This window comes from Cucurbita pepo, chromosome LG20, assembly GCF_002806865.2.
Source record: "Cucurbita pepo subsp. pepo cultivar mu-cu-16 chromosome LG20, ASM280686v2, whole genome shotgun sequence".
In the NCBI taxonomy this organism is placed as follows: domain Eukaryota; kingdom Viridiplantae; phylum Streptophyta; class Magnoliopsida; order Cucurbitales; family Cucurbitaceae; genus Cucurbita; species Cucurbita pepo.
The window spans coordinates 3483122-3552745 of NC_036657.1; the positions used below are offsets into that span (position 1 = coordinate 3483122).

The 69624-nt window shown below is 36.6% G+C and overlaps 10 protein-coding genes across 16 annotated transcripts in view; 8 read left to right on the forward strand and 2 right to left on the reverse strand.

Annotated features, from left to right (window-relative positions):
- Nucleotides 1–4335: 4335 nt before the first annotated feature.
- Nucleotides 4336–6847, forward strand: LOC111783632 (berberine bridge enzyme-like 18). Its single transcript, XM_023664550.1, has 2 exons — nucleotides 4336–5206; nucleotides 6111–6847. Exons 1-2 carry the CDS (start codon nucleotides 4336–4338, stop codon nucleotides 6845–6847), a joined length of 1608 nt encoding a protein of 535 aa, XP_023520318.1.
- Nucleotides 6848–8250: 1403 nt separating this feature from the next.
- Nucleotides 8251–11189, forward strand: LOC111783370 (berberine bridge enzyme-like 27). The gene is made up of 2 exons (XM_023664296.1): nucleotides 8251–9160; nucleotides 10310–11189. Exons 1-2 carry the CDS (start codon nucleotides 8284–8286, stop codon nucleotides 11122–11124), a joined length of 1692 nt encoding a protein of 563 aa, XP_023520064.1. The 5' UTR covers nucleotides 8251–8283; the 3' UTR covers nucleotides 11125–11189.
- A 1684-nt stretch (nucleotides 11190–12873) lies between these two features.
- On the forward strand, nucleotides 12874–16024 carry LOC111783339 (tetrahydrocannabinolic acid synthase-like). Its single transcript, XM_023664266.1, has 2 exons — nucleotides 12874–13735; nucleotides 15267–16024. The coding sequence occupies exons 1-2, from the start codon at nucleotides 12874–12876 to the stop codon at nucleotides 15998–16000; spliced, it is 1596 nt and encodes a 531-aa protein (XP_023520034.1). The 3' UTR covers nucleotides 16001–16024.
- A 1701-nt stretch (nucleotides 16025–17725) lies between these two features.
- On the reverse strand, nucleotides 17726–19632 carry LOC111783699 (patellin-4). 4 transcript variants are annotated; one of them, XM_023664618.1, is made up of 3 exons: nucleotides 19543–19632; nucleotides 18495–19456; nucleotides 17726–18409 (listed from the first exon to the last, which is right to left on the reverse strand). In XM_023664618.1, the coding sequence occupies exons 2-3, from the start codon at nucleotides 19440–19442 to the stop codon at nucleotides 17888–17890; spliced, it is 1470 nt and encodes a 489-aa protein (XP_023520386.1). In that variant the 5' UTR covers nucleotides 19443–19456; nucleotides 19543–19632; the 3' UTR covers nucleotides 17726–17887. The 4 variants fall into 4 exon arrangements, with proteins under 4 accessions (XP_023520386.1, XP_023520387.1, XP_023520388.1 ...); XM_023664619.1 differs by having other exon boundaries at nucleotides 19533–19608; XM_023664620.1 differs by having other exon boundaries at nucleotides 18495–19458; nucleotides 19540–19602.
- Nucleotides 19633–21065: 1433 nt separating this feature from the next.
- Nucleotides 21066–39396, reverse strand: LOC111783068 (twinkle homolog protein, chloroplastic/mitochondrial). Its single transcript, XM_023663947.1, has 21 exons — nucleotides 38761–39396; nucleotides 38209–38342; nucleotides 36879–36934; nucleotides 36458–36515; nucleotides 34001–34111; nucleotides 32532–32615; nucleotides 31246–31326; nucleotides 30974–31039; nucleotides 30787–30903; nucleotides 29739–29786; nucleotides 29564–29649; nucleotides 29394–29454; nucleotides 28158–28340; nucleotides 27837–27968; nucleotides 26853–26914; nucleotides 24442–24525; nucleotides 23855–23986; nucleotides 22764–22860; nucleotides 22455–22589; nucleotides 22098–22165; nucleotides 21066–21489 (listed from the first exon to the last, which is right to left on the reverse strand). The coding sequence occupies exons 1-21, from the start codon at nucleotides 39083–39085 to the stop codon at nucleotides 21417–21419; spliced, it is 2193 nt and encodes a 730-aa protein (XP_023519715.1). The 5' UTR covers nucleotides 39086–39396; the 3' UTR covers nucleotides 21066–21416.
- A 553-nt stretch (nucleotides 39397–39949) lies between these two features.
- Nucleotides 39950–43521, forward strand: LOC111783237 (transcription termination factor MTERF15, mitochondrial). 3 transcript variants are annotated; one of them, XM_023664144.1, is made up of 2 exons: nucleotides 39950–41742; nucleotides 41949–43521. In XM_023664144.1, exon 1 carries the CDS (start codon nucleotides 40018–40020, stop codon nucleotides 41377–41379), a length of 1362 nt encoding a protein of 453 aa, XP_023519912.1. In that variant the 5' UTR covers nucleotides 39950–40017; the 3' UTR covers nucleotides 41380–41742; nucleotides 41949–43521. The 3 variants fall into 3 exon arrangements, with proteins under 3 accessions (XP_023519912.1, XP_023519913.1, XP_023519914.1); XM_023664145.1 differs by having other exon boundaries at nucleotides 42103–43521; XM_023664146.1 differs by having other exon boundaries at nucleotides 42113–43521.
- A 1700-nt stretch (nucleotides 43522–45221) lies between these two features.
- Nucleotides 45222–46145, forward strand: LOC111783534 (transcription factor bHLH52-like). The gene has a single exon (XM_023664461.1). It carries the CDS (start codon nucleotides 45222–45224, stop codon nucleotides 46143–46145), a length of 924 nt encoding a protein of 307 aa, XP_023520229.1.
- A 2841-nt stretch (nucleotides 46146–48986) lies between these two features.
- On the forward strand, nucleotides 48987–51729 carry LOC111782511 (pentatricopeptide repeat-containing protein At4g21300). 2 transcript variants are annotated; one of them, XM_023663275.1, is made up of 2 exons: nucleotides 48987–50154; nucleotides 50218–51729. In XM_023663275.1, the coding sequence occupies exons 1-2, from the start codon at nucleotides 49027–49029 to the stop codon at nucleotides 51601–51603; spliced, it is 2514 nt and encodes an 837-aa protein (XP_023519043.1). In that variant the 5' UTR covers nucleotides 48987–49026; the 3' UTR covers nucleotides 51604–51729. The 2 variants fall into 2 exon arrangements, with proteins under 2 accessions (XP_023519043.1, XP_023519042.1); XM_023663274.1 differs by having other exon boundaries at nucleotides 48987–51729.
- A 10339-nt stretch (nucleotides 51730–62068) lies between these two features.
- On the forward strand, nucleotides 62069–63008 carry LOC111783089 (protein G1-like6). The gene has a single exon (XM_023663970.1). It carries the CDS (start codon nucleotides 62135–62137, stop codon nucleotides 62678–62680), a length of 546 nt encoding a protein of 181 aa, XP_023519738.1. The 5' UTR covers nucleotides 62069–62134; the 3' UTR covers nucleotides 62681–63008.
- A 2358-nt stretch (nucleotides 63009–65366) lies between these two features.
- The window catches only part of LOC111783047 (pentatricopeptide repeat-containing protein At1g30610, chloroplastic), an 8301-nt gene continuing 4043 nt past the window's right edge, over nucleotides 65367–69624 (forward strand). The window contains exons 1-4 of the mRNA XM_023663924.1: nucleotides 65367–67007; nucleotides 67969–68160; nucleotides 68727–68808; nucleotides 68930–69121. Coding sequence (XP_023519692.1) covers nucleotides 65938–67007; nucleotides 67969–68160; nucleotides 68727–68808; nucleotides 68930–69121 — 1536 coding nt within the window. The 5' untranslated portion in view covers nucleotides 65367–65937. The remainder of the gene's footprint in view (nucleotides 67008–67968; nucleotides 68161–68726; nucleotides 68809–68929; nucleotides 69122–69624) is intronic.

Here is a 69624-nt window from a genome sequence, read left to right on the forward strand (position 1 = left end):
GTCTCTACTGCTCTCTGAGTATCTGGGGTGTCTCAAAGTTTCAAGCAGATCTCTAATCTAAATCTTACCTCTAGGGGTCTGTATGATGGTGTTAATATAACACATGCGGAAGCCATTTGGATCTTAGACACTTTTAGAACATCAATTATAGTAAATAACTAGCATGTTCATAAGTATTAAAACTTAATGAGTTTAAATACTAACCTTTTGTAGTTCAAACTCCTTTTGCCTCACGAACCGGTTTCGAACCACCATTAGTGTCTTCTCCACTATCCTTCGGCCTTAGAACGAGATTGTGGAATCCGGTGAGTGACTAAACTTTGAAGGGATTTTGTATATGTGAAGAGAGTGTTTGTGAGAGATTTTTCTCAAGGTTTTTCACCAAAAAGAAGAAGACCTTCCATGTACCATGATCACTCTATTTAAAGAGTCATGTTTGCATGTTCATGCAAATTTGAGATCACCAAATTTTGGCACTTAAAATTCCACTCAAATGTTTGGGATTATGTGGCAAGCATGCATGTTTGAACTACCTCTCTTCTATCCCTAAAAGTGGGTAGGAGTGAATTCCGTCTTGCACCCCACGTCCCCAGCCATTCACCCAGTCTTATCCCTGAAATGGGAGACCTATTGAGTCGGCGAACTAGAGCCACTCTCACCCATGCAAATCTAAGGATAATTCCGAATAAACAGGAGTTCATGGTTAGCTCAGGATTAAAACCGAGTTACCTAGGTTATCGAATGAAAAGAAAATCAGTCTCAACAGTAAACGACTTTATAAAGTGAGAGTGGTTTTCTTCATGGTCCGATCTTATGCAATACTCATTGCATAGGACGCCCCCACTCACATGTCTCCACATGCACAATTTAGTGATCGCATTGTTTATATCATATACAAAAGTGGGCCGCATCCATAGTGTCCCCAGAATAAGGTACTCAGCCTTATCCTTATACTATAGATCATTTTGACTATATACTTGAACTTGATCCACTCTTATGTCTCTACATATAATTCAAGTAATCATACTATAGCCAGACTGTTCTTAGTTTATTGGATTTAGATTAATGATCGTAAAATTCACTTTATTCCATAACAATCTTTACTGAATAAACAACAATAATAACTTTATTGAAAATAGAATATGTTTTTGTTTACAAACTATGAGTTTTAGAACATAAAACCCAACACTGTATAGGTTTTTTAGCTTTTGTATTTTTTGACATACGAAGCATGCTTGGAATATGCAGCGTAATGACCAATGTCTTGGGTTGATGCGTTACCTTATAAATTTTTTATGGGATAATATGATGTCTGATAATCTAAACATTATTCATGGAAGGTTAGCTGATGGACCCTCTTACAGGACCATAAAGTCACGTAAGTTTGGGGGGGAGCGATCCCCGTGTGCCGGTTAGCTACTAGGTCAACCTACGTGGTTTCACACTCCCTCTAAGGACAAGTTTACAACATAGAGAACTGGTTCAAGAGACCCCCGGTCATTTTCACAAGGTTGGGGTACCTAGTTGTCTTGATGCACTTTCCTAACCTGCCTAGGCCTAGTTCAACAGAATTGGTACCATAGTGGAAAGGGTAGCGGAAACTCTAATAGCACCATTCTTATTGCAAATAGCCTGGAGAGGTACCTTAGTCTTTTTTTGGATGCTACAAGGTTCTTGGTGGGCGTCTAGATAGTTTAATTCTTATCTTGTGTTTCTAGAAGACTCAGGACTAGCTTTATGGGGCTAATCCAATCTCTAAGTACACTCAAGTCTAGACCTCTAATCGTTGCTCACAATTCTAGGGTGCACGGTCTACTAAAAACGTCGTGACCTAAGTCAATGTGTAAATTGCTCTAGCTGTAACACCCTTTAATCTTAACTTGGTTCACTCATGCATGCTTATTAGGGAGATATTCCTATCGATCACGTAAAGCATAAAAGGCATATTCTAGCCATCACCTTAGTCATCTCTAGATGTTGAGAATGTCTTTTAGGCCTTTTAAGGCGGCTAGGTAATTTAATGCAACTTTCAATTCTAGGGTACTATGTTCTAACTCCTCGAGTCTTTCTTAGTCTCGAAGCACTAGAGTCAAACAATTTGAAAGTTTGATATGTGAGAATTATGAGATTTTAACTATTAATGTATAACGTATGGTAGGTAAGTAGAATTTTTTTTTAAATAATTAAAAAAATACAACTCAACCATCCGAACCAACCCAACCCTAAAGTATCCTTAAAGTAGAGGGGTTGTGAACTCTATTTAGATTGTTCGGGTCACCAACTCGAAATTTTAAGTTTGTCCAAAATATTTTTCTAACCCAAACTAACCCAACCGGTACTAAGGTTACTTTTCAGTCTATGAAAAAATAATTCAAAATTTATTAAACAATTTCAGTCAATATATATATATTCAACACCTAACATAATTATTAATCTTGTTCTACTCAATTGACCACATTAATATTGGACATTAAAATAAATAAAATGAAGAACTATTCAAAATCCTCAAATTTAATTAAAATAAACCTATGCTTCAAGATTAAGTTTATACAATCTTGCTTCGTATAAATAAGTAATTATTTTTACTAATATATTCAACATGATATACTTTTTTATTCTTTAAAATTAAATTTATAAACTTTTTTTTTTAATATTTTCAAAAATCTAAAGTCAAAATTTGAAAAAGTCTAAAGTTATTTTTTTTAAAAAAAATGAAATTGGATTAAAATTCAAATCTTTATTTAACAAATATGAAAATTAAAATAATTAAAGATGAAATTGAGCTCAAAGTAACTCGAGCTTGAGGCAAACTGTTAGAGGGTTCGTTCAGCCTTAAATTTTAGAGAAGAGAGATCAAAGCTTAGAATACGCATATCACAAGATAAATCTACGCTAAAAAGTCCACTGACTCAATTAATCAGGTTCAACCTATCTCGAGAAACCCTAGCTCTTTCTCCTAATAAGTACACTAGATTATAATTCTACAAACCTCTAAACCAACTTAAGCTTCAAAAATCACTTTAGTGGATCTTTCCCAATTCCACGAACTGAACTCGTTCATCTGCACATCTCAACTGAACCAAACAGCTTATAGTCGTATTCTCATTATAGCCGATAACGATGTTCCCCTTGGTTAAATTTTTTTTTTTCGATTTATCTCTAGAGTTAAATACCTCATTCAAGAATTGTTTTTTGATCAAATCTGTAGAAATCATTGAAAAAAAAATGGAAAATCTCTTATGATACACCAAATCGGGCTCGATTATTGATAGAGTGAATAGATCTGTTATTTCTTGAAATCTCTCTTTTGATTCAAAATTGTGGTGTAACTAGTGGAGAGAGCGGAGACTCGTTTTTTCTTCTCATGTAAATTATTTATTTGTTATTTTAGAAAATAAATAAATTATTTTATTATTATTATGAATAATTAAAATATTTATCAATCTTTTCTACCTTATCATAAACTAAAATAATGATGCCACTGAAAGCAACTAAATTCATAAATAATTACCGACTTTATAAAGCTTAAAAGAGACTTAAGCTTCTATAATCTCATTATAATGTTGGTTGATAAAGCTCTAGAACAAAAATTATTTCTAACCCTTTAATTACGAGTATTCTTACAATGGAATTAGAGTATTAGAGAGACTCCATCCCTCGAGCGTAGGATGTCAGCCAAGATGAACGATTTTTGTGAGACCCCACATCAGTTGAGGAGGATAACAAAACATTCTTTATAAAGGTGTAGAAACCTCCCTCTATCAAACACGTTTTAAAAACCCTGGGAGGAAGCTCAAAATAGAAAGCCCAAAGAGAACAATATCTACTAGCGATGGGCTTGGATCATTACAATTGGTATTAGTGCTAGACACCAGGCGGTGTACCAACAAGGATGCTGAGTCCTAAGGGGGATGGACACTGAGTGGTTTGCCAATGAGGGCGTTGGGCCCCTAAGGGAGTGGATTGTGAGATCCCACATCGGTTGGAAGGATAACATAACCTTTGTAAGGGTATGGAATAGCGACGGGATTGGACCATTACAATTGGTATTAGAACTAGACACCAGGCGGTGTACCAACAAGGACGCTGAGCCCTAAGGGGGATGGACACTAGGTGGTTTGCCAATGAGAACGTTGGGCTCCGAAGGGAGTGGATTGTGAGATCCCACATCGGTTGGAATGATGACAAAACCTTTTTTATAAGGGTGTGGAAACCTCTCCCGACAGAACAATATATGCTAGCAATGGTTCGTTTGCAAGGTGGCTATAATTTTTGCATCTTCTTATGTATATAAATAGAGCAACTTTAGAATCACAAAATTCATCAAACCCAACCATGAATAAGATCCCTCTAACCCTAATCTTTATTATTGTTCTATCTTCATCACCATTATGGGCTTCTCCATCTCTCCACATACATCAACACTTTCTTCATTGCCTCTCACACCATTCTCCACACACTTATCCCATCTCCAAACTAGTTTACACTCCAATAAACTCTTCATATTCATCTGTTTTGAACTTCTCCATTAGAAACCTCATATTTTCAAACCCTCAAACACCAAAGCCACTCCTCATCATAACACCCTCACACATTTCCCACATCCAAGCAGCCGTCATATGCTCCAAAGCCCATGACCTACAAATCCGAACACGAAGCGGCGGTCATGATTTCGAGGGTCTTTCTTACGTCGCCGATCAACCATTCATCATTGTTGACCTAATAAATCTAAGGTCCATTAATGTCGACGTTCAAACCAACACGGCATGGGTTCAATCAGGAGCCACTTTGGGTGAGCTTTATTATAGAATTGGTGAGAAAAGTAGGAGCTTGGCGTTCCCGGCGGGGATTTGTCCGACGGTGGGGGTTGGTGGGCATTTCAGTGGCGGTGGATATGGGTTGATGCTGAGGAAATATGGGCTTGCTGCTGATAATGTGGTGGATGCTTATTTGGTTGATGCTAATGGGAGGGTTCATGATAGAGAGTCGATGGGGGAGGATTTGTTTTGGGCCATTAGAGGTGGCGGCGGAGGGAGCTTTGGTATTGTGGTGGCGTGGAAGGTCAAGTTGGTTGTGGTTCCGGCGGTTGTGACCATGTGCTCGACGAATAGAGATGTGGAGGACGATGCAATCAAGCTAATACATCGGTGGCAATATGTGGCTAACCAATTGGATGATAATCTTTTCCTTGGCATCCTTTTGACTGGTATTGTTTATGAGTTTTTTTTTCTTTCTTTTCTTTGAAAAATATGATCCTTAAATTAATATTCTAATGTCAAGTAAACCACACGACATAGTTTTAATTAGATTGAAATTTGTTTGTTGGTTTGTTTTTTTGTTTTGTTTTTATTTCAATTAGTTCCGGGACTTCCCTTCAAGGGTTTAAAACGCGTATGCTAAGAAGAGGGGTATATCACTCGGTGTCTGTCCCTTCAAGGGTTTAAAATGCGTTTTTTAGAGAGGTTTCCACATCCTTATAAAGAATGTTGTTTGGAAATGTTCTCATTGATACACCGCCTCGTGTCCAACTCTGATACCATTTATAACTACTCAAACTCATTGTTAGCCGATACTGTCCTCTTTGGCTTTCCCTTCAAGGGTTTTCCCTCAAAGTTTAAAACGCGTCAGCTAGCGAGAGGTTTCCACACTCCTAAAACAAATACTTTATTTCCTCTCCAGCCGAGGTGGATCTCGTAATATATTTATATTTATATATAAAAAGTGAGTCAAGCGGGAATTTGGGTTGAGTCAAGGGCAAGATCGAGGATGAAGAATATATCCTCTTCACCGACCCCTTTTCGTTAACAGATAGATATTTCCTCATTCATTCTCTCATTCCTAATTTAAACTACTCCGTTTAGGGCAGGTCCACTTAAAGCCCTAACCCTGATGGTTAAATCGACATCTCCTACATAAATATGTATGAAAGAAAAAATATATAAAATAATAGTTCATATGGACGAAAAAGTTAATAGTTAACCTTTAATAGATCTAACTACTATTTCAATCTATAAAACTTTTCGAAAATGAGTTCTTTTTTCCTTGAACCACTAAGAACGTAAAATTTTTAATGATTTGAACTCAATTCTTACTGATTTTAAATCATGTAGGTGGGAATTTTTCGACTCGACAAGGCATAACGAACCCAACAGCCACATTCTTCTCTTTATATCTCGGAAAGCTAGACGAGCTTATAGCCATATTAAAAACAACTTTTCCCGAATTAGGTTTAACAAAAAAAGACTGTGTAGAATCGAGTTGGATCCAATCAACCCTAATAGCGTCCACAGGGGTTCAAACCTTCGAGCCCTTAGAAGCTTTACTCAATAGAACACCCCCGACCATCGAAAGCACCAAATTCAAATCCGATTACGTCAAGGACCCAATTCCCGAGGCGGCAATCGAGGGCATATGGCAAAGATTAAAAGCTCAAGACATAGAAGTTCCACAAATCTTATTCATTCCTTATGGAGGTAGAATGAGCCAAATTTCAGAGTCCGAAACTCCATTTTCACATAGAGCTGGAAATCTCTACAAGATTGGATATGCTGTATCATGGAAAGAACAAAGTTTAGATGCAAAGAACAGGCACATAAATTGGATACGAGAGGTGAATGAACACATGACTCCTTTTGTTTCAAAATCACCAAGGGCTGCCTATGTCAATTATAGAGATCTTGATATTGGTACCAATAATAAGTATGGCAAGACAAGCTACGAGCAAGCCAGCGTTTGGGGCATGAAGTACTTTGGTAACAATTTTAATAGGCTTGTGTATGTTAAAACTAAGGTGGATCCTCATGATTTCTTTAGGCACGAACAAAGTATACCCGTAAAACTTGCTTGATATTAGCTTCGAAAGTGTTTCGAACTATGCTTTCAAACCCTATTCGTGTAGCAAAATAAGGGGTCTTGAGTAGCTTATATGTACGCTTATTAGTTAACGTGTTCGGGGTCTTGAGTAGCTTATATGTACGCTTATTAGTTAACGTGTTCGGTTCATAGTAATCAAATCGAAGTCTTAATTTTGTGTTTATTGTTGGATGATGAAAGTCCCACATCGGCTAATTTAGGGAATGATCGGGTTTATAATCAAGGAATACTCTCTTCATTGGTATGAGGCCTTTTCGAGAAGCCGAAAGCAAAGTCATGAGAGCTTATGCTTAAAGTGGACAATATCATACTATTGTGGATTGTCGTGATTCCTAACATGGTATCAGAGTCATGCTCTAAAACGCCCTAAAACTTAGTCACTCTAAAAGAAAATGAGTCGAGTCTCGGGAAGGCTTAGATCAAAATGTTATAACATAATTGAAACTTATGGAATTATGGACAAATAATTTAAAAAATTGGTTAGTTGAGATATCAAATTTCTTTTTAAAATTTTTTTTAATCAAAAGATTTGTTTGAATATATTATCTTTCCAATCTAAGATTCTATTTTTTCTTTTCTTTTTTTAAATAATTAATTTTAACTTTTTGGCCAATAATGGTTAATTAATTAAGTGATGAATATTTTATTAATTAAGCTATTACAATAGAAGTCACGTATAGACAAGAGCAATAATGATTCAAAATAATTATATCAATTATGCATAATTAATTCATAATATTTATGGTCCTTCAGATTCAACATTTGATGATCTCGACATTCTTCTACATCCCTTCCGTCATGACCACGTTACCTACTTGACTTGTCTCGAAGTGCTTTTAAAAGTAAAAAACACGAGTCATTTCAACATGTTTTATCCTCACGTGTTGTAGTAAAACACTCGACATAAGATTTCTCCGAGCTAAGTAGGCACAAGCCAATCTTATCTCTGATCTTTCTTCTTTCCCTACACCTAATTGAACGGATGGATCTTTCTCCTTTGCCTATCGGTCTCGCTCCGGAACCTATTCTTTCAGGTCAAGCTCACTCTTTGACTCTCCTGTAAGCAAATGAAAGGATGTTCGAAAGATTAATGATCAGTGAAAGAATCAATAGGTTCAGAAGGGAATGAGGTCAGAAAGATCAACAGCTTGCCCTTCTCCTTCTCGCGAGCTTAGGGGCCCCTTCCTAGCTTGCTCCGCTCCTGAACTCCGGCTCCTGAACTCAATCACTACTTCCTTCATTTGTCTTTTAATCATATTCTTAAAATCTCTCTCATTTGAATGTAATATCGGTTCGTTCATGTATCTGTGTTTCACTTGAGCTTCCTCGTTGATTATCTCGGAACCATATCGTACTCGGAAACCACTATAAATAGTAAAGCTTTCAAGCACAAAAACCTCCAACCTAGCCATGAAATCTTCTCCATTAACCCTTCTTTCACTTACCTTCATTGTTCTATGTTCATCTTCCTTATGGGCTGCACCTTCTTCCAACCAAAACAAGGACTTTATTCAATGTCTTCTCCATCATTCTCCAGACACTCACTCCATAACCAAGCTTGTTTACACTCCCATCAACGCCTCATATTCATCTCTCTTGAATTTCTCCATTAAAAACCTTAGATTTTCAACGCCCAAAACCCCAAAGCCACTTGCAATCATAACCCCATCAAACATTCCCCACATTCAAGCAGCCATCATATGCTCCAAATCCCATGGCCTTCAAATCCGTATTCGAAGTGGCGGTCATGACCTCGAGGGGCTTTCTTTTGTCGCCCATGTCCCTTTCATCGTCGTCGATTTGATTAATTTGAGCTCGGTCGAGGTCGATGTCGAGAAAAATACTGCATGGGTTCAGTCCGGGGCGAGTCTTGGTGAACTTTACTATAGAATTGCGGAGAAAAGTCGGACGTTGGCGTTTCCGGCAGGGCTTTGTCCGACGGTTGGTGTTGGTGGGCAGTTTAGTGGCGGTGGGTATGGGATGTTGATGAGGAAATATGGACTTGCGGCGGATAATGTGGTGGATGCTTACTTGGTTGATGGTAATGGGGAGTTTTTTGATAGAGAGAGGATGGGGGAGGAGTTGTTTTGGGGTATTAGAGGCGGCGGTGGAGGGAGCTTTGGGGTTGTTGTGGCGTGGAAGGTGAAGCTGGTTCCGGTTCCGGCGACTGTAACGGTTTGTGCAACTAGCAAGAGTTTGGTGGATGGTGCAATTAACCTCATTGATAAGTGGCAATATGTGGCTGACAAATTGGATGAAAATTTATTCCTTGGCATCATTTTGGCTGGTATTGTTTCATGGTTTGATTGAGTTGAGTTTGTGTATATTTTTCTTGTTTATTAATGTAACGACCTAAAGCAACGGCGGGTAGATATTGTCATTTTTTGGCTTTTATTTCGAGCTTCTACTCAAGGTTTTTAAAATGTGTCTCTTAGGAAGAGGTTTTCATACCCTTATAAAAAATGATTTGTTCCCCTAGATCTCACAATCCACCTTGGGTCGTTACAAATGATAACAGAGCTAGACACTAGGCGCCAATGAGGAGGCTGAATCCCGAAGAGGGTGGAAATGAGGCAGTGTGCCAGTAAGAACGCTAGAGCCTCGTAGGGTGTGGATTGAGGGGTCCCACATTGATTAAAGAAGGGAATGAGTGCCAGCGAGGACGATGGTCCCGAAAGGAGGTGGATTGTGAGATCCTACATCAGTTAATGAGGAAAACGAATCATTCTTTACAAGGGTGAGGATGAGCCTCGAAGGGGGTAGACACGAGGCAGTGTGCCATCAAGAACGCTGGCCTCGAAGGATGTGGATTGACTGGAGAAGGGAACGAGTGCCAGCGAGAACGATGGTCTCGAAAGGGGGTGGATTGTGAGATCCTACATTAGTTAGAGAGGAGAACAAATAATTCTTTATAAGGGTGAGGTTGTGCCTCGAAGGGGGTGGACACGAGGCGGTGTGCCAGCAAGAACACTGGCCCTAGAGGGTGTGGATTAGGGGGTCCCACATCGATTGGAGAAGGGAATGAGGGCCAGCGAGGACGCTGGATCTCGAAGACGGTGAATTGTGAGATCCCATATCGGTTAGGGAAGAGAACGAATCATTATGTACAAGGATAAGGCTAAGCCCCGAAGGAAGATGGACACGAGGCAATATGCCAGCAAAAACGCTGGGCCTCGAAGAACGTAGATTGGGGGTCCCACATCGATTAGAGAAAAAAAACGAGTGCCAGCGAAGACATTGGGCATTGAAAATGGGTGGATTGTGAGATCCCACATCGATCGAGGGAGGAGAACGAATCATTCTTTATAAGGGTGTGGAAACCTATCCCTACCAAACACATTTTAGCCCGAAAGAGAAAGTTCAAATAAGACAATATCTGTTAGCGGTAGCCTAGTGTCGTTACAATTGACGATTTGAGCTCAATTCTTGATGATAGGAGGAGGCAAAACAAACCCATTAGCTATATTCTTCTCCTTGTTTCTCGGAAAGGCAGACGAGCTCGTGACAATACTAAACAACGCGTTTCCCGAACTGGGTTTATCAAAAGAAAACTGCATAGAAACGAGCTGGATAGAAGCAGCCCTTATAGCAGCCAACGGGTTCCAAACAGGCGAGGTCTTAGAAGCCCTGCTCAATAGATCAGCCCTGATACCACCAATCAACAGCGGCAGAAGCAAAACCAAATCCGACTATGTCAAGCAGCCCATGACTAGAACAGCAATCGAGGGCATGTGGAACAGATCAAAATCTCAGGAAATAGAAAGGGCAAGCCTTGTATTCATCCCATATGGAGGAAAAATGAGTGAAATTTCAGACTCAGAAATTCCCTTCCCACATAGAGCTGGAAATCGATACGAGATCGATTACATTGTCGGGTGGGACGAGCAAGGCGTGGAAGCAGAGAAAAGACACTTGAATTGGATGCGAGAGCTTTACAGCTACATGGCTCCTTTTGTGTCGAATTCGCCAAGGGCTGCATATGTCAATTGTAGAGACCTTGACATTGGATCAAACGACATGTATGGACGAACAAGCTACGAGCGAGCACGAGTTTGGGGTTTGAAGTATTTTGGCAACAATTTTGATAGGTTGGTGCATGTCAAGACTAAAGTGGATCCTTATGATTTCTTTAGGCATGAACAAAGCATACCCACTCTTTCCCCCACTCAAGAATTTAGCAAAATAGTTGAACAATGTGATGTTTTGTTTTACATTTATTCTAAACTATGCCCCCAACGACCGCTAGGCTAAATGGGTCGATGAAAGTGGAAATATTATTAGAAATAAAGCTAGATTTGTAGCTCGAGAGGAATGTATTGACACTGTAAAGAATTTCGCTCGTTACTAATTAAAAGCTAATAAAAAAACTTGAAAGAACTAAAAGTCACTACATATACCAACAAGTTGCATCTTCCTTTTCAGTGCCTTAATTATAGGAGTTTCATAGTTAAGCGTATTTTGCTGGGAGCAAGTATGCTGGAAGGACTCGTATTGGTCCGTGGGGATAGTCTTTACTCTTAGAAGTGAGAAATGAGTAAGATAACCAAGTTGCATGGGAATGTTGGGATCATCAAGTGTCAAATCCTTATCTAAATCCTAGGTACGAGGCGTTACAAAGTTCTTTTTTTGGAATGATTTTGAAATGGGTAAACTTAATACTATTCTTCTCAATAAGACTACGAAAATAATATATTTGTACTGCAAATATATGTGGATGATATTATATTTGATTGCACTAATCCTTTTTCGTGTGAGGAATTTTCTAAGTATATTTCTAATAAACTTAACATGATCGATTTTACTTGTGAAGTGATTCGAATCTCAATCAAGTATTCTTGCCTTGAGATATTTGATCAACAAGTTAATCCGAGTTTTACTTTTCCTTTGAGTTATTTCTTATCATTAAGGCTAAGTGTTCTTACCTTTTCTTTAGCTAAGGCTAAATTTCTTTGCAAATTTTTATAATTTAGGTTGCATGTTTAGAATCATTCAAACTTGACATGATCGATTTGTCTGTGAAGTGATTCAAATCTCAAACAAGTGTTCTTGCTTAGAATATTCGATCGATCTGAATCTCACTTCCATTGTAGTGATATCTTATCAATATATCCTACGTCGTTTGTTTTAGGTGAGTGATTATCCTAAAGCTCCTCCCTTAGCTATCCACTAAACTAATCAAGAGGCTAATGTTTCTCAAAATTTAGTGTCACAAGCGTAATCACTCACACCCTTTTTTCATTCTCAAACATAGTTGAAATGTTGGGTCGTTGTGGTTAAACTATGCTGTGTAGATCACTACACAAATTTTTATGGGAAACACTGACACTCTTTATTAAAATCAATCGAAGAGAAACCTTAATAGTGTTGGAGGATATTTATAACAGAGATCAGACAATTTATTCAAAAAATAAGTAAATAATTTTCTTAAAATACTTACGTATACTTATTTCTAAAATATCTAAATCATTTTCTTAAAATACATAGACAATGAGTTCATATAATTATTGGAACAGTGATGGTATTTTAACATGTTCGGGTCCCTCTAACCTATATTATCTTTAACTCGGGAAAAGAATCCACCCACAACCACAAATGGAGTTGTTAGAAATGAGTACAAATAAACAAAGATTTCTTCTAAAAAAAAGCATAGATCTTGTCATGTTTTTTTTTTTTTTTAACCCACTCCTTTTATTGGCTTTATCAAGGGGCCATAAGAGCATTACTCCACTTCCACTCATCAACTACCAAAAAAAAAAACACTATTGAATGTCTAAAATGCACGTAAAAATGTCTGCCACTATGATGAACGCCTTGTATATACTATCTTCATGTTCAGCTACTACTTCAACTCACAAACGTGATGATGAACCATTTGACTTATATAAAAAGTTATAAACAATTTGACTTACGATTAAAAAGAAAATAAACAAATAAACAAAAATTTCTTCCATAAAAAACACTATAAATATGGCCTTTTGAATGTCTAAAATGCACGTAAAAATGTCTGCTACCGTAATGAATGCCTTGTTTATTCTATCTTCATTTTCCGTCTTATGGGTAGTTGCTTTAGCTCACAAACACGAACATTTTCTTCAATGTCTCTCTATACACTCTAGAGACATTTCTAAGGTCATATACACTCCAATCAATTCCTCTTATTCTTCCCTTTTGAGCTCCTATGCTCTAAACCCTAGAGTCTCCACTCCTGCGACCCCAAACCCTCGTGTCATCATCAAACCATCGCACCTTTCCCACATTCAAGCTGCCGTGGTTTGCTCCAAAAGCCATGGCTTCCGAATCCGAACACGAAGCGGCGGGCACGACGCCGAGGGTCTTTCTTACATCTCCCACCACCTCCCATTCATCGTTGTCGACTTGAAAAATCTCAACTCCATCGCGGTCGACATCGAGAACAACACTGCATGGGTTCAGTCTGGTGCAACCATAGGTGAGGTCTATTACGAAATTGCTAAGAAAAGTCGAACGCTCGCATTTCCAGCTGGTGTTTGCCCCACGGTGGGGTTTGGTGGGCACTTGAGTGGCGGTGGCTATGGGTGGTTGATGAGAAAATATGGGCTTGCGGCGGATAATGTGGTGGATGCTTACTTGGTGGATGCTTATGGGAAGGTTTTGGATAGGGAGGCGATGGGGGAGGACTTGTTTTGGGCCATTAGAGGCGGCGGTGGAGGGAGCTTTGGGATCGTTGTGGGGTGGAAGGTGAAGCTGGTTGCTGTTCCAGCCATTGTGACAACTTGTCAGCTGGAGAAGAACTTGGACGGATATGCAAAGAAGCTTGTATATCAATGGCAATATGTTGCCAATAAAATGGATGAAAATCTACTACTTGGCGTCAACTTGACTGGTAATTTGCCTTTTACTACTTAGAACTAATCGATCTAATCATTGAATTTAATTTTTTCGATTGAGTTATGGTTTCACGAGGATGTCGAGTTCACCCCGGGAGCTAAGACTCCGAGGGGAACCGCCTTGAATTGGGTAGTGAAGCTTGTTTGAATGGAGAATAGGGAAGAAGTGGGGAGAGATTTTTATGTGTTACGTGATGGGTCGAGGTGAAGATTATATCTCTCGTGTCTAACCCCACTGAAATCCCTGCTCTGCCCCACCACGTCTTACCTGGATCCTCTCAAGGTTTTTAAAATGTATCGGCTAGAGAGAGGTTTCCACACCCTTATAAAAAAAAGTTTCGTTCTCATCCCCAACTGACGTGTGATCTCAGTCTTACCTGGATCCTCTCAAGGTTTTTAAAATGCATATGCTAGGAAGAGGTTTCCACACCCTTATAAAAAAAAAGTTTCGTTCTCCTCCCCAACTGACGTGGGATCTCACAATCCACCCCTCTTCAGGGCACAGTGTCGTTACTAGCACGCGTTCCCTCCTCCAATCGATGTGGGACCCCCAATCTACCCCCTTCGGAGGGGATGGGGGGCCAGCGTTCTCGCTGGCACTCAGCTTTCTTCTCCAATCGATGTGGAACTCCCCAATTCACCTCCCCCCTAGGGTCCAGCGTTCTTACTAACACACTGCCTCGTGTTCATGTTAGGGAGAGGTTTTCACACCCTTATAAAAGATACTTCATTCTCCTCCCCAACCGATGTGGGATCTCACAATCCACCCTCCTTCGGGGCCCAGCGTCCTCACTAGCACTCGTTCCCTTCTCCAATTGATGTGAGACACCCCAATCCACCCCCTTTCGGAGTCCAGCGTCCTTGCTCGCACACCGCCTCGTGTCCACCTCCTTTCGAGGCTCAACCTCCTCGTTGGCACATCACCCACGCTGGCACTCGTTTCCTTCTCCAATCAATGTGGGACACCCCAATCCACTCCCCTTCGAAGCCTAGCGTCTTTGTTGGCACACCATTTTGTGGCCACCCCCCTTCAGGGCTCAACCTCCTTGCTGACACATCACCAAGTATTGGGCTCTGATACCATTTGTAACGACCGAAGCCCATCGCTAGTAAATATTGTCCTTTTTAGGTTTTCTCTTTTGAGCTTCCCCTCAAGATTTTTAAAACGTGTCTACTAGATATAAGTTTCCACACCCTTACTGTGATATCTCATGTTGGTTGGGGTGGAGAACGGAACACCCTTGTAAGCTTATAAGGGTGTGGAAACCTTTCCCTAACAGAAGTATTTTAAAAACCTTGAAGGGAAGCCCGCAATGGAAAGTCCAAAGAGGATAATATCTGCTAGTGGTGTACTTGGGTCGTTACAGTTATAAAAAATGTTTCGTTTTCCTTCCCGACTAAGATAGGATCTCACAAACACGAGAGTAGAGATTTTAACATAAAAGCCTTGGAAGCAATCATATCCCATAATCCTTCACAAAAATCATTACACAATGTTTGAATTTAAACTCAAGTTCTTGATGATAGGTGGGAATCCAACTGAAGGAGCAAAACCAAATCACAAGGCAACATTCTTCTCTTTATTTCTTGGAAACTCACACCAACTCATTGCAACCATGAACACAACATTCCCTCAATTGGGGTTAACAAACAACGATTGCCAACAAACAAGCTGGATACAATCAACCCTCCTTGCAGCAGGCTTCACAAACAGAGACCCCTTGGAATTCTTGCTAACCAAAACATCATTCAACACCGTCGCCTACAAAATCAAATCCGACTACGTCAACAAACCCATCTCCAAGCATGCATTCAAGGGGATTTGGGACAGATTAAAGTCCCCAAAAATGGAATCTGCACAGCTTTTGTTGTTCCCTTATGGTGGAAGAATGAGCCAAATTCCTACGTGGGAGACTCCTTTTTCACATAGAGCTGAGTTTATGTACAAAATCTCGTACGTTGTGGGGTGGGCAGAGCAAAGCATGGAGGCAAATGAGAGGAATTTGAATTGGGTTCGAGAATTTTATGAGTACATGAGTCCTTTTGTTTCGAACTCACCCAGGGCTGCCTATGTTAATTACAGAGATCTTGACATTGGAATGAACAATGAGTATGGTAGCACGAGCTACGAGGAAGCTCGTGTTTGGGGGGAAATGTACTTTGGGGATAATTTCAAGAGGCTTGTGCGTGTTAAGAACAAGGTTGATCCTTTAAATTTCTTTAGGCATGAACAGAGTGTACCTCCTCTCACACTGTCATAGGCTTAATTGTCTCGTTTGTATGGAAGAATAAGAGGTTGTGTGAAGTTTTTGTTGTGTTTTGATGTATGACTTGCTTTTGAATCGACTCATTGGTCCTTGATTTAATGAAAACATAAGCTTAGTGGTAGATAGATGTCTGGGATTCGGAATCCGGATTCAACCCTGATGATTTCGGTATTCTCCTACGATATAGTCACGTTACTTATAGATTATATGTAATGACTCATGCCCAGGATTCAGAATTTGGATTCAACCCTGATGATCTCGGTATTCTCCTGCGATATAGTCATGTTACCTATAGATTATATGTAACAACTCATGCCCAGGATTCGCAATTCAGATTCAACCCTGATGACCTTGGTATTCTCCTGCGGTATAATCACGTTACTTATAGATTATATGTAACGACTCATGCTCAGGATTCGGAATCCGGATTCAACCCTGATGACCTCGGTATTCTCCTGTGATATAGTTACGTTACTTATAGATTATGTGTAACAACTCATGCACAGGATTCCGAATTTGGATTCAACCCTGATGACCTCGGTATTCTCCTGCGATATAGTTACGTTACTTATAGATTATGTGTAACAACTCATACCCAGGATTTGGAATTTGGATTCAACCCTGATGACCTCGATATTCTCCTGCGATATAGTTACATTACTTATAGATTATGTGTAACAACTCATACCCAGGATTTGGAATTTGGATTCAACCCTGATGACCTCGGTATTCTCCTGCGATATAGTTACGTTACTTATAGATTATGTGTAACAACTCATGCACAGGATTCCGAATTTGGATTCAACCATGATGACCTCGGTATTCTCTTGCGATATAGTTACGTTACTTATAGATTATGTGTAACAACTCATGTCCAGGATTCGGAATTTGGATTCAACCCTGATGACCTCGGTATTCTCCTGCGATATAGTCACGTTACTTATAGATTACATGTAACGACTCATGCTCAGGATTTGGAATCTAGACTCAACCCTGATGACCATTCTCCTGTGATATAGTTACGTTACCTATAGATTATGTGTAACGACTCATGCCCAGGATTTAGAATTTGGATTCAACCCTGATGACTTCGGCATTCTCCTGAGACATGATCACGCTACCTATAGATTATATGTGTTAAGATTTGAGAAATAGAAGTGCGATCGAAAGTACAATCTTCACTAATGTTCACAATGTTTAAATATATACCACTAACTAAATCTTGAAAATAAGATAAAATTATTGAATATACTACTAACCAAACTTCTAAAGATAAGAGGAAAAGAAATTAGCTGATTATGGATATCTAAGACATATTTCATAACTAATTACTATACCACAAAATATACTCTCCAAATATTAAATCTTAATCATATGTAATGACGCATGCCCAAAATTCGAAATCCGAATTCAACCCTAATGACCTCGACATGCTCTTGTTTGTCTCATGGTCACGTTATCTATCCCTCGCTTCTGAAGAGTCCATAGGCTAACACGTGTTAGACTATCTCCAAAGACTAACACAAGTCCTTCCAACATGTTTTGTCCTCCTTTCCACGTATCCCAGAGAAATTTCTAAGAGGTGGCTTAATCGAGTTCTTGGGTCTCTTTTGCCATTCTCGAGTCTGAACACCATTCGAACCCTTTTTTACCTCGATTTATTAGAAGAAAGAATCAAAGAAAACAAAACTCTAAAGAAAATTATTCATTAGAACAAAGAATCAAGAACAAATAAATAATAATACATAAACTCCTGTAAGAACACAACAAAAGAACTTCAAACAAATATAAGATCACAAGAATTATCCTGCAAAAGAATGCTCTCTCTCTCAAATATCTATAAATAAAATTTGTATGAACACACAACACAACCAAGAACAATCACTCGATATTCTTCGTCTTGAATCGATACAAAACCCTCTTCTTCTTGTTCGAAACATTCTCCACTGTCAGCACAATCTTCCCTGCCTCACTGTTCCTAAAACTGTTCCTCACCGGTTCTTCACTGCCACTCATCTTCTTCCCCTTCTGCACAATAATCGTGTACGACCCTTCATCTGACGGCACAAATTCCTCTTTATAATTCACTTCCCAACCCACCACCGTCAGATCCCAGATCACTTGGCTCTCCCCCTGACCTGCCGGAATTTCAATGGACGCCGTCGAACCTGCCTTCAGGTTCAGCTCTGAAACGCCGCTGTCTTCTGGGGTGAACGCGCCGTCGTTTTCTCTCTTGAAACCGCCGTATTGGACGGGGATTTCCTCTGCTGGAATGTACTTTAAAAGGGTTTCGGTTACTTTTGCTGGTCGAGCTACTACGATCTTGCTCTTGGTTCTTTGAGTTAAGAACGGCGAAAGCAGAGCGTTTAACGCGTAGTACCAAAATGGAACATTGATGAATATCTGGAATTCCAATAAGAACACAATAAGAACAAATTCAAACTTGAACTGCTAATGAGAATCTCTGTAAAATGATATCGAAACTTACATTCTTGGCGACAAATTCAGGGTAATTGTCCTGTAAAATTGCGACGGCTTTCTTGGTGGCGATTCTGAGCTCTTTCTTAACGGGGCCAGGGGAGTTCTTCAAATCGTTAATCTGAAGCAGAGAAGAAACCCCACCAGGTTTCAGATCGAGCTTTTGAATCCCTTTCTCCATAACTTGGAATCTCCATCTTAAGAACTGCTCTGTTTTCTCCTCTGTTCCGAACGTTTTCTGGTAAAGATCTTCGGTTTCGAAAACTCCAAAGACATTGTAGCAAACTGGGTGTCCTTCACGATCGACGCCGTTCATGAGCGCTGCAGATTCCAAATCGGAGGGGAATTCCTCTTTCAAGATGGAATCGATGTTGGATTTCTTCCGCCATGAAAGGGTTTTTTGAAGCATTTCGTATGCTTCATTCACTTTGAATTCTCTTGCTCTTAAGAACTTCAAGAGTATCACATCAGTGGCCTCTGTTCCTTTGCTTGGTAACAGAGGAACCCCCCAAAGAGAAACTTCCATTATCTCCTCGTTGATTTTCTGGGTTTGTTCTTCGTTGTTCTTCTCCTCTGGTTTCTGCTCTGTTTCTTCAATGGATTGCTCTGTTTCTTCAATGGATTGCTCTGTTTCTTTAATGGGTTGCTCTGTTTCTTTCTCCTTCTTAATGGGTTCATCTTCTTTGAAGAGATTATTCCCAAGAATGGCTTCTTCGAGTTTGGATTTAAGTTCAGCCAAAGCTTTCTTCTCGAATTCCTTCAAATCAGAGAGATGGTTGCTTTCTTCTTTGTAAGAAGAGCTCTTATCAATGGCGGATGGCTTCAACGCTTCATCTTCAACAGTCTTCACAGCGCTTTTTTCTTCCTTTTCCTCTTCAATAACAACCTTCTTCGGCTCATCTGGAACCTCCACAGCCGCCATTGAAGCACCTTCAAGCTTAACAACCTCCACAGTCATGGCGGATAATCAAACTGCAAACCAAATCCAAAACAAAATTAACAAAACAGAGTAAAAACAACAACAAATTAAAAGAACAAAAACGATTACCTTACAGTACCCACTTCGAATCAAAATTCTCTCTGCACTGAAGAAGACGATTGATTGATTAGGTTATGAATTGATGAATTGGAGACGATGAAGTTGCAACGGTTATATATGAAATTAATTTAATTTTAATTAATTTAAAAAAATTAAAAGACAAAATTAAGAGTGCCCCACCAACGGTCACATACCTGTATCCAACGCAGAGTAGCCGTTGGGAATTTTTTTTTTTTTTTTTTAAATTTTTAATCACGGATGAGCTATGCTAGCCTGGAGGCCAGCAATTTCGGCTCTAATTGAGATCGCTTTGGGACCCACTGATCTTCGAATCGGACGGATCAGATGAGGCTGGATTCAGGTTGGAAAGACACCTGGCTTTAATTTATTGGAATTATATAATAATAATAATAATACAAAGAATCTTTGTTTTTTTTCCTTTATTATTTTTTTTAATTGACTGGTCAATTTGTTATATGTTTTTTTTATAGGAACTAGTCAAATTCTAATTATTGGAATTTGGAAATTTTATTTTTTAATTTATGTATTTTTTTTAACTACCTTGAATATTTGATATTTTTGGATTATTTTCATTTTCTTTTAATTTTAGTGATTTTTTTTAGTTTTATTTCTTTTTTTTTATTAACATTTTTATTTAAATTTATAGATGAAATTAAAAAAATTCGATGGGTCCCCTATTTCTATAACTACAAATAAGTATTTTTCTTTTCATTTATCTATATTTGGTTTAATTATTAATTTATTAATTTAAAAATGAGAAAAATATAATTTTTCAATTTTAAAGTAATTATTTATATTACTACTTTTAAAGTGTAACACTTGATTTTAGATTAATATTTTAAATATTAAAAATATATTTATTTTTTAATTAACAATATTGAATAAAAAATTATATTTTATTTTGTATTTACCAATGAATAATATTTTTAATTAATTATAATAAATAAAACACTTAATTTCAAGTCGCCCAAAAAATATGTATGATAATATTAATTTTAAACCTAGATATATTAAAATAACATAAATATATGTTTTTTTTTATATGAAAGTTCGTTATTTCAAAATAATGTATATTTTTATTTTTAACTTAATCAAATTAAATTACAAAATCTCCATTTTTTCATTAATTATGTAATTTTTTTCTCATTCTATTTTAATTTATGATATCTATGATATATTTGAAAAATACCCAAAAAAAAAAAAACCCATTTGATATGAACACATTTTGAACTATTTTCAAACTAAATTCTAAAAATTCGTGAATTATATATATATCCACAAAATTGAATATTAAAAAAGCACTTCGAAACTCGTTACAACCACTACTTTAATTTCGTTCGTTTTGGTTCAGTTCAATCTCCTAAAATATTAAAACTAAGCTCAATTTATTAAAAATAAATAAATATAGATTCAATAATTGAAAGATTAGGAGGAAATTGTGAAATGTATTATTGAGAAAATAAAAAATAAATAAATAAATAAAATAAAAAAGCAATGGTTCTGGCAAAGCATCAATCATGGAGTGGTCGCCGACAATGAATTTATAGTCAAAATGTTTTGTTCTTTACACATTCAGCTGATCAGCTGGAATCACAACACTGTCCTTTATGTTCCTGTCTAGTCACATTCAAGCCCACATGCTCCTTTAATATTCATCACATATCATAAATAACCAAAAAAAACAGTCAAAATTATGACATTAAATGTGTTTGGAAGAACATAAACTCCTGTAAAATGGGAGCTACAGCGATGTTTCAAAGAACCTTACAACTCTACAAACATCCATGATCTGTAAGTGGATGAATGGCCATGAATAATACTTGTGACAGCATCACAAGTAATCGATATTCATCTAAGAACGCACACCTTCATTCAAAATTTCGACTTCTTAAGTCTCTGCTCTATTCTAAAGGACTCGTCCGTGTCCAAGAATTCTCCAGTTACCCTGATGAGCATGTCGATAAAACCATTATCGATCGTCGCAGCAAGCAATCAGAAAACGAAGGGAATCATATGAAAGTATAAACAGAGAATTAAGGGAGTGTTGCAATTTGTAAGCCACTAGATGAAATGAAACATTTAACAGTTGGAATTGCAGAATAATAAGTAAAGAATCCTGTCAAGATATTCTACCGTACAAAAAAATCTACGGGTAACGATGATCGTCAATCATTTAGCTCGCAACACAATCATTGAGCTGATAATGAAAGCAAACATCTAGGAAGGTTTAGGAAGTTAAAGATGTGCCCGTTTCTCGACATTCATTACGTAAGTCAGTCCTTATAGACTAGGTTGTCGATTGACCGATAGCTTATACGAAAATTTTGAGCATCAAGAGGCTTGTGTGGTCAGTCCTTATTCGTTCGGTTGTGTTTTCAAAAGTAAAAGGTTTGTTTTCAAATAGTTCGTTCAAAAGGCGTCGAGAAAATATGTTCTTTATAAGATGTTAAACATCCTTAATTTCAGTAAAGTATATATATAACTCATCACCACAAGAAGTCAGAATCAATATGTGAATTCCTGAAAACACTTTGAACAAAGATCTCGACATACCTATTATATGCCAAATAAGCTTCCCCAATTGTTCCTGCAACTTTATTTCGTACTTTCCGTACACATACCTACAAGTAGCAAGATCCCAACGAAAACTAATGTAAACCGAAATCAATATAATGTTTTTCGTGGGTAAATTACCTTTTTGATCTATGACGTTTAAGATTTACGTAACTTTAGTCCCTTCACGTCCACAACATTTAGAAAACGCTAAATTCTATTCTCTCTATTAACAGTACCGTTGGTAATCTAACTTACTAATGGTGTCGTTAATAGAGGGACTAAACGTGAGCAGTTTCAAAATGTCGGGTACTGGATTGATTGCTTTTTTATAATATGTGCACTCTTTGTACTCACCTGTACGAGATCAATGGGACCAGACTCGGGGTCCCTATTACGATGAATAACAATTCCATTATCACATTTGTTAATGAAGTGTGCACTTCCACTTATATCGTACATATTAGGTGCACCTCCAGACCAGTTCTGCAACTGTAAAAAAGCGATGAAAATGTGAGAAAGAACAAGACAAAGAATAGAGATCACAGTGGCTAACGTGTCGTGAATATGAACCGAAAGGGTTTAGATAATGAAGGGAAGCCTGTTTTGAGCTCCAAACAACATTTGTTAGGTGACCACAAGAAGAATGAAAGTTTAGCGACCAACCTGCCTAGGATGTGCAACAAACCAAACATGGCAAGCGTGATGTTGGGCGAACCGTTTGACCTTAGTAAGCATCTGGCTCACATACTCTGTTTCAGTTCTGTCACAAAAAAAGAACTTCCACCCTATAGTGAACCGTACAATAAACAACAAAAGGCGAAAAGAGAAGGCCAAAATTGGCAGCTTAGATCTTTCTTCAGGGCAACAAGCAAAAAAAAAATAATAATAAGTGAAGTTTTGGAAGTACAAATTTGAGTTATATCACCAATGGCGCAAATAATGTTGGAATTGTTCCTTTAGAGCTTACAAATTGAAATGATCAGCAAGCTTTTTCTTCTCATTAAATCTGAGAATAAACACACTGCTCAAGGATATAAGAAAGTTGCAAAATCTTTTAAGGAAGATAAGGATCATCATGTGAGATCTCACATCGGTTCGGGAGGAGAACGAAACATTCTTTATGAGGGTGTGGAATCCTCTCCCTAGCAGATGCATTTTAAAAACCTTGAAGGGAAGCCCGAAAGGGAAAGCACAAAGAGGACAATATCTGCTAGCAGTGTGCGTGGGCTATTACAAATGGTATCAGAGTCAGACACCGGGTGATGTGCCAGCGAGGAGGTTGAGCCCTGAAGGGGAGTGGACACAAGGCAGTGTGTCAGCAAGTACGTTGGGCCCGAAAGGAGAATGGATTGCAGTCCCACATCGATGTGGATTGTGATATCCCACATCGGTTAGGGAGGAGAACGAAATATTCTTTATAAGGGTGTAGAAACCTCTCCCTAGTAGACGCATTTTGAAAACCTTGAGGGGAAAACCGAAAGGAAAAGCTCAAAGAGGACAATATTTGCTAGCGGTGAGCTTGGGCTCTTACAAATCACAACCAAGAAAATATTACATAAAAGCTAAGTATTATCACTAAGATCGAAGAAAGCATAGTCATCCATGGTAGAAGGCCACAGGAGATATCTGCCAGATTGTCTGCTAAGTATTATCACTTCAGTTTAGATTTTTTAATTTGAATTAGATTTGTTTTAGATAAAGTTCTTTGATTAAGATTTGGCTAAGATTAGAACTAACAAAATGATAACACTCACTGGCTGGAAGGCCGTTGATGATCAAGCTCGTTATACGGGTCAATTACGAGTCCAGAAACTCCATGCCTTAAAACTGCTGCTTTTGCAAGATCCAGGACCCAATTAATACTTGGGAGGGACTCATTTTCACACCTAGTCCAGTGAACAAGAGAAAAAACACATTCAAAAGCACATCAAGAGGTTTGTAGGGAGGCAAAAATGAAAAAGTAATAAAAAAAAACTAAAAATTTGATCATGATTCAAATGTCATAACAAAAAAAAAAAAAAAAAAAAAACTTCCATTAAGCACTTGATTAATTAGAGAATCGAGTATAACATGTTTCTTGAGGTACTATCTTCTGAGAAAATTACAAGAAAAAAACCACAAATCAAGATCCTAACATGGTAAGGACATTTTCTTCGTGAACTAGAACGTTTCACGGATACGACCGAAATTCAACAGCCAGAAACACATATCTTTCGGTTACGAAGATCGCTCTTTACACAAACTGGCCATGTAAGATTATATCTTGAGATGTTAAGTACTAGTAGTAATGTATGAATATGAAAAATAACCAACAATATATATTTCAGACTTCTCCATTTACCTTGCAAGAAAAAATGTATCATTTAACCATTGCTTGCCTTGCTCCAACTCATCGAGACTCATTCGTTCTACAGCTCCACCGTAACTTGAGGACATAAAAGAGGAAAGACAAAGTTAGTTGACAATTTAATTTATGAAAATCCGAACTTTAGTGCGGATGAACGGTCCACAAACGGGAGCCAGCTTACACAAAAAGACTCTTGTCGAGTAAAACAAGACCACGAGCGTATTGCAGGGAGAAAAAGGCTATGGGTTAATTTGGAGTATTTTCAAAATAGTTTTCTATTTTTGTTTTCCAAACTGTTCTTAAGCATTATGATTAGAATGTTTGTAGAGTTTAAAGCTATTGTTTGATTCAAACCTTTATTGACAAAGCTCTCAAGTCATGATTTTAGAATAAATGTTCTACTCTGTAACGGCTCAAGCCCACCGTTAGTAGATATTGTCCTCTTGAGGCTTTTCCTTTCGGGCTTCCACTTGAGGTTTTTAAAATGCGTCTGCTAGGGAGAGGTTTCCACACTATTATATATTATGCTTCGTTCTCCTCCCCAACCGATGTGGGATCTCACAATCCACCCCCTTCAAGGCCCAGCGTCCTTGCTGGCACTCGTTCCCTTCTCCAATCGATGTGGGACCCCAATCCACCCCCTTCGGGCCTAACGTCCTTGCTGGCACACCGCCTTATGTCCACCCCCCTTCAGGGCTCAGCCTCCTCATTGGCACATCACCCGGTGTCTAGCTTTGATACCATTTGTAACGGTCCAAGCCCACCGCTTGCAAATATTGTCCTCCTTGGGCTTTCCCTTTCGGGCTTCCCCTCAAGATTTTTAAAACACGTCTGCTAGGGAGAGGTTCCACACTTTTATAAACATTGTTTCGTTCTCCCTAACGGATGTGGAATTTTACAATATCATTAGTGAAAAAAACTAAAACAAAACGAGAAATTTTTCACTAAATTAAACCTAAACAACAAAAAAATGATTTAAACAATCTGCCAAACAAGCCCTTCTCATTTATATGCAAAGACTTAGCAAATAATGTTTTAGTAACAATGACCAATAAACAAGTGAAAAAATAAGGTCCGCCTTGACAGCCCGACCTGTACAAGGGACCTTAGCCTAGCTGAGCACTGGTTTGGGACCATGACCCCCAAACCAGAAGACTGCATCTTCAAATTTTGTCTTGGCCTAATCACTTAAAGATGCACTTTTTGTATCAGTGGTACATGACAAGGAGAAATAATATCTTTATTATTTCAATGATTGTCCTTCCTTGACACTAAAGAGTCCACAAAGGCCAACTAGATTATAAAATGTAGAACCGTTGCGTAAATTATCTTGCTCACATTTCTTCTTAATTTTCAGGAGGTACATGTATCTTTTATAATAAAAAATTTAAGAAAAAACTAACTAAATACCTAGATACTAGGCAACAATATAGAAAAATAAATCTAACTCAATTCCTAAATATTAGTAACAATATAGATATAATTAAGACTAGGATTTACATGATATGGTTAAGGTCATTCCTTGAACACTCCCCCTAAGCTGCGGAAATAGATATCGTCCATTCCCAACTTGGACTAGATAGGATTATATGCAGTATTGAGGTTGTCGGTTGCCACATACAAAGCCGTTCCTTTAGCTTGCTTTGGGTGGAGGTTGTCGGTTGTTCTTTCACCCACCCAAAGAATAATGGAAGTGTGCTTTGGAANAATCGTTTACTTGAGAAAAACAAAAAAATCTGTAGGGGTATGGTGAGGTATTGAGAGGAGGTTTGGTCCCTTGTTGGGCTTAATGCCTTGTTTCAACGTTTGTATTAAATGAATTTTGTAATTTCTCGCTGGCCTTTAGTCTTCTAGGTTGGAGCCATCCTCTAAAGGGTTTGGCTATTAAAACTGTAACAGCTCAAGTCATCGCTAGCAGATATTGTCCGCTTTGCCTTGTACGTATCGCCGTCAGTTCACGGCTTTAAAATGCATCTACTAGAAAGAGGTTTTCACACTCTTATATGGAATGCTTTGTTCCCCTCTCCAACCGATGCGGGACCTCACAATCCACCCTCCTTGGGGGCCAGCGTCCTCGCTGGCACATCATCGGGAGTCTAGCTCTAATACCATTTGTAGCAGCTCAAGCCCACTGCTAGAAGATATTGTCCGCTTTGGCTCGTTATGTATCGTCATCAGCCTCACAGTTTTAAAACACGCCTGATAGGGAGAGGTTTTCACACCCTTATATATAGAATGCTACGTTCCTCTCTCCAACCGATGTGGGATTTCATAAAAACTATTCATAATAGTTGAATCTCAGTCGTGGCAGCAAAGCCACTCTACCCCTTTGTATCTTTTGGTTGAATATGATAGTTATAGAAATCAGGGTAGTGAGAGAACAAAAAGTACAATCTAAAACTTACCGAGCAGAAAAGAACGGCTTCTTGATGCGTTTCTCCAATAGTTTTCTTGCATGCTCTCGAACCTATAAATAATTCATCAGAAAAAATTTAGATTGAAACAGGGCAAGAGAAGGAAGGAAAATTAAGAAATAGAATCTGTTGGATTCCCTTAATTTTACTAGTTATCTCACAAAATAAACTAATTTCATTAAGAGAGAACGTATAGAGGAACGAGGGGTCACATAAAAGGGTCTCCAACTGGTCATCGAAACCGTGACACTATAATACTAATCACCACGTATTTAAAAACATAAGATTAATTCTGAAGAGTTGACTTTGAAAACTCTCCAAAACAACAAACAAAGCAATAAGGATACCAACTCCGCTCACACCCCGGGGAGCATCTGCTCCCCATGCAACACGCACTCCACGGGGGGATGCCCCCAATCAAGACAAAAGCCCTTGGGAGGAAACGCCCCCCTAAAGCCTCTGTTACACTCAAACCCGTTACACTAGGAACATGTACATAAGGAACGGTTACATTTAGAACAAATGCCTTACAAAATTTGTTCCCCCATATTCTCATCTTTTATGTATAGTTTTTTCATATTATAGATTGTTTTATATTTATGCATATAACTTACTGTATCTATATAACTCATACCATGTTTCCTAAACTAATGTTCGCAGAGGATGTCTCAAGAACCCAATACACAAAAGATGACAAAATGAATTTTGGAAAGAGCAAAGAGAACTTATGTTCGTTAGCATATCAATTTAATTCAAACAATGTTGTAATAAATTGATTGTTTCAAGACTAAAATTAATCTTAGAACTTCAATGAAATACAGATATCGACGTCATAAGAGAAACGTGCAAAAAGCAACACCTAGCCCAAAATCCCAAAGAAATACAGATATCGACGTCAAGTGCGTAGAATCTTTTAGTAAAGGAACATACAGAAAAATGTCAACCACGGGCAGCTCAGAAGTTTGAACAGCTCACCTGATTCTCCATAGAGCAGAGAACAAATTTCCAACCAGAACTTTCATTAAGATTGCATAGCAGAGCATCAATCCATTCACTCTTTCCTGAGTTAGGAATACCAGTGACAATGGTAAGCTCCCCTGGGACAACCTGTTTAAACCAAAGGCTTTAGCTATGATAGATCTAAAAAATTTCATTTTTCTGATACAAATTTTTGCAAGTTTCCTTATACAGACGTAAAAAAGGATCGCATCCTACACACAAATATCCAATTACCTTCATTCCATTAAAGAACAAAGCCAATATTTTCAAAGAAAGAGTTTGCTAGTTTGAACTCACGTTGTACAAATCATTGAGAGCCTTCCATCCAGTCGGGATGCCAAACTCATTTCCACCTTTCTTGTGATAATATGAATCAATCTCGTCGAAGTAATTTTTGAAGTTAAATAATCCGCGTATAGGAAACAGTTCTGCATTATCAACTACTTCCCTCAGGGCTTCAGGGCCCAAATACATCAGAACCTAAACACAATAAAAAAGAGAAGTGATCCTCTATACAAATAATGTCCTACTATTACAGTTATGAAAGAATTTTCCTATGACCAAAAGAATTCTAAGACTTCTTATCTTAAAGAATTCTTTGATTTCTCCCCTTCCCTATTAACCAAAGAGGAGTTCGTAGAAGCACCGCTCCATTGAACTTTTCCTTCCCTTTAAGCTACTGGCCCCCAAGGACTTCTATAAGCCACTCATCAAGAGTTCTAGGTAAACACACTGGTAAGTCCAATTCATTTTAAATGAAAGATGACTTCCCGAACGCAAAGGGCATGGAAAAGGTGGTCCAAGAATTCCTCACCATCATGGCAAAGGCAGCAGAATGAGGGAATTTCTTTTGAAGCTTCTGGTGGGCGTTAAGAAACATCTTAACCTCCTTGAGGATCTTGAACTTCCAAACTAGGTTAACCTCCCTACTCAATCTAATTTTTTTTTTTTTTAACAAGAAATAACTTTTCCTTGATTATAAGAAAAGGAAACACTCTGAAAGTCTTCCCTTCTCGTGAATGAGAGGATGGAAAGGAACTCTTTGATCGTCTCGGAAGCCCCTATGCCTGGCCAAGTCCAGGTTGAACTCAAAAAAACTGTCCCAAACTGCATAAGCAACATCACAACTATAAAGAAAATGATTAAAGTTCCCTAACTGTGGTTTGAACTCGGTTTATAGTTGCCAATTAGGTTTATGAAAAAAACCTAATAGTCGATCGTTACTTTAATCTGAGTACACTACCTCCAAGATAGAGCTCAACTAGACTTCTGACTTCTCCCTATATCTTAATTGTAATGTTCTTTGAAAGATGTTATGAGTACCAAAAAGATGACTTTCCACTCAATATCTTATCTATAAGGCTCATTGCCCAAAGCAAGCTTTGTCTAGGAAAAGAGAAAAAAAGTAGCAGAAATATCAACAGTATTTCCCATCAAAGCTTTAAATCTAATAAAAATTAACTCCTTTAGAAGAGAAAAATAAATGAATCAACAAATGGACAGCAACAACAATAATGGATATATAATTCCAACCTCATTTGCATCTTTGAAATGATTGGCCTCATTCTTTTTTGGCCATTTGACCCTCCAACATCTAAGAATGAAAAATGAAAATGCACGTTACTAGCCAAACTACTCCACATCTATTCCAACCAAATAATGAATTGTAGTGAGAAAAAAGAAAAACAAAAAAAAAAAAAAACCTTTCCCTTCCAACACGACGTGCAATCTCCTCTGCTAAAGCTTGACCAGGAGCATCCCCATCAGTAGCAAGTATAATGCGTGATGCCTATCAATTTCAATATCATTTATACTAGACAGCTTTCGAAGCCCTACAATGTGTTTATGCTTAAAAGAAATGGAACTATATTTGCCAACCTTACTCAGGTAGTCTTTGCAGTTCCATAGATACTGATATTTCATATCCTAGCTTCACACGAAACATGAAATATGCATTTCAATCAGACTAAAATAAATGAACATCAATCAAATAATAAGAATAATAATTCAATTTTTGATATGACAGTGTTAGCTTTGTGGAGAGGATGAATAGTTTCAAATGAATAATAGTGCACACAATGAAATATTACAAATGCACCGAAACCGAAGTTTTTGGCCAAAGAGAAGAACGATAAAATATTTTTTTTATGCATGCATGCTCACAATTATTTCTCGCCTTTTATGACACAAAGATAGACCTTCTCGCGCTATTTTGGAAAGGGTGACGTATGGCCATTTAACAAAAGGGTATGAAGGCAAATTAAACACACGAACATTACCCACACAGGTATAAAATGAGAGAAAGAGCTAGACTGGGCAGCAAAACAAGAACGCTGATCCAAAAAAAAAAAACAAACAAACATTCTCAAACCGACCATCTCTGGCAAGAAAATAACAAAATATGAAATTTCGAAAAATACGAGGCCTTTAAGCAGACTGGATATCCTCTCACAGCCCCTTGTAATTTTATTCTTTGGCTCCTTTGTTTGATATCAGCATAAATATTTAGACAGTCTGCTTACTTTGGTACTATATTTCTCCTGATGAAAGTGATTTGTTAATCAGTTTTTAAAAATAAAATTAAAATGAAATCCATTGCTAATGCTAGTTAACTAATTTCATCAAGGAAGATCTGCTAGCTATATGAGCTAATTCTGTAAGACCTCTACTTAGACATATATTAGTCTGCAAAGTGAAGACAACGTCTGTTACTTGAAGAAGAAGCGAGAGAATATTAAGGAAAAAACCATGTAGTCTGCAGAGCGAAGACAAAGTATGTTACTCAATGAGGAAGTACAGAATCCCAGAGATGAATCAGGTGAGGTGTCAATGAAGATGGCTACCACGTCATCGTTATAAAAAGGTATATAAATCTGATGACTAAAGTTAAGGATTAACAAAAAAATCAGGGTCCTCAAAGAACAACCTGATCTACAGGAGGCACGTCCTTTTGGGAAGCTGACGGTGGTGCACCATCTGGAACGCTCACGCAATTATGGAAACCAGCTTCTGCCATTGAAAGCTTGTCTATCTCCCCTTCAACCTACATTATAAAGGAAAATTATGAGTGATAGATCTAAGTGGAGAAACTTTCCACACTAAATAGCTCATACTATGATTATATCGCTTGCGCCATCTATGTCATCCAATCCATAAAATATTTTCTCAGTATTTGCCTCCTGAAATAAAGGAATGGTAGACAATTAGATGATGATTAAATATATATTATACAAGCAAAACATAGCCCATTGTTCTTTCGGGAAGAAGGGAAAATCAAAATGCATTTAAGCTGAATCAAGTGGTTAAATTTACTCAAAAGTATATGTTAAATCTTTAGGATATAAAAAATTATCATAGGGTGTTATTTATAAGTTAAAACAAGAACCTGCCAGAACTTCTTGTTGACATCACGATACTTGCAACTAATTAATGCTCCACGTCGTTTATATGTAAACGCAATACTGATCTGTCAAAACAAATGTAAGCAGTCAGAAGAGGCAAATCATGGTCAAATATTTAGTCCAGTAAGCAAATCAAAATTTATACAAAATAAGAGTTATGTCTTCGATGTCACCAAAGTAATCAAAACTTTCAGCATTCTTGCTGTCAAATTTTGTATGGCAACTAAAAGTATTTTATTTTCCATTTTAAGATTTTCTCCATGCATCCCACCCCCAAACGTGTTGAGGGGAGTCCCACATTGGCTAATTTAGGGAATGATCATGGGTTTATAAATAAGGAATACATCTCCATTGGTATGAGGCCTTTTGGGGAACCCAAAAGCAAAGCCAAGAGAGCTCATGCTCAAAGTGGACAATATCATACCATTGTAGAGAGTTGTGGTTCCTAACATGGTATCAGAATCATGTCCTCAACTTAGTCATGTCAATAAAATCCTCAAGTGTCGAACAAAGAAGTTGTGAACCTCGAATGTGTAGTCAAAAGTGACTCAGGTGTCGAACAAAGGGTGTACTTTGTTCGAAGGCTCCAGAGAAAGGGGCCGAGCCTCAATTAAGGGGAGGTTGTTCAAGGGCTTCATAGGCCTCAGAGGAGGATTTATAGTGTACTTTGTTCAAGGAGAGGATTGTTGAGGATTGTTGGGAGGGAGTCCCACATTGGCTAATTTAGGGAATGATCATCGGCTTATAAGAAATACATCTCCATTGGTATGAGGCCTTTTGGAGAAACCAAAAGTAAAGCCACGAGAGCTCATGCTCAAAGTGGACAACATTATACCATTGTGGAAAGTTGTGGTTCCTAACAAAACGCACAAAAAGGTATATAACAACTAATCATTAAATAGATCAAAACTTGTAATTTAAAGGCTTAAACCCTCCCCCTAATACACCGGAAAAAAAAAAAGTAAAACGTAACCTTGTTTAATAGTTTTCCCTGTACTTCAAAAATCCAAAATGCCATGTATTTCCTTGTTTTTTTTGTTCTAACTCAATGGAAAAATATAAACAATAATCAAAGGCAGCTAGAAAGGACAACAAAAGATCAAATGGTAATTTATGCAATTGATATATTCGTCAACGATTATGAAGCACACTTTATCAACACAGATTTGAAATGCAATCTTAGCGTAGCGTGCTTCAGATGCCATTAAGAGAATATCATCCTAAGGTCAACGCTCCGTAGCTAGTTCAATTCAATAACAGCTCCTTTTACCTGATTATTGGATCTTTTCTGCATAACTGAATTTCTTAACAATGTGTCCTTGGATATCAGTCGCTCAGCAAAATAAGCAACCAGCTGAAACAAGAAACATAATTATTTTCTCTATGTTCCATATACAGATAACATACAACAACTGCAAGTGTAATTGATAGGCATATACCAACGGAAATATTTGTATTAATGCTTAAAGGATTGAATAATTTCATTTTTTAGTTGAGTAATTTATTACTTCAAACTTATCCAAAAAAAAAAAAAAAAATTATAAAGAGTTGGATGATAAAAGTCCCACATCGGCTAATTTAGGGAATGATCATGGATTTATAATCAAGGAATACTCTCTCCATTGGTTTGAGGCCTTTTGGGGAAGCCCAAAGCAAAGCCATGAGAGCTTATGCTCAAAGTGGACAATATCATACCATTGTGGAGAGTCGTGTTCATCTAACATGGTATCAGAGTCATGCCCTAAACTTAGTCATGCCAATAGATTGGTAAATCCTCAAATGTCGAACAAAGGACTCCAAAAGAAAAGAAGTCGAGCCTCCTCGAAGGCAGTCAAAAATGACTAAGACTCCAAAGGAGTCGAGCCTCGATTAAGGGGAGGCGTACTTTGTTCGAGGGGAGGGGTTGGATGATGAAAGTCCCACATCGGCTAATTTAGGGAATGATCATAGGTTTATAATCAAGGAATACTTTCTCCGTTGGTTTGAGGCCTTTTGGGGAAGCCCAAAGCAAAGCCATGAGAGCTTATGCTCAAAGTGGACAATATCATACCATTGTGGAGAGTCGTGTTCATCTAACATGGTATCAGAGTCATGCCCTAAACTTAGTCATGCCAATAGATTGGTAAATCCTCAAATGTCGAACAAAGGACTCCAAAAGAAAAGAAGTCGAGCCTCCTCGAAGGCAGTCAAAAATGACTAAGACTCCAAAGGAGTCGAGCCTCGATTAAGGGGAGGCGTACTTTGTTCGAGGGGAGGGGTTGGATGATGAAAGTCCCACATCGGCTAATTTAGGGAATGATCATAGGTTTATAATCAAGGAATACTTTCTCCGTTGGTTTGAGGCCTTTTGGGGAAGCCCAAAGCAAAGCCATGAGAGCTTATGCTCAAAGTGGACAATATCATACCATTGTGGAGAGTCGTGTTCATCTAACATAAAGTTTTTATTTTATTTTTTAAAAAAAAAAAAATCCCGAAAACAAAGATGATAGTATTATATCTATTTTTAATTTGTTTTAGAAAATTTTAATTAAGTTTTGGGCTAAGTTTAAATTCTTAATTTAAAGAAAGATGAGTATTCCTAATCTAACAAAATGTAGGATTACAATAAAGGATAAACAATTGATGGGCACCTATAAATAAGATATTTAGAAAACTAAACAAAAGCATACATATATGCTTTTACAAACATCAGATAGCAATAATCATAATCAAATGAAGAACAATATAAAAATCGACCACCTCATCGCACAGTGGTTCAAGTTGTAGGCTCTCCACTGTAATTTTTCGTTTCTTCTGCTTAAGTGTGAGTTGTCCAGAAATTTGATGTGATGACCGACCATCAGCAAAAGCCTGCCATCAAAAGCTATGCTAAGCCAAATAACTCAATCATGCATTCATATAAATTGAAGCAATATGTAACTATAAGGACCAATTTGGATTGTGAACATTTTTCCATTTTTATAAGAAACATTCCTTCACAACCATAAAAGAAAGAAAACACGAGGGATAAGACATCCTTGTGAGGTCGAGCATGATAGCATCAACCACCTGCAATTGGTAGATGATGAAATCCTTCAAAGCATGAAAATTAGGTTGTGACTCCCTCCGATGTAAAATCTGCCACTCACAAAATTTGACCTTCTTTGCAAGCGACAAAAGTAGAAGTAACCTCAGTCGGAGAAGTGACCGACAAAATATGTAAAAGGGATCAAGAGGAGGAGCCTCTCAAAGGATCGGGAGACAAAGTTCTCGAGTCTCTTCTCTCCAGAAAAATGCATTGGTCTTGCAAAAGGGAAAGAAGAACATCTATCGGCTCTCTATCAAAAAAGGACAACTGAAGCCCAAGGAGATCAAAGAAGAATCAGACAGAGAAGGCAGAATTGAAGCCACTGAAAGTTGGTTCTACTAAGAGAGGTGACATAAACCAGGAAATATCTCCCAAAAATAAACATTCAAAAGGGAATCCATAAGTGATAGCTTTCGAGAGGTTTTTCCTAGGCCCATAGATCGAACCACAGTTTGCCACACACTCAAAAGGGTGCGGGTCATATCTGCTCACAATAACTTTGTACCATAAAGCATCAAGCTGCATGACGAATCACCATGACCACTTAGCTAACAATGTATCATTATGTAATCTCAGGCTCTGGATCTCTAATCTTCCTAATTACATAGACTTCACCATTAACTCCCCAAATGTGACCCTCCCCCACGGCCTTTTTTTACGAGAAGTTCCTTATCACTCTCAAAGAGACTTACACACGAATAACAAAATTCTAAACAGGGACAAGTAGATGGTAATACCACTCAATCAAACTCTCTGAAATGTTCCATGATATTTGAACAGAGTACAAGAATTTAAAACAAAAACAAAATTACCTTATCAAAAAAATCAAACAAAACAATAATCGAACAACTCTTTTTTTATAAGAGACAATTTCATTGATGATTGAAATTTATAAAATGGATGTCATGACGTTTACAAACAAACCTTCCCAATTAACAAAGAGGGAGGGAGGTATAACGGAATGACTTTTCAAAATTGACCCTGTGTGAAAGGGCCCAACCACATTTTGCACAAAAGCACACCCAAATGAATTATTATTAATACCAGAGTACGGCCTTTCCAACCACATTTTGCACGAAAGCACATCCAAACAGCAGCTCCCCTGATATTTGAAATAAAAATTAGAAACCTACAATACTCGAAAAGACAAAGGTTGCAGAATATAGGACAATGGAAATGAAGGATTGAAAATTGTAAGGGATGGAAAGGAAATCCAACCACTTTTTGTACATGAGAAAAGTAATAATTTCGTTGGACACAAAGATAAAGGTGAGAAGTCAAACTAGGTTCGTGGCACGTACAAAACTAACCAAAAAAAAAAACCTCCCTGTAATGCCCAAAAAGATGCCATTTAAAAATCATCCTGAATAACTTCCACAAGAACATTTAAAACATATGTAAACCATAAAAGATACACACAAAAAGACTATCAGTGTAACATATAAAAAGATGCCATAAATCTTACCCATCTTCTGAGATATGTAGGGATAAGGCCCGTTCCCCTGAATCGCCACCTTTGCACTGGCACCAATTTGATACAGAATTAATCAGGGCATGACATAAATTTAAAATTTTGAAGATTTTAAATAAATCAAAACTACCTCGTTTCACTTAGAAGTTTCAAGTTTATAACCAATAGATGAAGGCAACAAGTTAAACCAATTTATTGGAACCAAAACGAAAAAATAATGTGTAAAGCCAGTTCCAGCAATAAGTAGGAAAGACATTAGTCGAGACTTTCAAACAATTTCCTAAATTTTTCTTCGTCCAAACCGTTACCATTCCAAGTTCCCTTGCTATCGTTTAAAATCTCAAGCACAGTGTGTCTAAAAAAAAGTGTCCGCAATTGTATTGTATGTGGATCTATCTGNAGAATTTAAAACAAAAACAAAATTACCTTATCAAAAAAATCAAACAAAACAATAATCGAACAACTCTTTTTTTATAAGAGACAATTTCATTGATGATTGAAATTTATAAAATGGATGTCATGACGTTTACAAACAAACCTTCCCAATTAACAAAGAGGGAGGGAGGTATAACGGAATGACTTTTCAAAATTGACCCTGTGTGAAAGGGCCCAACCACATTTTGCACAAAAGCACACCCAAATGAATTATTATTAATACCAGAGTACGGCCTTTCCAACCACATTTTGCACGAAAGCACATCCAAACAGCAGCTCCCCTGATATTTGAAATAAAAATTAGAAACCTACAATACTCGAAAAGACAAAGGTTGCAGAATATAGGACAATGGAAATGAAGGATTGAAAATTGTAAGGGATGGAAAGGAAATCCAACCACTTTTTGTACATGAGAAAAGTAATAATTTCGTTGGACACAAAGATAAAGGTGAGAAGTCAAACTAGGTTCGTGGCACGTACAAAACTAACCAAAAAAAAAAACCTCCCTGTAATGCCCAAAAAGATGCCATTTAAAAATCATCCTGAATAACTTCCACAAGAACATTTAAAACATATGTAAACCATAAAAGATACACACAAAAAGACTATCAGTGTAACATATAAAAAGATGCCATAAATCTTACCCATCTTCTGAGATATGTAGGGATAAGGCCCGTTCCCCTGAATCGCCACCTTTGCACTGGCACCAATTTGATACAGAATTAATCAGGGCATGACATAAATTTAAAATTTTGAAGATTTTAAATAAATCAAAACTACCTCGTTTCACTTAGAAGTTTCAAGTTTATAACCAATAGATGAAGGCAACAAGTTAAACCAATTTATTGGAACCAAAACGAAAAAATAATGTGTAAAGCCAGTTCCAGCAATAAGTAGGAAAGACATTAGTCGAGACTTTCAAACAATTTCCTAAATTTTTCTTCGTCCAAACCGTTACCATTCCAAGTTCCCTTGCTATCGTTTAAAATCTCAAGCACAGTGTGTCTAAAAAAAAGTGTCCGCAATTGTATTGTATGTGGATCTATCTGTGTGTGAAGTGTTTCTTGATCACCTCCATACTAAGATCATCTCCAAGTACCTCTTGAGAAATGCAAAAAATGACAGTAAAATTTGCAAGCTAACCCTGTTAAAGTAGTTGCACCATGGTCTCTTTGATCATGGTCATCTTGCAATGAGAGAGCCTATACAAAAGATGATACCACAAAGCTATAATAGTGTTGTCGATCCTAGGGTCAATCTAGAAAGATGTGTTTCCTCCATCACCCACCCTATGGCGAACGCAGTTGGTGATAAGGTTTTAATGCTTTTTTACAAACTTACATTGCCCCTTCACAAAAGGTGGGGAGGGATCGATTAGTACATGATGTAGAAGCGTATTTAACCTTTATAAGATTCTTCCACGAGGTGGTGGAGGAATCTCCATGGCCCCTTTGGATCATGTTTTCCTACATTGTTAGTTAGCTCATAGATGTTGGCCATTCCTTTAAAGCTACTCAGGTTTTCGATTTGCCCCCTTAGTGTGAGGATGCCTTTAGAATTTGTGGCTAAGGTTGGTTCTACCCAACTACTTTCAAGTTACGCAGTCCGAGCACCAACGGAGATGCAAGTTGGAAAGAAATCACAGGAGTTCTGAACATAAGTTCTCTGTTTTTACTAATTTTTAAAATAATATAAAGCTCATTGCTTCTTGGTAGGACGGTAGAAATAGCAAAAAAAATTGTAATTATTGTCTCTCGATGATCGTTCAATATTGGAAAGCCTTCTTGTGATTAACTACTTTAGAGGGGGAGCTTCTCTTCCCCTACCCCTAGGCTGTCTTTTTGTTTTTTCATCAATATATCTTCAGGTTTCTTATAAAGAAAATCTTTTAGAAGCTGGAAGCTGTTTTCACTTCTACAAATTGGATAAATATCTCAAGATAGCATAAAGAAGCTGACATTAGAAACCCAATACCATTGGACAAAGCAAGTGGTTGGTCTGCCCAGGAACACAAAATTCAGCATCAATGTCAAGTTCCTGCAACTTTTTTTTCAGAATATTCAATCGCGTCAAGCTTAAAGCCTCGGCTAGTGGATTCTCCATAAATGCTGCACGAAAAAGAGATGCAAAATAACGTTAAAACTAAACAAACATCAAGTCAAGACATTGCCTGCAAATTACTTTGCTGTCTTAAAAGTGAACTGAATTCTTTCTTGTTAAAGAATCTCTTTCTAGTTGCTTTAGAACAATTAGGAGATTCTCTCGAAGAAATATGGGGTTCTACTTCGGATGGCAACATGCTACTGGTTGGAAGTACCGTTTATGGGGTCAAATCAATACGTTCGAAGAAGAAAGATTGGAATATCAATCCCAATCCCATCAATCGATCGCTGTTTCGAGAAATACAAGACATAGCCTCTCCGAACCACCAAGCCAGGAAACATGAGGTTGCTCCTAGCCTAACTACAAGCCCAAGTACAAGCCTAACTACAATTCAAAAGCCCTAAACAGCTCAAAAACGATTACCTGGAGGTCTGGGAACATTGGCATGAGAAGTGAAAGAAGAAACCCCATTTGGTTTCATGGAAAACGCCTTGCCACGGGACATGGGTCGTACGGGAAATGAACCATGAAGAACAGAATTGCTTTTGTACAGGAAAAACCTCTGCAAAGAAGAAGAAGAAGAAGAAGAAGAAGAAGAAGAAGAAGAAGAAGAAGAAAGGGGCGACAGGAAAAGCAGAGAAGACGACTTGCATAAATTGAAGGAACCCATTAGATAAAATGAGGAGGAAAGGGAAGAGAGCTTGGAGAAGGAGCTACAGAGACACTGATTGTGATGAAGAAAACGCATGGCTGGGTAGGTGGGGCTAGGGTAATCGGCTGCCTATGGCCTCCATTTCCCTGTCTACAGAGTTAACATAGTGGGTAGAGAGTGAAGAAAGCAGAAGGCCATTAATATTGAATGTTGGTGAAGAAATGAAGAAATTAATGGGTGTGCGAAGCGCAGAGTGGCTCTTGGCTGCTGAAACTCTTCGGCTTCGTGCGCTATGAAAATCCTAACCTTTCTGCCGCCGCTCGCTTACGAACACAAATGAACCCGACCTCGAAACGAGAAGCCCTCTGCTCTGCACAACTCGCGCCTGCGGGATTATTTTCCCTGTCAAATTCAAACCAAGATATCATTCGTTCATTTTACATCAGCTAAATTAATTAATTAATTTCTCTTTTTTTAATTTCAAAAATAACTTATGACTTAAAAAAAAATTAAAATATTTATTTCTTTCTTTCTTTCTTTTTTTTAAATCATTAGTTTCAAAAAAATATTCTATAAAAAGTTTGGTTAATATCCTAAATTTTATTAACTTCAAAAATACTTTTAAATTTTTTTTAAAATTTAAAAATATATTTACAGCTAATACCGTGTTTAAAAAAATACTCATCAATTTTTTAAATTAACATGGTAGATCATTAAATATATTTTTAAATTTTTTAAAAAAAATTAAAGGGTATTAATTACATTTTTAAAAATTCAAGATATTTTTAAAATATTATTAGAAATTTTTTCCAAAACTAAATTATTTTTTAAATTTTTTTAAAAAATTTATTTTGTCATTTTCAATTATTTTTATTTAATTTAATTAAATAATTACCTTTTATTAAAATAAAAAATAATAATAATAATAATAATAAACTCATTTTTACAAAAGGACGCCAATTGAGCCCTTAATCCTGCAACGTCGCATAAAACCTGGTGTTAAGCGCGTTGCTCGAAAACCCATTTCAATGGCGGGAAGAATCTTAATCAGAGCTTCTGCATTTCGCCGGTTGATTTCAACCTCAAATCTTACCTCCTCGTTTCAGAGAATCCACCATGTTGTTTCAGCTAAAGCAGCTTCCACCTTCTCCAATCGTCTCAAAATTTCCCCGAATCAAACTGATCTCTTACACAAGATTGGATTCACGCAATCCCAAATCAGCAATTTTCTTTCACAGAATCATCTCTTCTTGACGAATTCCAATTTGCAGGACATTGAAGCTTCTGTTGCCGTTCTTTTATCCTTCAAAATTCTCCCGAGGGATCTCGTTTCCATGGCGATCGACTGTCCTGCGGTTCTGGACTTGGAGTTTCTGAGGAAATGGGAGGCAAGTTTGTCCTTAATTGAATTACGCAATGTTTCTGTATTGATGATTCGGAGTATGCTGGTGTTATCTAAACGGTTTCAGCTGGATTCGTGTATTTTTATTACAACTATAGATTTACTGAAACGTTTAGGGCTTAGTGATGCTACTGTGACTAGGGTTTTAGAGGATTACCCTGAAATAGTGTTCTCGAACGAGGAAGATATCTTGCGAACGATTGAATTTCTGATGGGAATTGGAATTCGAAGGGGTGAAATTGATCGGATCATTTGTTTGATTCCCAAAGTTCTAGGATTTAGGGTTGATGGAAGATTGAAGAGTTTGGTTGGTGAGTTCAACGAGTTGGGGTTTGATCAAAACGTGATTGTAAGAGAAATTGTCAGGGAACCGAGAATTTTAGCCACAGAATTAGGAGAAATTTCAAGGTGCCTCGAGTTGCTTAGCAATCTGAAATGCAGGAACTCAATCAAGGAGAAAATCTTTAGAGACGGTGCTTTAAGAGCTGCATTTCAAGTGAAACAGAGAGTTGATTGTTTATGTAAACATGGGCTGATTCGTACAGGAGCATTTAAATTGCTGTGGAAAGAACCGAGGTTGATCACTTACGAATTAGAGAACATTGAAAAGAAAATTGACTTCTTGACCCATAAGATGAAATTTGGTGTTGACTGTTTGATGGATGTTCCAGAATATCTGGGAATCAATTTCGAAAAACAGATTGTTCCTCGCTACCATGTGATTGAATATTTGGACTCAAAAGGATGGCTTGGTTCTCAGGTTGGATTGAGGGAAATTATCAAGCCTAGCAGGCTCAGGTTCTACAACCTTTTCGTTAAGCCTTATCCAGAATGTGGGAAGATGTTTGGGAAATTTGTAGGAGATAACGAAACGAAGAGCCCAAGTCGGCATCCTATGGGACTATGGAAGGTCTTCAAACCACAAAAACATCCAGAATCGAAAGAGGATACTAAAAACATGAAGTCGTTCATGGAATCTTTTATTTAGATGAAAGCTTGGTAAGAAGGAAGAATAAGGGATCATCTGGTAACGGGAAGGCAGCGAATCAAGCAGATATATGGTGTAATCAAAGGCTCAAAGCAAATGACAGGACCTTGAGCGAGATCTTGTTAAATTTTGCGCCATGATCGAATCAAGCAAATATATAGTGGAAATGACAGGACCCCTGAGCGAGATCTTGATGGACCATGCAAACTGTCCTAATAACATGGTTTGGTAAAACATATTCAAGTTTTCGTAAGTCGATGACTTCCTCATGGTGCAGTTCTTGTTGGATCTTGGATTCACACTGCTGCAAGCCATCAATGCAGAACCCCGAAAGAATGTGGTCGGGATGGATGGTCAAACCTGGTAAGTTGAACTGACTCCGATAATATATTTGTTGAAGCTTTGAATTCATTTATTCAAACATGCTGGTAGAAATAAGTATCATATTGTTCATTTTTGTTGAAGATCCATTATTTTCATAAGAGTTAGATGCTTTTGGTTTTTGACTTCTGAATCACGTCCCTGCTACTAACAATGCTGTTGTTTTGTTTCTTTTTGTGCATAACCAGCATCATTCTTAATGCGGATGAACTACTTTATAATTGAGCATCATATCCCATCATAACTTTGATTACCAATTCAACCTCACAACACGGAATAAATCTCAAACTTCTGATGTCATTCCTAACATCTCACTCTCTAACACACATTCCTAACTACAAGCTTGCTGCAGAGTTTTCTCTAATATCAGCACATTTTTACACTCTACTCAACAAAACTAAACAACGGTAATCGTGATTAGAACACTCCAAATCCAATATTAAAGAACAAGGGATGAGCATCTGGCAGACGGGAGGAAGAAGAATCGATTCAACTGTTTCAGTTGGACCGGTTTGACCTATTTTTTACCGTTTTTTGAGTCAATTTCAACCATATTGATGTTTTATATGCTGTTTAGGGCCTACTTAGCAGGTTTTGGAGAATTTAAAGGAGGAAAAGATTCAAATTTTTCTAGAAACAAGAATTTATTGAGGTAAGTGGCTAACTGGAAATTCTATTTGAGTTTTATCTTGTAGGATGAATCTTTTAATGAATTGAATTTATGCCTAAAATATGGTTGCATTGATTGAATTTAGTTTGTTGAAGCATGTTAAATGATTGATATCATGTTAAGGTGCTTGATATATACCATGTGAGTTTATAAAATTGGAAGCATGTTATGATGTTTAGTTATGCAATTTACAACACTCTTGATTCATATTATTGGCCTCATTATCAAGTTACTATGCAGGGTTTAGTCAACTAAATCTCTAATAGGTCCCATAATGAGGCCAATTATGATTATACAATGTGGGGACTATCAACTGGTCGTCGGTTAATCTTTCATAGTGAACTACTTTGGTAGACATGATCTTTATTGTAATAGATTGTGTTGTATGATATAGGGTTGTGTTCTAGATGTGAATAGTGTCATAAGGTTATTATATGGGGATTGTTTCAAGGATCTTCGACTATCCTTGATAGTGAACCTGAGAGAGAGATTTGCATAATATTAAAATAGTCCGTAGATACAAGGGTCATTGTCACATGATTATGACTATGTGTGGGGGTTGCTAGAGAGTCGTCAACTAATCTCTATTAGTTAACAATCCAAGGTCTATATATGTCTTAGATTGGGTTATTCAAGAGGTCGTGTCTCACCATTTATGTGTATGTATGATCGAAATCGATATCGGAGTATAATAAAGAGCATAGTTAGATAGCTAAACCTTGGTGAAGCCAATTATTGTGATACGTTCAACTGTGATATATTACATGACACCAATGATTTTGGAGTACTCAAAAGAGTTGAATAATGTGAACTCAATCATTGAGATGAACTTAGAGAAGTCCGATCAGTGATTCAGTGATATAAAGAATTTGAGCAAAATTGATAGCTACTTGGGAACAACAAGTGAGCTATTTACTGAATATTTTTATACTCATTCGTGTTACTTTACTTTTAAGATGGTACACAAGCCTATTTGGTTGATGACAAGGGCGATTTAGAATTGTAAAGCTATGGAGTTATATTTGTTCTAAGTCGTTGAGTAAACTTAAGAGCTTTTAGTTGTATAAATTAGGTTGCATCGTGCAAATTATCATTTCAGCTTTATATATAATTTTTTTTTATAAGATCCTTAATATTATTTAATGCTCAATCATTACGTGAATTTTGTGAATTTTTAATAAACAAAATCGTTCGTATATTTTTATCCTTAAGTTGCAGCTATCTTATAAGTGAGAAAAGTCAGACATATTTATTTATCCAATATGATTAAATTTTAATAGTTTTATTTGTATATAATACGTATAGTAAGTGTATATTTCATTTTATTTGGTTATAAAAAAAAAATACAATCAAATAAGATTTAATTCATTAAAGTTAAAACATATTATTTAAAAATAAAATATATATATATATATATATATATATATTAAGAAAACAAATAAAATGAATGTTTATTTATTTATTTATTTATTTATTCATTCATTGAGACAATTTTATAGTTTAATTTTGAAAATTAAAACAAAAATTTCTTTTTATCAACTCCTAATTNAATTATTTTATTTTTATTACGTCAAATTACTAAAATAATAATAACAGTTAAATTTTAATTTAATTTTCATTCCTCTATAAATACAAATTTTAAATATACAAACCCCAGTAGCCACACGGTAAATTCACTTCTAACCACAATTACTCTAGTAAAACCCGGTAAATTTTCACCCATCAAAATAGGCACAATATTTTAGTAAATTTTCACCCACAATATTTAAATATAATTTAATTAATTTTTGCCAAGTTTAGGAGAAAACTAATTATAGTAATAAAAATAATTAAAATAATAATATTTCAAAATAATAAAAATAACCTATTTATACTATTAACTAAAGAAAATAAACTTATTTACCTTAATAAAACATAATTAAAATAATAATATATCATTACTTAAAGTCATAAATTCAAATAATATAATTTATAATCCTAATGTAAATAAAATAACCGATACTAAACTCTTCAAATTATTGTAATTTAAATTATAAATTCAAATTATCAACATTTAACATATAATAATTATTATCTAATTCATTAAGCTAATTTTTTTTTTTTTTAACCCTAGAGAGAGAAAATTTGAGGGAGGTAAAAAAAAAAGTGAAAAAGTGGCCAAGCCGCCAAAAGTAACTGTTTTTTTTTTTTTTAATTCCAAAAAAAATCCAAAAAATGGCTTAGACCGACCGAAAAACTACGGTTCGGGTTCAATTCGAGTCGGTTTTCATTTAAGAAAAAATTAACTATTTTGGTCGATTTTTGAGTTATTACCGTCATATCTGTTAGAACTAGAGCCGACTAATAAGTAAGTCTAGAGATTATTTGGCTTTAATACTTATAAACCAACGGGTTCGACTCGGGTTTTCATTTTTTGTTATATTTTTGCGGTTCGATGACGATTCTACCCTCGAACCGAACCGTAGTTACACCCCTATCAAAACCCTAAACCTAGATAATAACTAACAACACAAATTCACATTAGAGAGAGAAAGAGGAGAGAGAGAGAGAGAGAGAGAATCGTGGGTTAAGAAGTTGGGGGTTTCACGGAGATTAATTAGCTACTAATTACCCTTCTCTCTATAACTGATTCCTCATTAATCTCATCTCTCTCTCTCTTATAATCCAAAATTAACAAACAAAAACAAAAACAAAAAACACTGTCAGAGTTTCAAGTTACTGTCAGAGTTTCAAGTTAGTTTGTTCAGTTTCTTGTCCAAATTCCTTCCTTTTCTTACTCTCTCCCTCTTCAATGGCGGCTCTTAGCTTTTACTCCAATTTCTCCTCTGACCCTTCTTCTTATCATCACCAATTCCACCCTTTTTCCCCTGAAATCTCGCCGGAGCTTTTCCACCTTCCTCCGCCGCAGCTCCTCCCCGATCCCGCCTTCGATTACCTCCCTGCTGCTGTCGATCACTCTGTCTTTTTCCCGACCGCTACTGCTCCGTTCTTCGATGACGTCTCGCCGTTTGTCTTTTCCGATGTTTACCCCTACTTCCCGACTCCTGCCGTCGATTCCTTCGTCCCCGTCTCGGCTGAATTCTTCCCTTGTGATGAATTTGAGTTTTATTGCCCCAAACGTCAGAGGGTCGTGATGGAACAGAGTTTTTGTTATGGTGGTGGCGGCGGTAATGTAGGTGGTGACGGAGGTTATTTTCCTCTGCCGGAGTTTTTTTCCGATCAGTGGGATGGTAGATTGGGCAATGCTGAAATGATGAATAAAGGTGATTGCTTGAAAGGTACACTGACCCCGGCGCCGTTGCCGTCGCCATCGCCGTCGAGTAATAACTTATCGGCGCAGACGATTGCAGCCAGGGAACGGCGGAGGAAGATAACGGCGAAGACGCAGGAGCTTGGCGAGCTGGTTCCTGGTGGGAGCAAGATGAACACTGCTGAAATGTTGAGTTCTGCTTTCAAATATGTGAAATTCTTGCAAGCCCAAGTCGCCATTTTGCAAGTGAAGCAAGAAACAGAGCAAGAACAAGAACAAGAACAAACAGAAACAGAGGATCTTCAGATTCTTGAATCGACAATGATTCAAGAGAAATTGTACGCAGAAGAAAAGTGTTTGGTTCCAAAAGGGTTCGTCCAAAATCTTGTGAATTCCCCTGAGATTCAATCCAATCCGTCCATTTTGAACTCCATCAATCAGATTCTTCGCACGAACAGCAGCTAGAAAAACAGAGGAAGCTTGTTCATCATTTTGTCTTGTTCTTTGTTGTTGTTGTTGTTGCTATAGCTAATCTAAGTTTCTAAGAGTTTTGTTTTTGTACTTAAAACACTTTACTTTAGAGTTTAGAGTTTAGTTTCGATTAGATGCTAACCTCATGATGATCATTAACTGTTCTTTGTAGAACTTTTTCATTTGATTAAATGAAACCCCTTTTCATTTTCTTGGAAATTTTCTCATTCAATTGCTCTAAACAGCTGATTTTTCAGGTTTTTCTGTCAGATTTTCTTGGTTGCCAAACACCCATTTCTCTGTTTTACAAGCAGCAGAGGAAAGATTCTACTAAAACTGCCATTACTGGTATGTCACATGCTCTGTTTCTCGAGAAAATATCAAATTTTCCCGAGAAAAATTAATAGGAGTTCGTAATTATTAAAATTTTCTCGGTTGCCAAACACCCATTTCTCTGTTTTACAAGCAGCAGGTGGAAGATTCTGCTAAAATTCTCATTTGCTCGGTTTCTCGAGAAAATATCAAATTTTCCCGAGAAAAATTAACAAGGAGTTCGTAATTATTAAGATTTTCTCGGTTGCCAAACACTCATTTCCCTGTTTTCCAAGCAGCAGATGGAAGCTTCTGCTAAAACTGCCATTCCTCGTATGCCACATGCTCTGTTTCTCGAGAAAATATCAAATTTTCCCGAGAAAAATTAACAGGAGTTCGTAATTATTAAGATTTTCTCGGTTGCCAAACACACCCATTTCTCTGTTTTACAAGCAGGAGAAGGAAGATTCTGCTAAAACTGCCATTTGCTCTGTTTCTCGAGAAAATATCAAATTTTCCCGAGAAAAACAGGAGTTCGTGATTATTAAGGTAATTGTATTATGATTATAATATCCAGACAAAGATTTAAGGAACTCCCAATAAGAAAATGTTTTTTTTTTTTCTTTTTTTTCTCCAACATAACCGTCGTAGCCACCGAAAATGGCGGCTTCCACTTTCTCCTTGATCACTAACAGTCGAAAATTTAGGGTAACAGTTACAAAGATTCCGCAAAAAAATTCATGTCTTTTCTTAAATATCCCAAAAACTCAAACCTTAATATCTCAGAATCATCAATGGCGGCCATGTCTGCAAATTTCATGTTCTTCCCCCCTTAACAATGGCGGTTTCAACTCCACAGTCTTCAACAACTGTCTTTTAAGCCCTTTTCTTCGCTACTACTCTGCTTCTCCATTGGAGCCTTCAATGGCTGAGATTAAAAATAATAAATAAATAAATAAATAAAAATTCTAAAATATTACAAGTTTCAATTATATCTTTAAATTTAAAAAAAAAAATTAATAAATATTTTTTTTAAACCATGTTTTAAAAATATTTTCAAGCCTTAAAGGGGTTAAATATACTCTCAATATTATATTTAAAATATAGTCGGGTTATTAACACCTTATATTTACCTTTATAAAAAAAAATTAAGATAATTTTGATCTTAAATATTTTTATTTTTAATAATAAGGGTATTTAAAAAAAATTAATTGTATTTTTAAAAAAAAAAAAAATAGGTAAAGGTATTAACGAAACTAATAATTTAAGTGTATATTTGAAAGAATTCCGAAAATTAAAGGTATTTTTGAAACGGTGTTAATAGTTTTTATCTAAAATTACGATGATATATTTTTTAATTTTATGATATTATCCCGTCTTTTAAAAGTTTATGAATATATTTTAAATAAAATATACATTTATTTATTAATTTTTGTGAGAAAAAATGGTTTGTTTATGACCTAAAATTTGAGTTTTTAAAAATGGCTTTTATTTTCTTAAAACTTTTTTATTTTTAAAACATGGGTTGACTTTTAAACAAAAATCAAATAAAAAAAATTAAATAATTATCAAATGAAATTTAAATTAATTAATTTTTAAAATTTAGAGATAAAATAGAATAACTTTAAGAATATTTTAAAACAATGGAGCTTATCAGACTATGGTACCAACATGTCGTACCTTCGATGCTATGACACAATTGAGCTTGACTAAGTCTCGAGGGTCACCAACCACTTCGAGTCATTAATAGTTGACTGACGTATACGTATGAGTTGGTATGGGTACAAAGTCACTCCTCTTTGTTTATGATTATGCGACAAGTAGATACCCGGTCACTGATAGAGCCATCAATTAAGCCTAAAAACTTTCTTTCATAATTAGAACATATTAATTAATTTGGTATATCTTTTTTACGATGAATTATTTAAAGCTTTTTAAATTTGAGAAACACAACTCTCAGACATACAATCTAAACACCGAGAGAGTTGTAAAACACACCATTAGCTTGTATTCTCGATAGCAATAGATCGAAGAAAAATTTAAATAAATGAAAATCAATCAGACGAAGTATCATCGAAGCGGTACAAGAATTAAGGTTTGAAACGAATTAGTGTAAGCCGTTGTTATTTCTCTCTTGCTTGCTTATATAACGTCTCTTTCAAAAAAATCTCTCTGCCCTCGCTTTCTAAAACTTTCTCTTAAAATCGAGGCCAGAGACTCGAGCATACGTCGCTTGGCCGTAGACAACGCAAGAACGAATTGGCTTAGCTCACTTGTCGTTGGAAAGTGAGTGCCACACAATCATAAGTTCGCTGCCATTAAAAGTTCGATTGTGACAAGTGGTATGTGAGCGAGATTAATAGCAATTGCTCTCTCATTACTGATTCGGAGTATTTTTAATCTTTTTGGTAAATTCGATTTCGTATTATAATTTCTCCAAGAACAAAAATGTCTCGCTGTTTTTGGGAACCCAAAATTCAATCCAGGAGCAAGATTAATAGCAAAAGATTCGGGGGGGCGGGCTGGGCCTTCAGCCAAATGAACATGATTTGATCAACGAAGCATGTTCTACATATTTCGTTCCCAATTTTATTTTTCAGTTCATAGATTTCTTCCTCGTTTCTCTCGACTTGAGTTTCTCTTTTCTACTCAATCCAACTACAAAAATCAAATAAGCCCCACTTTGTTTTCGTCGAATGCAGAAGCCGCACTGACTTCAATCTTTCAAGCTTGCAACGACCATTCTCTTCTTCGTCAAGGTAAGCAATCTCATGCTCATGCCATTGTCAGTGGAATTGATCGAAATGGATATCTGGGTTCTAGGATTTTGGGTATGTATGTGCTTACGGGCAGTCTCGAGGATGCCAAGAACATGTTTTATACGCTTCAATTGGGATGTTCTTCGACTTGGAATTGGATGATTAGGGGGTTTATAATGACGGGTCGGTTTAATTATGCTTTGTTGTTTTATTTTAAGATGTTGGGTGCTGGAATTTCTCCTGATAAGTATACATTTCCTTATGTGGTTAAAGCCTGTGGTGCTTTGAATAGTGTGAAGATGGGTAGGATTGTTCATGAAACTGTTGATTTATTGGGTCTTAAGGAGGATGCCTTTGTGGGGAGTTCTTTAATTAAGTTGTATGCTGAGAATGGTCACTTGAGTGATGCACACTACCTGTTTGATAATATTCCTCAGAAGGATTGTGTTTTGTGGAATGTTATGCTGAATGGTTATGTGAAAAATGGGAACTCTGGTAATGCTATTAAGATATTTTTGGACATGAGACATAGTGAGATTAAGCCGAATTCGGTAACCTTTGCTTGTGTTTTATCGGTTTGTGCCTCGGAGGCAATGCTTGATTTAGGTACTCAACTTCACGGGCTTGCTGTTAGTTTCGGGCTGGAGTTGGATTCTCCGGTGGCTAATACGTTGTTGGCTATGTACTCGAAATGCCAATGCTTAGAAGCTGCGCGTAAACTGTTTGACATGATGCCGCAAAGTGACTTGGTGAGTTGGAATGGAATAATATCTGGGTATGTACAGAATGGTTTGATGAGTGAGGCTGAACATTTGTTTCGGGGGATGATATCTGCAGGAATAAAGCCCGACTCGATCACTTTTGCGAGTTTTTTACCTTGTGTAGCTGAGTTGTTGAGTCTCGAACATTGCAAGGAAATTCATGGTTACATTGTAAGGCATGGTGTAGCTTTGGATATGTTCTTAAAAAGTGCTCTAATTGACATATACTTGAAGTGCAGGGATGTGGAAATGGCACGAAAAATTTTGCGCCAAAGTAGTTCGTTTGATACTGTCGTGTGCACGGCCATGATTTCAGGGTACGTGCTTAATGGGATGAACATAGAAGCAGTGGAGGCGTTTAGATGGTTGCTGCAAGAGAGAATGAAGCCGACTTCTGTGACGTTTGCGAGTGTGTTTCCAGCGTTTGCTGGCTTGGCAGCTTTAAACTTAGGAAAGGAATTGCACTGTAGTATCATAAAAAATAGTCTTGATAGAAAATGTCATGTAGGCAGTGCTGTTCTGGACATGTATGCAAAATGTGGACGGTTGGACCTTGCTCGTCGAGTCTTTGACAGAATGACTGAAAGGGATGCTATATGCTGGAACTCCATGATCACTAGTTGTTCGCAGAACGGCAGACCAAGCGAGGCCATCGATCTTTTTCGTCAAATGGGAATGGAGGGAACTCCATACGACTGTGTGAGCATATCCGGTGCTCTATCTGCCTGTGCAAACTTACCTGCTCTCCATTATGGAAAAGAGATCCATGGCTTCATGATCAAAGGCCCTTTAAGGTCTGATCTTTATGCTGAGAGTTCACTGATAGACATGTACGCTAAGTGCGGAAACTTGAACCTATCTCGACGAGTGTTCAACACGATGCAAGGAAAAAACGAGGTCTCCTGGAATAGCATTATTTCTGCCTATGGCAACCATGGTGATTTGAAGGAGTGTCTTTCTCTGTTCCACGAAATGTTAAAAAACGACATCGAGCCTGACCATGTCACCTTTATTGGCATCATATCTGCTTGCGGCCACGCTGGCCAAGTCGATGAAGGAATTAGATATTACCACCTCATGACAGAGGAATACAGAATCCCAGCTCGAATGGAGCACTATGCCTGCATGGTTGATTTGTTTGGGCGTGCAGGTCGTTTGGATGAAGCATTTGAAACCATAAATAACATGCCATTCCCTCCAGATGCAGGTGTATGGGGAACGCTACTCGGGGCCTGCCACGTTCATGGGAACGTCGAGCTCGCTGAAGTGGCTTCAAAACATCTATTTGATTTAGACCCTCTGAACTCTGGCTACTATGTATTGCTTGCAAATGTGCAGGCTGGAGCTGGAAAATGGAAGAAGGTACTCAAAGTACGAAGCATAATGAAAGAACGAGGAGTTCGAAAGATTCCTGGTTATAGCTGGATCGAGGTCAATAACGCCACCCACATGTTCGTTGCAGCCGATGGAAGCCATCCGCTTACCGCTCAGATCTATTCCGTGCTGGATAGTCTTCTTTTCGAACTGAAAAAAGAAGGGTATGTTCCTCAACTCTACCTTCCAATGCACCCACAACTTCTTATGAGTAAATCATTATCAGAAACTGCTTTACAAGATTGAAAATTCAGAATCATTGATGAAATAGCCAGATTTTTTGTTTATCTGTCTAGTTTACAACATTGTTCTAGAGATAAGATAGATTATGTTATGATAATTTCTTGAGCTGATGATCATGAACTCTTCTAACTTGTCGTCTCCCTTTGTCTGAAACACTTTCCTACAAGAGCTGAAACTTCAATGATATCATTGTTTAGAAGATTTAGAGTCCAAGGAAAAAGAATTTGAAGAAAGAAAGGCTGGAAAAGAGAGTGGGAGAAGAAAAAAGTGTATGAACAATTATTGAGCTGATGAAATATGGGGAAACCCCACATAGAGCCCAATGCTTTGACCCATTAGAGCTTGAAAGGGAACTGAGATTTCACTAAAATATAAATTTTGTGGACACCAACGAATGATAAGACCCTCTGCCTTAACTCATTAATGATATGATGTTAAGCTATGTCCATTCTCCCCATCTCTTGTCTAACCTCCTTTGTCCCTTTCCGTAGTGCATTGTCCTTTTTCCTTTCTTAGATTCACCCTTAAGAAAAGGGTTTAGAGATCCTATACGGTTGGGAGGGGAACGAAACATTTCTTATAACGGTGTGGAAACCTCTCCCTAATAGACGTGTTCTTAATCCGTGAGGCTGACGACGATACGTAACGGGTCAAAGCGGACAATATCTGCTAACGGTGGGCTTGGATTGTTACAAATGGGATTAGAGCCCAGACACTGGGCAGTGTGCCAGCGAGGACGTTGGGTCCCCAAGGGAGGTGGATTGTGAGATCGCACATCGGTTGGAGAGGGGAACGAAACATTTCTTATAAGGATATGAAAACCTCTCCTTAGTAGACGCGTTTTGAAACCACGAGGCTGATAGTGATGTTTAACGGGTCAAAGCGGACAATATCTGTTAGCGGTGGGCTTGGGTTGTTACAAATGAGATCAGAGCCCAAACACTGGCCAATGTGCCAGAGAGGACGTTGGGCCCCCAAGGAGGGTGGGTTGTGAGATCGCACATTGGTTAGAGAGGGGTACAAAACATTTCTTATAAGAGTGTGAAAACTTCTCCTTAGTAAACGCGTTTTAAAACCGTGAGGCTGACGACGATATGTAACGGGTCAAAGCGGACAATATCTGCTAATGGTGGGCTTGGATTATTACAAATGGTATCAGAGCCCAGACACTAGGCAGTGTGCTAGCGAGCACGTTGGGTGCGCAAGGGGGGTAGATTGCGAGATCGCACATCGGTTGGAGAGGGGAATGAAACATTTCTTATAAAAGTGTGAAAACCTCTCCCTAGTAGACGCGTTTTGAAACCGCGAGACTAATAGGGATATTTAATGGATCAAAGCGGACAGTATCTACTAGCAGGGGGCTTGGGCTGTTACAATAACAAACTTCAAATTAAATAAGTCGAGATTTGGAACAATCTTTCGTGATAACGTAAGAAGCCTAGATATGACTATTATATGCATTTCTAGACACAACAAGAGCATGTTTATCATTTTTATATTAGAAATTTCAATGTTTATAAGTTTACCCATTTATATGCTCGAAGAAATGAGTGACGTGATAAGCGTTGGACACATGTCTAATAAATGTTGGACCTATATTATCTCTGTACAGCTAGTGTCTAACACATCTATTGTGCTAGCCAATGTTCGATACGTATCCAACAAGTGTCAAACCAGAAAACATAAACTCAAAGACTTCGAACATAAGTCTTAATATCAAATTAGAAAACATAAACTCAAAGACTTCGAACAAAAAGTCTTAATATCAAATTAGAAAACATGAACTCAAAAGGGTTGAACAAAAGTCTTGATAGGCAGGCGACGTGGGACAAGTTATATAGCTAGAACCAGCTATTGTGAATATGAAAGCTTATAAAATTAATGATAAAAGTTTGACGTAATGCTTGGTTGGTTCTCTTAATCAATTAATTAAACGCCGCATTTGAGTTGTAGCTTTCTCACCTTCCCAAATTGTTAAAATATAGTTTTTATCTCTAAACTTAGAAAAACGTCGTTCTCGATCGCTTAAAGTCAAAAGGTTTAAATTTAGCCCTTATCGTTAAAATTTGAGTTTAATAATTGACGAGACCGTGACATGATCTGTTTTGTTGTCTTTTTTTTTAGTTCAACCACATACAGGTTGGAAGGATTCGAACATTTGACTTTCTTGCTCGAGAGTATAGGTCGTTTTATTGTCAATTACCGTCCACGTATAATTAATAGTATAACAGGCAAAACCCACGACTAGCAGATATTGTCCGCTTTGGCTCTCACGGTTTTAAAATGCATATGTTGGGGAGAGGTTTCTATACTCTTATAACGAATGTTTCGTTCCTCTCTACAATTGATGTGGGATCTCACAATTCACCCCTTTGGGGCCCAACGTCATTACTGGCACACAACTCGTTTGTAACTACTCAAGCCCACCGCTAACATATATTATCCGTTTTGACTCATTACGTATCGTCATCAGCTTCATGATTTTAAAACTTGTCTATTAGGGAGAGGTTTTAACTAACAAATGATTCATTCCCCTCTCCAACCGACATATAATCTCACAAAAAGTGTGTCATAACATGAAAATTACAGTCGAATACGGATCGACAAAGACTTCTTTTTCCCATCGACATGAATATCCTTAACCAATAGATCAAACGTTTGAACGGATAGACAACAAAGAAAATTGGATAAAAGTGTTCAAATTTCTTTAGAAGGAATGCAAAGAATTAAAATTCCTCCCATGTTTGGTGAACAATTAATGTTCCAAATCTGTTCTTGGGAATCTGATTCCAAAACATTGGATGTTCGTTACAACAGAACAATCTAAAAAAACAGCACAATTGCCAGCTCAAACCTTGGAAGCAAATCTCTGTTGTGTACTAAATCAANGCTGTCTTCTTCAAGAACATGAAATTTTTTCAAGCACATGCACCAGCTGTCACTTCAAAATCAACCCAATTTGAATGCCAACCATTCAAGGTTAATTCATAATAATGAAAAAGCTAACCTTTCCGCGTTTTGATTGGGATCTCGTGTTCACGATCTTTTCGGTTTGAAAATAGTATAGTTTAGTTAAAAGTTGATGGGTTATTTTAATTCATATCAATTATGATAGAGAATTCAGACGTACCGTAATATGATTAAAAAAGTTTCATCAAACCTATTGGTTGATTTCGATCTTTTCGGTTTGAAAATAGTACAGTGGGTTATTTTAATTGGTATCAATTATGATAGAGGAATTCAGACGTGCGTGCCGTGATCAGGTTAAAGATGATTGAAAATGTTTCATCAAAACTACTGATTGATCTCAATCTTTTCAGTTTGAAAATAGTATAGTTTAGTTGAAAATCGATGGATTGATTATTTTAATTGATATCAATAATGAAAGAGGAACTCAGGTGGTGCCGTGATAAGATGATTGAAAAGCTTTCCTCAAACCTATTGGTTGATCTCGATCTTTTCGGTTTGAAAATAAGATAGTTTAGTTAGAAAGTAATGGGTTATTTTAATTGATATCAATTACGATAAAGGAATTCAGACGTGTCGTGATAAGCATTGATATCGTTTGTTATATATTTCAATATAATGGAAGTCCCTTTTCTAAAAAGGTATACAATTTGACTTAAATGACCTAAGCTATATGATAGCAAATGCAAAATTGGATGGTCTAAAATAAATATCGAAAGCATCAATCATAATATGAACGGGTTGAAAAAGTTATACCCAAAAAAAAAAAAAAAAAGGTTTGAAAAAATCATAGGATCTCAAACTGTTATAAATACGTTGTCAATAACTATTCAGATAGTTACAGAAAAAATATAGGACAACAGTGATAGAATTACTTTCAACAAATAAAATACGTACACCGATATAGTGACACTGAGCTTGAGTAAGAGAGCGGAGTTACCTCTCTTGAAGTAATAACAGCTTATTTATACGAGGGTTCGGTTAACTAAGTTAGGTTATTCGTGGGTTTCTTCAGTTAGGGGAGTTCACGATACCCGCCTCATTAGGATTATGGGCACAACGAGTTCATGTCGAGGCTGACAAGGGTTAGGTCAAAAGACGTTATTCTGTTTCTTCTTATGGTTCGATTACTTTTAGCCTCATCCTTATTTTGTTTTACCTTTTTTAGTTTATTCGTTTGGTCCAAAATTACCCGAAACAATAATACATTTAATTTTTAAAAAGCGTTCGATAAATTTAATTTGTTTATTTATTTATTTTAGTTTATAAATTTTGATAGAGAATATGAGAGGAGAAAAAAATAAAGGAAAAGAAATATATTCCCTTTCTTTTCAAAGGAAAAAAATCCCCAAAAAATCCCTTTTTCTTTTTCCAAAAAATCTTTTTCTATAATATAATTATCCCATTTTAAAGCATGTGAAGTATTTTTTTTTTAATTAAGCATCCGACAAGAACATATATTCTGTTTAGTTCAATAATAATAATAATAATAATAATAATAATAATAGATATAGCTCAATTAATTTTTTTTTATAAATTGTCCAATTTTTTTTTATAATTGTTAGATCTCGACGAAGAGAGATCGACTGATCTTGACTCTTTTCCGACTCAAAGGGCCTTGAAAAGCGGAAGAAAAGTTGTTGTTTTGAAGTGAGCGGTAAAAGTAAGGTACTTGTCCCTACCGAGATTTGGCTTCATCTTTTATTCTCTTTTTGACTTCGTTCAATTATCGTAATAGTTTTGTTATTATTCCAGCTCATTTCATTCTAACTCGAATAATTTAAATCTCCCGCTCTACCTATAACAGTAAGGTAGACTTTCCTATTCGGTTTTTTTGGAGCATTTTTATGTTGGGTGACCTCCCGAAAATTTTTCTAGAAAGCATGTGAGTAAGAACAGAACACGTTGGTCTGTGAAGATAGTTTTTGCTCTTAAACGTGAAGGGTAAGTAACGTGACTATATTGCACGGGAACGTTGAGGTCATCAGGTACCGAACCCAGATTCTAGATTTTGATAACGAAACTTTAATTTCGAAGATTATTCTTATGCATGTGAATGGTTTGATCTGTTGATATTCAAGGCAAATTAAAAAAAAGTAAAGAGCATGCCTATTTGTACTATTGTCTGTGCCTTTAATTTGCATATCATTATGAACTCTTAACATGGACGGTTTTTGGTTTACTGTTTATCAGCAAATTAATATTCTATCACGTTCGTTGTCGTTCGAAAATTATTGTTCTAAGCTACGAGACTCGATCGACAACGCCCATGTAAGATGTCGATGTTGTATTGACGTGTTGCTGGTGTTGTTGATCGTGTTGTCTAGATAATGACGGAGAGGAAAAAATGCTGATTAGTGATGTTGATAATAAAAATTTAAAAGTAGATCTAAAGTTTTAGATCTGAAGATGATGTAACGTTATACCAAACTTGAATAATGTCGTCTTATATCGAAAAGAAATTTGTATTATTAATTTCGTTTTCGTTTCTTAGAGTAATTTATAGGTTGGGTATCGAATTAATACTTAGCTAATTCATACTTAAAATGTCGAGATAATATTGAAAATGACAAATTTATGTCATAGTCTTGGTACTTTAAATATCATATTGATATTAACTTCTAAGCACGGGTAAATTTAGGAACTGCGTGTTCTAATTTTTGTTACTAAATTCATGCTAGCATCCCCTCGAGCACTACATGTGGCGGAGAGTACAGAAAACAACTATTTGTGAAGTGTGAAACAACTTAACCGAGAGAGAGAAAGGAAAATCAAACAACCGAGGTACAACAATGGCGATCGAGACGAAGATCTAGCTAAGAAGAAGAACTATAACAGCTCAAACCCACTGCTAACAGATATTGTCCGTTTTGACCCGTTACGTATCGCCGTCAACCTCACGATTTTAAAACACGTCTGCTATATAGAGGTTTTCACATCCTTATAAAGAATGTTTTGTTCTCCTCCCCAACCGATGTGAGATCTCACAACCCACTTCCCTTGGGGGTCCAGCGTCCTCGCTGGCACACCGCCTAGTGTCTAGCTCTAGTACCATTTGTAACAACCCAACCCCACCGCTAATAGATATTGTCCGCTTTGGCCTGTTACGTATCGCCATCAACCTCCTGATTTTAAAACGCGTCTACTAGAGAGAGAGATTTTTACACCCTTATACGAAATGTTTCATTCCCCTCTCTAATATACGTGGGATCTCACAAGAACATACCAGCTAGACGCGAATGAAGAGTCGTAACCATGAACGGACGCCACCCAGGCTACCCAAATGAACATCAGAGCCAAAATTGATACCGCAAGCTGCAGTCAAAACCTGCTAGCTCCCCTTCCGTGTAGCTTAAACAGAAAAAATTAGGGTTTTTTTTTTTTCTTTTCAAAACTTCTAGACTATTACATATCTCGAAGACCTCAACGATTGAATTGATTGACAAACAACAAGTCGTATTGATGCAATCCTCGAACGAACGAACGAAGATTATATGATTTAACACCAAATTGATTAAGGATTAAAGGAGTAAAACATGAATTGTAAAGAAGAAAGTAGGGCATCACTTTCACATGAAATATTATCCTCATAATGATACCTAAGTGGGCTTGGAATTGTGGCCACCAAATGACCCTTTCAAACCATCCCAATCATCCACACTCCCATCCCTTCACACCTTCTTTAAACTCCATTAATGCTCCCACCATTTTTCCTTTTTTCTTTTTCTTTTCAAGAAAAATGTCTTTTTCATTACTAAAATCCCATTCCACCCCCTACCATCTCCATAATTATCTCCTAATTACGGTTTTCGGCTCGTACTGTTCGGACTCACATGTCTTCTAAGGTTTATAGTTCAGGGTTTAGGGTTTAGGGTTCAGGGTTCGGACTCACATGCCTTCTAGGGTTTAGGGTTCAGGGTTTAGGGTTCGGACTCACATGCCTTCTAGGGTTTAGGGTTCGGACTCACATGCCTTCTAGAACCAGAGATCTCCAAGCCTGTTCGTACGATTAGCCAGCCTTCCAGCGAAAAAAGAGTAGACGTCTCCCATGCTACAGTTCCCTACAGCTCGAACCCAGTGTTACATTAGGTTAAGCATGCTACCCTCCTAGGCATCTTAATCTAGATCTTGTTCGTTTAGAAATCGAACGATCAACTTTTGAGATGACTAACCTAAGATATGTTTGGTTATTATATTTTCTCGAGATTAATTGATTTATCAAGTAATTTCAACCCTATTTAAAAAATTTCAAACCTAAAAAACTTTAAGATATCGAAACTTAAAATATCTAGAATTTGGCATCTAAGGTAGAGGAATTATTCGAGGAGATGTATCTCGAGATTTATTTATCTCAAAATTTATTTATGGGTAATAATGAAATAGGACCAAAAAAAAAAAACAAAATTATGTAAAAAGTGTGAAAAGTATTATTTGATATTCAAAATAAATAGTAAATTTAGGTACACTTTAATGAAAAGTGGTGATAATTGGCATCTTTTTTGTTCGGTTTTTTATTTTATTTTATTTATTTTTTGTTTCCTTATTTCCTTTTCTCCAACTAAGCATAATAGTGTGTATTTGTCGTCACAAAGGGAGAAAACAAGAGAGAGAAACAAACACATTAATTAAGAGAGAGAAAACCATAAGGGTTGGTCCTCCTAACGCCACCTACCCTAAACTCTCTCTCTCTCTCTCTCTATATATATATATGTATATATTTCTTAAATTATTTTTTTATTAAAATTTTAAAATAAACGGAGATAATTAACATGGAAACCCGATTCCTACAAAAATAAATAGAGAATTTTGCAAGATGGGGAATGAAATAGGTCGCGAGAATGGGACGTAGAAGGTTTTTTCGTCCCCATCTTGTCTCGTGGACATCTCTACTGCCCTGTTTCCGTCTTTGTTTAACTTATTGAGAGAAATCTCTCTTCTCGATTTTTCATTTAAACGAGGATTTCCTACTCGAAACACGGATTAAATGGATATCTCTAATTTTAAAAATAAAAAAATTATTATTTTTTTTTATCGTAATGACTCATGTCCAAAATTATTATCAAGATTTGGAATTTGAAATTGACATTCTTAAGTGACGTGGTTACTCTACTTACTATTTGCTTCGAAGAGTGAAGACTGTTTTCATTGACCAACCAGTATATTTTTCGTCACTCACGTGCATATTAAAAAAAATTCATAGGAGGTCACAACATAGAATCGTTTCAAGCAAAACATGCTCCTTAACTATTGAGTTTCTATGCTTGAGCCACTGAAGAAAAAGGTGAACTATGTTGGTATAGGTAGTAACTTTCATTTTCTTTTAAGTCTTTCTTAGTCATATTATTCTTTAAGGGTATTGCATGTCCAACACCTTTCGCGTTGGTTTGTCCCCAAACCACACCTTACTAGAAGAGAGATGTATCAGTTTGATACTATTTGTAACGACCCATGTCCATAATTCAAAATTCGAATACTAAATCCTAATCCAATTCTTGGACATGAGACATTAAATTTGTAACAACCCAAATTCATTGGTAAGCAGATATTGTCCTCTTTGGGCTTCCCCTCAAGGTTTTTAAACGCGTCTACTAGCAGTGAATCTAAGCCGTTTGTATCAGCCTTCTTGCTGTTCTCCGAAGGGGGTAGACACGAGACAGTGTGCCAGTAAGGATGCTGGGCCCCGAAGGGGGTGGTTTGGTGGTGGCCCCACATCGATTGGAGGAAGAAAAGAGTGTCGTTGGGCCCCGAAGGGGGTGGATTGTGATGTCCCACATTGGTTAGGGAGGAGAACAAAACACCATTTATAAGGGTGTGGAAACCTTCACCTAATTAAAATAGAATAGACCTTTGATACAATAATGAGAGTGGATATTATATTTTTTTTTAAATTTTATTTTATTGAAAACAAGATTGGATATGTAATTATTGAGCATATGGCATATTCAAATATGTGGGAATTAAATAATTGAGAGCGTGAGGAATGGAATTTAATCTAATAAGAGAGGGCATTTTGGAATTTCGACAAAATTATATTATTATTATTATTATTATTATTATTTACAGAAAATAACAAAAAACATTTAATCTACTCCAATTTAAAAACATTATCTTATAACTGTAAATAATTAAATAATTATATAATTATATAATGTCCAAAATAAAAGGTCATGTCACGTTTTATTCAGGCATTATCATCCACGAATCGTACATGGCGCAATTAAAAAAATGGAAGAGTAAATGAAAATTCTTTTAATTACGTCATTCCCCAAAATATATATATATATATATACACGTACAAATTAAATTATAAATTTTAAAATTTTTAAGACACGTTCTGTAACAACCTAAGTTTGGTCTCTTCAAAGGCCCAGTGTCTTCGAGAGGTTTCCGAGATCTCATGATCCACCCTCCTTAAGGGTTAGTGTCCTCATTAGCACACAACTCGCTATCCAGCTTTGATATTATTTGTAATAACTCAAACTCACCACTAGCCGATATTGTTCTTTTTGAGCTTCCCTTCTAGTTTTCCTCTCAAAGTTTTAAAACGGCTGGGGTAAAGTTTTCACACCCCAACCGACGTGAGATTTCACACGTTTAAAGATTTATTAGTCATTTTTAATAATTTATTAAATATCTTTTTAAAAAATAATTTATTTTAAACATAAATTTAAATGTTAAAATTTTAACCATTAAAATAATTTTGTCTAACCATTTAGACAATTTCCCAGAATATTACGCCAATCTAATAACTTTAATTTCCCAAAATGGGTATCAACTCATTTAATAGATGGTATTCCTTAAGCTAAAATTCACATACTTCAGGAGGGTAATAAAGGAAATTACATTTACCCACTAATTTTAATATTAAATAATTAAACCCTAAAATAAAAAAAGCAAGAAAATTAATATTTCTATTTATTGAACAATTAAAAAAAAATTAACGTTCTTAATTATTTAACAAAATTTTAATTTAGTCCATATTTTTTTAAATAGATTTTTATGGATTTATACGCCTTATCGTGTTGTTGGATTCCAAGTTTGTATGAATTTCTCGAGGTCGACTTCAAAGTCATAATCGAGATTTTCGTAAAAGAAAAGAAGACCGAGTACCAAGGGAGTATCCGTATACATAAAATACCGACACGTATTAAAATAATTTTTTAAAATTTCTTGAAATTATTTATTTAATTTTTTTTATAGTAATTTATGAATTTATTATTTATAAAGTTGGAATGCGTAAAAGAAATGTTAATTATCCATAGCCAGAAGTATATCATATGACGTGAAAGATACTTGAAATTTGAAAATGGTCCACAATGGCATGACGTGGCTGTCAATGCTGTGGTCCCACCTTTTGTCTCCTCAATTGGTCCCCACACTCTTTATTTATTTATTTATTTATTTTTATTATTATTTTATTTATCTTTTTACACTTTTGCCCTCTGTCTTCCACCCCCATCAAAAAGAAATCCCCTTTATATATTCTCTTCCATTTCGCTTCCTCCGTTCATCATTCTCTGTTTTCTTTTCCCATTTTCTCTCTATTTCTTCCCTCTCTGTTTCCGCCATGTCAGCCGCCGTAGCAGCCGCCGCCGCCGCCGCCGCCCTAGCCCGACGGAGCTCCTCCTCTTCCTCCTCTTCCTCCACTACCTCCAACCGATCCTCCTCCGGCTCTTTCTACAGTCAATACTACCCGTCGCCCTCTGTATCGGTCCGACAGCCGCCATTGGCCAGCCGGTATGAGTGCCGGAAACGGCTAGACTGGAGTAAATTCCGGCAGTATCTGAGAAGTCGGTGCCCGACATTGAGCCTCTCCACCTGCACCGGAGCGGATATTGTCGAATTCCTCTGCTATTTAGACGAATTCGGCGACACCAAAGTACACACCGACACCTGCCCTAATTTCGGCCACCGCTACCCGGTCGATCCCTACTGCGATTGCCCCACCCAACAACCGTGGAACAGCGTCGCCGGTCTCATCAGCCGCCTCCGCGTCGCCTTCGAGGAAAACGGCGGCAACCCAGTCACCAACCCCTTTAACGCCGTCGATGTCAAAATTTACCTCGACGACATTAAGGACTCCCAAAACAGATCCCGAGGAATTGATCGGTAAGAACAAAAAACAGTAAAAATAGCGTTAACTGAAACACCCACTTTCTTTTCTTACACCGCCGCCGAGCTCGGCGGCTATGGCGGATTCCGATCCCAAATCTTACCGGACTGGTTTGATTTTCCTCCATAGCTAAGAATTTCAAGGAAAATTTGACTGAAAACGCTTACTCCTCTGGATTCGTTGTACAAATTAAAGAACCCAACAACATAATTTATTTTTTCTTCCTTTTATGTAAGAATCTAAAGCAAAATATTAGATTGGGTTCTTCACATCTTGTTTGTATTATTTAGCAAATTGATTCAATTATATGAAATGGGTTTTGTTCTAATTTGTTTAAGATATTGAAATTTTAGGTCATGATGTGAATTAAAGTTTGGCATAAAAAAAAAAAAAAAAAAAAAAAAACCCCCATTTGATAAATAAGAAGTTTCCTAGAATTGTTTTTTTTTTTTAATTTTCACGACCTAGAATCATTAGCTATAATCATATCTTATCGATAAAATTATGCTCGGGATTACCCTAAATCAATCTTAATTATTCAGATTAAGAGTTCGACTTATATTAAATTAATTGACGTAGGTTCTTAATTAATTCATTTAAGTTCTTTTAAATTTCATCCACTTGTTATTTAATTTTTATTTATTAATAATTTAAAGTTCGATAAAAAAATATTTTAATATTTAAATCGAAAGATATAATTAAAATAATGAACGAGTCCAATAGAATTTAGTTTTGACTTTTAATTTTGTAAATTTTTTTAATAAGATAAGAACATAATCACTAGATTAATTAATTTTTTAAAACGGATATTATAGGAATAACCTTGTTTTCCAAGTAATGCAAAAATAATAATAATAATAATAATAATTAAATTAATTAAGACCAAGAACAAGTCATCAAAAATATAATTTTTTAATTAAGAATATCTTTTTTTCTTCTCTCTCCTCTTTGTTAACTTATGCAAGTACCTTATAGTACACAAGAATTTGACAAAATAATAATAATAATAATAATTAAAATTAATATTAATTATAGGGTTGAATTTATTTCAAATGTAATTTTATAGCCACATAAATTAAAGTTGTAGGCCATATTATAGATATTTCCACGTTATTTACCTCCAAAATTTCCCTTTTTTTTTTTTTTTTTTTCAAATAAATGGTGGGGAAAAGAGCTGACTTTTATTGACCTTTTATTTTAAAAAATGACCTAACTTTGTTTTTTTTTGTTTTTTTTTTAATTTTTAAATGTCAATATTATTTGTGGAAATAGGTGGTTTTGGATCATATTTTTGTCTTGTTGCCCTTTTTTTTTTCCTTTTTTAGGTAATTATGATTATGATTTTGATTAAAAATATTGATAATTTATTATGTATAAGCAAAAGTTTAGTTAAAAATACACGTAATATATTAAGAACGCTCTATTTTATTTGTTGATTTGATAAAGCGATATGGTAACGTTGGAGTGAGAGATAATGCGTTCATACTCTTTTGATATTAGACGTTTATTTATTTATTTATTTATTTATTTATTTACGGATATTGATGGAAGATATATTTTATTCTTATGTCCAGAATTTAGAGGTTTTTGGGCTTTTGGGTTAATTTTGAAACCCGTGATTGAATGATAGTTTTTTTAGGTTGGGTTAAGAAAATCTTTTAGACTAACCTGAATTTTCGAGTTGATTTGGTTAGTGACTGGACTTGGTTGGATATGTGTATACATACCCCTGGCCCTGGCTTGATTGGACACGTTAACTCGTCGCCGAACGCCACAGAAAAGAAAAGACTTGTATGATATTATGATGAACATAAATATCGAAGACATGCGTTCGTACTAAGATAATATAACAGGGAAGTATCCTGATGCACATGCCATATATACATGCATGAGGTCCCCATGATTTACATTCATAGCATAGCATTAACATTATTCATTTTCTCCTTTCATCCATGACATAGTGTATATGCATCATGTATACATGATAGTCATCACATAACCCGTCGCATATCTTTACATGGCAAGGCATAGCATGACATACATAGTATTTGATAAGCGCCAATTTGCAAAGCTAGAGATTCTTTTAGGATCTTTGCAAACTTTCACGAATAAAGCTAACATAACGGATGATTCAAAAATAATTTTGAGACTTATTGGATTAAAATTGAAATATTAGAGTACGGTTTAGATAATGCCCGACATTAAAGTGAAGGTCCAAACTCAGTCGTAGTCTAGTCTCCCTACGAGCTTAAGTCACTGTTTGGGTCTGCGTCGAGCTGACCCAACGTACAATAGTTAAGCACCTGACCCAACTTTTAAGTTAGACTCATTAAATCAATGTTTGGATTGAACTTAGCGTACTATTTGGATCTCGGTCGGACGGGTCCAATCTATAATAACCAAGCCCATGACCCAACTTTTTTAATTTTACTCATTTAATCCAAGTTTGAATTTCTCCCAATTTTTTTTTTACTATCATTTTCAATTTTTTTTTGTTATAATTTTCAAGAATGATTTGAATTGTTTATTGAATTTCAAAAATTAAGAGAAAATCTTAAAATTTTAATTTAGTTTTTTTTTTAAATAAGAGAGTGTGAATAATAAATTTTAAAACTAAAACTAAAAATTTATATTTATTAAACTCTTTTAAATAATTCATAATTTAACAAAAAAAAGAAAAAAAAAAAGGATAAACATTGAATATTTATCCGAATTGCTATTCCATAGAAGGAACTAGCGTTCGTCTCTCCGTCGAGCTCCGCCGGCGCCGATATCCGGAGAAGGTTTAGACAATTGCCGGACGAGGTGTAGACGACTGCCGGACAAGGTGTGAACGATTGCCGGACAAGGTGTAAACGATTGCCGGACAAGGTGTGAACGATTGCCGGACAAGGTGTGAACGATTGCCGGACAAGGTGGGAACGCTTCTATATAATTATAGAACGGAATTGCAGAGGTTAAGTATTATCTAAGTTTTCCACGGAGAATTAGGTCGTTGCAATATGATAAAATGCCCTTTGAGCCGCAGATAGAACAGGAACAGCCGGGAATAATGATGTAATCATATTGCAAGATTCAGGGAGAGATTGTTCCACCGTCATTCTGGAAAATACTCCAATTGCTGTCGTACAAAGAGCAGTTAGTTTTTTTCTTGCTTTTACCTTTGCGTTTTGATGTTTACTCCGTGTTTCTACTTGGTGCCTGAGAGTTCGATTGGAGTGTATTGGTATTATTCATGAACTAGGAGTAGTTCCAAAATGGTGGGAGTAATAATGGCGAATGCAAATTTGTGCATCCCTTGTTGTGAAGGAAATGGATTTCCGGCACTGCATTGTACCCAGAATTCCCATTATTTATTAGGGTTTTCGTTTTTTACTAGTTCGGTATCTGGAAGTGGCTTAAATTCTGGCAGTGCGAAGAGCAGAGTTTTAAGGCACAGGGGACATAAATGTGGAGCAATTAAGGCTTCATCAAAGGGAGAATCTGATATTCGATTGGCAAGTGGGAATCTCCTCGAAAACGATTTTCAGTTTAAGCCATCTTTCGATGAATATGTGAGGGTTATGGAGTCCGTTAGATCTAGAAGGTATAAGAGGCAGTCGGACGATCCTAATAAGATGAAGGAAAATGCGAGTGCAAAGAGCGCTGAAAGCACTTCCATTTCTAACATAGTGACTGATGTTCAAGGAAATATGGACGTAAAGAAAAAGGTTATATGTGTTGATCAGGAGGATTTGTTTGATAATTCAGAGAGAATTACACGTAAAATAGATTTGTCGGGAAATAAATTTGATAGCAAAAGGAAAGGGGTTACAAGATCAAAGGATGAGCTTAAAGGTAAGGTGACACCTTTTGACTCACAGGTAAATGATAAACAACATGTAGAGAAAAGGAATGGAAACTGGTCGAATTACATTGAGCCAAAAGTAACTAGGTCGAACCATGATAAACGACTTCATTTTAAGGCTAATACATTGGATGTGAAAAGTGAAAGCCACGGAGTACGTTATGGAAGTTCCATGAAAATATCGGAAAAGATTTGGGCTGATGATGACACTAAACGAACTAAGGATGTTCTGAAGGTTGGGAAGTATGGTGTTCAGCTCGAAGGAAACTATATTCCCGGTGACAAGGTTGGTAGAAAGAAAACTGAGCAGTCCTACAGAGGGTTATCCAAAAGTGGTAAGCAGTTTCATGAATTTACAGAAGAGAGTAGCTTAGAGGTCGAACATGCTGCCTTCAACAGTTGTGATGCAGAAGACATAATGGACAAACCAAGAGTTTCAAAGATGGAAATGGAAGAGAGAATCCAGATGCTTTCTAAGAGGTTTGCTGTCCCTTGCTCACTTCTCTTGCTGAAAGTTTAAAATTAACTTGATACAAGTTTGAGACCACAACTAATACCTTATTTGATATGCTTGCTTCGTTTTTTTGGTATCTATTATTTGTCCTCGTACTTGACTTATAAGCGAATTGTAATATTAAACTTTCAGTTCAATCCAATTAAACTTTGAACTTGAATAGTCTGTGAAATTAATGCTCTCAATTAGTTAAATCTCAATGGACGAGGTTGTTTTTGTCTGGTTTCTCTGGTTGTATTTTATAGTTTGGTCAGGATATTTTATTGTTAAGTTCAGGTGCTTTATTTCAGGGTTGACTTTAAGTATTTCTGTGGAATTTTTTGTGTTGTGCTGCCTGAATTTCAGGTAATTTATAGGCAATAATCTAATTTAGTTTGAAGATTATAACTTCACCTCTTATTCAATTATGGATTCTTGTGTTCAATCTAAAAACTTAGAAGTCTACTAAGCTAAATATAGGAGAGGTAAAAATGAAAATTTCTCCTTTTATTCCTTCTCCTCCCCTTTTTCCATCCTTGTTTCAATAATATAATGGAGTATTCTCGTAGAACTTGCATTTGGTTATAACTCAATTCCATTGAGATAATATATGTTAATGCGTTCAAATGATGATCATGAACTGTTACTAAACTATTGTTTATATTTTTCTTTTCTCTCACACATTCACTGCTGGCTCTTGAGCTATTCATTATATGCAGACCTCTCTCAAAATCATCTCCAACATTTTTTATGATTTGAAATTAATTACTAATTCGCACTCGACTGTACTACGAGGGGATTCCATGAATACGAATAAAATATCAATTACTTGAATTTTGTGGATTATATCAATTGTAATCACATTTACTTTTCAATGATAATAACAAAGACTTAATGCTTCATTAGACTTTTCATATTAATTCATTTGAATTGATTTTTTTTTAACAGATTAAATGGTGCAGACATTGATATGCCTGAGTGGATGTTTGCTCAAATGATGAGGAGTGCAAAGATTAGATATTCAGATCATTCAATATTAAGGGTTATTCAAGTGTTGGGTAAGCTAGGAAATTGGAAACGAGTGCTTCAAGTCATCGAATGGCTTCAAATGCGTGAACGGTTCAAGTCACATAAGCTGAGGTGTTTCCCTATTTCTCACCTTTACTGCTTGATTTATGTAGTGAAAGTTCTTGCCATGATACTTCAAAAGAATAACAATGGCCTACAATGCCTTTCCTCTGTCTAGAACTGTAACTTAGATTTCTACTTGTTGGGCCTTCCATTAATTTTCAAGACCACAAGTGAGAGGGAGTGTTTGGGGCGGGCATGGGTGCTCTGAGTCTAGGAAAACAAAGCTCCAACTCCTGGTCAGAGATGCCCACAGGGCAGGGTGGGATGGGAAGCTTCCAATTTCAATCCCCATTCCAGTAAAATATGTCATTAATTTTTACGGGATTGGGTTCCCGTCATGAATTTTTTCGCATTATATATACATATATATACATACATATATGTATCTTAAAAAACATTTCATTTTAAATAATTTTTGGTTGATCAGTGATCCAACAAAAAGTCTTCATCCTAACCTTTCCTAAAGAGTAAGTAGTCCTGTACCCCTAAAAAAAAATATAATTAGAGTCTTAAAATGGAAAAGATATTCTTTCTTGCATTGCCCTGTCACCATGTATGTTCTCCAACTTCCACAGATTTATATACACCACTGCCCTTGATGTACTTGGAAAAGCGAGGAGACCTGTGGAGGCACTCAATGTATTCCATGCAATGCAGGTTGGCAGATAACTACCTTCATTAGGATTTGCACTCTTGGTCTGTGCATGTTAGTGTAAATAGACGTGGAAATTGATAGAATTAGACTAACCCTGGTTGGTTTATCTCCATTTCCCTTCAGGAACACTTTTCCTCATATCCTGACTTAGTAGCATACCATAGTATTGCTGTCACTCTTGGACAAGCAGGATACATGAGGGAACTCTTTGATGTGATTGATAGCATGCGGTCTCCTCCAAAGAAGAAGTTTAAAACAGGGGCACTTGAAAAGTGGGACCCACGGCTGCAACCTGATATAGTTATCTATAATGCGGTGAGTCATAATTGATAAGATTATTTTACCTTTACAGGTAATATTTGGTATGTAAAATATTGAGCGATTTGGTGTAAAAAATGTTTTAGGGCAATATAATCTTGTTATGAATATTTTCCTAGCATGACCAGTTGTTTTGCTCATGACATATTTACTTTTAGATAAGGAAATTCAATTTTGATAAGAATCTAGAGGATATTTACTTATCATGGTTCTATTATTGAGTAAAGATATAGATTTGTATACATGGTTGGGATTGACTTCCTTTTTCATTCTTTTTTTTCCCTTTTGTATAAAAGCACCACTTTTGTTAAGATAAATGGAAGAAATATAAGAAGCGGCCATTGGAAAAAACTAGCCTCTACAACAAAAATGGGCAACTAAAAAAAGAGAAATATAGACTTAAGAACACCAATTTTTGACCGTCAAAAAAGGAGAAAAATCTCAGTAGTTGCAATCAGTTTTATGAGCATTCAGAGGTTTTCTCTTTTGGTAGGAAACTT

What these genes read in the sequence shown, in the direction of transcription:
- LOC111783632 (XM_023664550.1), top strand. Translation starts at nt 4,336, where the DNA reads ATGAATAAGATCCCTCTAACCCTAATCTTTATTATTGTTCTATCTTCA. An exon ending in CCTTGGCATCCTTTTGACTG is followed by an intron (nt 5,207 to 6,110) that starts GTATTGTTTATG and finishes TAAATCATGTAG; the next exon opens with GTGGGAATTTTTCGACTCGA.
- LOC111783370 (XM_023664296.1), top strand. Translation starts at nt 8,284, where the DNA reads ATGAAATCTTCTCCATTAACCCTTCTTTCACTTACCTTCATTGTTCTA. An exon ending in CCTTGGCATCATTTTGGCTG is followed by an intron (nt 9,161 to 10,309) that starts GTATTGTTTCAT and finishes TCTTGATGATAG; the next exon opens with GAGGAGGCAAAACAAACCCA.
- LOC111783339 (XM_023664266.1), top strand. Translation starts at nt 12,874, where the DNA reads ATGTCTGCTACCGTAATGAATGCCTTGTTTATTCTATCTTCATTTTCC. An exon ending in ACTTGGCGTCAACTTGACTG is followed by an intron (nt 13,736 to 15,266) that starts GTAATTTGCCTT and finishes TCTTGATGATAG; the next exon opens with GTGGGAATCCAACTGAAGGA.
- LOC111783699 (XM_023664618.1), bottom strand. Translation starts at nt 19,442, where the DNA reads ATGACTGTGGAGGTTGTTAAGCTTGAAGGTGCTTCAATGGCGGCTGTG. An exon ending in CTGAATTTGTCGCCAAGAAT is followed by an intron (nt 18,410 to 18,494) that starts GTAAGTTTCGAT and finishes TTGGAATTCCAG; the next exon opens with ATATTCATCAATGTTCCATT.
- LOC111783068 (XM_023663947.1), bottom strand. Translation starts at nt 39,085, where the DNA reads ATGCGTTTTCTTCATCACAATCAGTGTCTCTGTAGCTCCTTCTCCAAG. An exon ending in ACGTGCCTCCTGTAGATCAG is followed by an intron (nt 29,787 to 30,786) that starts GTTGTTCTTTGA and finishes GTGTGAAGCTAG; the next exon opens with GATATGAAATATCAGTATCT. An exon ending in GCTTATTTGGCATATAATAG is followed by an intron (nt 21,490 to 22,097) that starts GTATGTCGAGAT and finishes CATGCTCATCAG; the next exon opens with GGTAACTGGAGAATTCTTGG.
- LOC111783237 (XM_023664144.1), top strand. Translation starts at nt 40,018, where the DNA reads ATGGCGGGAAGAATCTTAATCAGAGCTTCTGCATTTCGCCGGTTGATT.
- LOC111783534 (XM_023664461.1), top strand. Translation starts at nt 45,222, where the DNA reads ATGGCGGCTCTTAGCTTTTACTCCAATTTCTCCTCTGACCCTTCTTCT.
- LOC111782511 (XM_023663274.1), top strand. Translation starts at nt 49,027, where the DNA reads ATGTTCTACATATTTCGTTCCCAATTTTATTTTTCAGTTCATAGATTT.
- LOC111783089 (XM_023663970.1), top strand. Translation starts at nt 62,135, where the DNA reads ATGTCAGCCGCCGTAGCAGCCGCCGCCGCCGCCGCCGCCCTAGCCCGA.